Source organism: Citrus sinensis, chromosome 7, assembly GCF_022201045.2.
Source record: "Citrus sinensis cultivar Valencia sweet orange chromosome 7, DVS_A1.0, whole genome shotgun sequence".
Classification (NCBI taxonomy): Eukaryota; Viridiplantae; Streptophyta; class Magnoliopsida; order Sapindales; family Rutaceae; genus Citrus; species Citrus sinensis.
In genome coordinates this window covers 7,652,236-7,704,595 of record NC_068562.1, presented here as the reverse complement: position 1 = coordinate 7,704,595, position 52,360 = coordinate 7,652,236, and the positions used below count along the sequence as shown (strand labels likewise).

Sequence of the window (52,360 nt, the reverse complement as noted above, 5' to 3'; positions counted from 1 at the left end):
TTCTTTCATTTTTTTTTCAACTGTTGGTTTTGTCGATCATAAAAAACTGAATAATCATTAACAAAAAAAAAGTATGGAGCTTTTTAATATTGTACTATATATGGAGCAAATTTGGAGGATTTCAAAACATGGGGAGCAAATATGTTGGTAATCTCACACATTTTCCCAATAGTATGATACACTACTACCACTACTGCTACCTTCGACAATATGTTGTTGCTTAAAGTGGCGGAACAAGGACTTCGGTTCATTAGGTCAAAATAAAGGTACTGTAAATTTTAATAGGCTAGAATAAATGATGCTTCGAAACTGATGGCTTTTTCTATACTTGAATGAACAAAACGATTCGTGTCTTGCTCATTGGGAAATCTTTGTTGCCTTTATGCTTTTCCTAAAGATTTCCTGCAAGCTTGTTATTTATTGGCATATATAATATTCTTTTCTTTGCTTTTGTTTCTCTCTTTTTCTTTTTCTTCTATCTCATCTTTCTCTTTATTCCAGATTCTTTGTTCTCATATTAGTTCTATATGCTTTGGCACATTGAGGGGGAAAAAAAAGGGAACAGTCTCAAAACGATATCTAAAATTATCCTCGTCTCTCCATGCCCACTTGTCTTTAATTTTTATGAGAATCCTAAAACCTTCAGCGTAAACCGAGCAGAAAGTCTTAAATGGTGTCATGATCACCACCAAAATTCAGCCCTTAATTTTTCAAATTTTTTTTTTATTATGTGGTAGTGTGTTGGCGTGATGGTAATAACACTTAGCAAAAAACTTCCTCCGAACTGTGATGCGTGATTGATGATTTTGACTTTTAGAGTACAAGACAATTTAAAACCTTTGTATTTTATAATGCTTGTTGATGCCAAAATCCGGATAAGTTGGCCAGATCTCAGATCCCTGCATCATCATTAAATTTGTTTGGTGGGAAACTGATGATTAATTAGCACCATGAGCAGATTTTCTATGGGCAGATGTTCTGTGAACAGACAACCCATGAGCAGACAATCCATGAGCAGACGATCCATGAGCAGAGAACTCATGAGTAGGCAATCCATGAGCAGATAACCCGTGAGCAGACGATCCATAAGCTGAGAACTCATGAGCAAGCGATCCATGAGCAGATAACCCGTGAGCAGACGATCCATAAGCAGATAACCCGTGAGCAGACAATCCATGAGCAGATAACCTGCGAGCCTGTGAACACAACCAACGGTCAGGAGGCGCCGGAAGTTTTTCCGGCGAGAACCCTCCAACGCTCAAGTCAGCGATTCGGGTCTTACTTGGAAAAACTCACACCACAATTCATGTGGCTTAATTATGATTGCTTTAAACAAAAAGCTTTTAAGTAAATTTAAAGGAAAAGAATTCAAAATAATCAATCTTAAAGAAATCACAGGCGAAAGAGAAATTTCTCTGTGGTAGAGAGAGAAAAAGGTCTCATGGGTCCAGTTCCTTAGAGAGAGAGAGAAAAAGAGAGCTAGCCCAATCCCCCCTTCGCCTTTTTATAGGAAACTATAGCGGTTTTTATCCTCTCCCCTAGGATTCTCAAGAAAACAACTAATTTTCAGCCCACTAAGAATATGGTCCCTAATATTTCGGAGAAAATGTTTTGACTGAATCGTGCTTTCTGGTAACTTCCTGGTCGAGGTGACCAATAACATGCTGGTCGAGGTGATGTGCTCGAGGTCACCACACAATATCCTGGTCGAGATGATCTGCTCAACAATTTGCTCACTTTTACTTTGAGGAGAGCACGATAATGTATGAGCAAACACCTTTATCTTGGTCACCCTATTTCATTCCTTAAACACCAGTCCCCCAGTTTCTAGTGTTGAGAGTGAAACGAATCAAGACTGGAAACTTTGGTGGTTTGCTCGCCTTCGCTTGGTTGAGCAGACCCTGACATGCTTGGCTTCATGTCTCGCCATAAAACAGGCTTTGAGACTTTGGAGCCTTTGCACGCTTTAGGAAATTTTTGGAATTTTGGTGGTCTACTCACCTTCGCTTGGCCGAGCAGATCCTGGCATGCTTGGCTTCCTGTCTCGCCATAAAACAGGCTTTGAAACTTTGGAGCCTTTGCACGTACTAGAAACTTTTCAATGCTTGGGAGTCTGCTCGCCTTCGCTTGGTCGAGTAGATCCTGACACGCTTGGCTTCTGGTCTCGCCATAAAACAGGCTTTGAGACTTGGTAAGCCTTTGCATGCCTTAGAAGTTCTTCGATGCTTGGGAGTCTGCTTGCCTTCGCTTGGTCGAGCAGATCCTGGCATGCTTGGCTTCTGGTCTCGCCATAAACAGGCTTTGAGACTTGGTGAGCCTTTGCATGCCTTAGAAGTTCTTTGATACTTGGGAGTCTGCTCGCCTTCGCTTGGTCGAGCAGATCCTGGCACGCTTGGCTTCTGGTCTCGCCATAAAACAGGCTTTGAGACTTGGTGAGCCTTTGCGTGCGCTAGGAACTTTTTGGAGCTTTGGTGGTCTACTCACCTTCGCTTGGTCGAGCAGATCCTGGCATGCTTGGCTTCCTGTCTCGCCATAAAACAGGCTTTGAGACTTTGGAGCCTTTGCACGCTTTAGGAAATTTTTGGAATTTTGGTGGTCTACTCACCTTCGCTTGGCCGAGCAGATCCTGGCATGATTGGCTTCCTGTCTCGCCATAAAACAGGCTTTGAGACTTTTGAGCCTTTGCACGCATTAGAAACTTTTTGGAGCTTTGGTGGTCTGCTCGCCTTCGCTTGGTTGAGCAGATCCTGGCATGCTTGGCTTCCTATCTTGCCATAAAACAGGCTTTGAGACTTTGGAGCCTTTGCACGCCTTAGTAGTAAACTTTGATTGGCTTTTCAACGCTAGCCTAGCTCTCATTTCTTAAATAATTCTCATATTGAGTAACTTTTAAGAAATCAAGTTAACTAAGCTATACCGTCAGCCCTAATATGAGCACAATCAATTTAATGAATATAAGGTATCTTCATCTCACATAGCAGGATTTAGAGAAATAATTAAATTTTCATGAAAAAATTGCTTGTAAATAAAAATTTGACTTCTGACCTGTTCTGATTTCTACAAACGTGTGCCTTCAATGTGCTCTCATTTAAGGTTTTTGCTTCCTTATTTAAGCAAGCTCATCCATTTATGCACTGTAACATTCTGATTTGCTTCGAGTAGATGAAAATTGATAGAGACAAAAAATTGGCTTCTCGTACCGGTCCCCACAAACGGCGCCAAATGTTGATGCCAAAATCCGGATAAGTTGGCCAGATCTCAGATCCCTGCATCATCATTAAATTTGTTTGGTAGGAAACTGATGATTAATTAGCACCATGAGCAGATTTTCTATGAGCAGATGTTCTATGAACAGATAACCCATGAGCAGACAATCCATGAGCAGACGATCCATGAGCAGAGAACTCATGAGCAGGCAATCCATGAGCAGATAACCCGTGAGCAGACGATTCATAAGCAGATAACCCGTGAGCAGACGATTCATAAACAGATAACCCATGAGCAGACAATCCATGAGCAGATAACCTGCGAGCCTGTGAACACAACCAACGGTCAGGAGGCGCCGGAAGTTTTTCCGGCGAGAACCCTCCGACGCTCAAGTCAGCGATTCGGGTCTTACTTAGAAAAACTCATACCACAATTCATGTGGCTTAATTATGATTGCTTTAAACAAAAAGCTTTTAAGTAAATTTAAAAGAAAAGAATTTAAAATAATCAATCTTAAAGAAATCACAGGCGAAAGAGAAATTTCTCTGTGGTAGAGAGAGAAAAAGGTCTCATGGGTCCAGTTCCTTAGAGAGAGAGAGAAAAAGAGAGCTAGCCCAATCCCCCCTTCGCCTTTTTATAGGAAACTATAGCGGTTTTTATCCTCTCCTCTAGGATTCTCAAGAAAACAACTAATTTTCAGCCCACTAAGAATATGGTCCCTAATATTTCGGAGAAAATATTTTGACTGAATCGTGCTTTCTGGTAACTTCCTGGTCGAGGTGACCAATAACATGCTGGTCGAGGTGATGTGCTCGACGTCACCACATATTATTCTGGTCGAGGTGACCAATAATATCCTAGTCGAGGTGATGTGCTCGATGTCACCACATATTATTCTGGTCGAGGTAACCAATAATATCCTGGTCGAGATGATCTGCTCGAGGTGACTACATATTATTCTGGTCGAGGTGACCAATAGCATCCTGGTCGAGGTGATGTGCTCGAGGTCACCACACAACATCCTGGTCGAGATGATCTACTCAACCATTTGCTCACTTTTACTTTGAGGAGAGTACGATAATGTATGAGCAAACACCTTTATCTCGGTCACCCTATTTCATTCCCTAAACAATGCTTTCTAAATAATTGATAAGAACAAAGTTAGAGATGTGGTGATATACAACATCACGATGGTATTGGTACCCATCCATTGATTTTAAATTTAATTACGCAAGAACCCATCCATTACCATTAGTTTTAACCAAGTACACTAAGAGATCTCGCTTATTTTTTTTTCCTTTTTATTAAAAGCATTGTGTAAGATATATATTTTGACAAATCTCAAAAGCACCCGTCATACAGTTTCCCACTATGCAAGTAGTATCTTCTAAAAATTGAGAAAAGTAATGTCCTCCTACATAATTTTCGATTAGAATTAATTTAAACATATGTTGGTACTCCAGGGTGCATGTTAATTAAAATTAAGGAGAAAAGTTACCTTTTAATTGATAAAATAACCAGTTATTAATTGGTAGAGGTCCCGTCAATTACATTTGCCCGTAGACATGTGAGATTTATTCTTCAATAGTTTATTTTTCTTCTTTTAATGTATGAGGTGTAAAAATCCATTATTAAGCATTAAAGTGGTAAAAATCTAGGTATAAGAGGAGCTGAAAATTTTTGTTTGGCCTGTTCCTCCTGGAGGTTGTTCTGCTAGCCATAGATTTTGCTTTAATGTCCAGATTGGAAGAGTATGTCTGCATTAACGTCGTTGGTTGACTCCAATTGTTCGTATATCGAGGTTCTGATTCTTGGGGCTAGGGCTCATCCAGAAGCTATTAGGTGAATCACAGGTGGCTTTTCTGTGAGTTTTGTGATTTTAATTTTTTGTTCGTTTGTGTTTTGTTGTTAGAATTGTATTGTCTTTTGTTGTATTATTAGACATGGGTAATAGTTTATTTAGTCTTTAGATTAATGCATGTTCAGTCTTTATATTTTTTAAAAATATCTGAAACTATCCATTTTATTTAACTACTCCGTTTTAGTTTGGCTTTATAATATTATATATATATATATAGTTTTTTTGTAGAAGCTCACGCATGCTTTAAAAAATTTAATATTATAAAAAAATTAAATTATTAATTTTTTTGGATATTAATAACAAAAATAATATATTAACTCCTAAAAGAGAGAAGAGCGGATCCAATACCAAGACGATTTCTTTCCCAGGAAGTGCAGCAAGTACTTGAGGAATTTTGGGATATCATGCCCCACGAGTGAGTTGCCATTAGCCTTCTAAGCTCTAATCGTCTGTTTATTGGCAGAACTATCACAAATTGAAAGAAACAAGGCAAATGTTAAGTTACTTTCAGCTTAACTTAAGTCACACACACAAATCACACACGCTCTACCATCGTGTTACTGTTTCTATGTGTGGCGTAGGTTACAATTGAATGTAAGTTAGGGGGCTCCAAGAAACAAATCCCACATTAAAAAATGAATCTGAATCAACTTTTACTAACTATAAAAATTATAAAAGCTTCTTTGGGTTTAATAATTCTTGAAACAATAAATTTAAGATTAATAAAAGGTAAATGGTAATAGGAAGAAAGAAAATGAATTTAATTTACTAAGAAAAGAAAATAATCATGGGTAAAAGAATAAAACTAAGATTTTAGGTTATACAGTAGAGAAAGAAAATACAAATCTTGTAGTTGAGAGAAATGAGTGAACGGCAATTTTGAGTTTTTTAATTTTAATAATTAATATATTTTGTAAATAGGTGTTCAGAAAAATAAACTAAGTTCAAATAACCAAGACAATTACAATTATGTCCATAATTGCAATTATTGCTTGTAAAATTGAAAAAAGAAATAAAGAAAGAAAAGAAATTGAGCTGATGATTTTCACCAAACCTTAACATTCAAGTACACCAAACTGTAATTCAACACTGCTGCTCGCAATTTTGATAAATTCAGCGCTGATCCAAATTCAAAAGAAAGGTCGCTCTTTCCGACGGCATTAGCTGATCAGAGCGAGATATATTCTTAACCTATAACAATCTGATCCAAGCATCAAGATTAAACTTAGGATTTTGGGTCTTAATTTTTATAAAATAGATTATCCAGACATACACATTAATATATTCGCCTTGGTCTGAATTTAGACTTCATTTATTAGCATTATGTGACTGAATTTATTAGTTCATACAAATTAATAGCAAACGCACTCATATAGGTTAATACATTAACCTTTGTTTGATCAATTACAATACTGGAGAGCATATATAATCATCTAGTGGTATATTATATATGCTATATTCTCTTGAAGAAAGAAACCCAAACCATAAATCACCTCTTCTGATATTAGCTGGCCTTTGTCTTCTCGCTTTCACTGCACCATGAAATCAAATATCCATTCCTGCAACATAATTAATAAACATCGTGAAATGACGTACAGAAGATTATACAATTAATTAAGAGGCCTGTGACCAATGCCTTCTGTAGTTTATGTTCCCCACATAAACATCAGAAGAACAGGAATTACACTAAAGATCAAATAATGGCATGATATATTATGTAGTGAACAAATTAAAGCCTCTTTCTAGCTAGGTTCTCAAGACCAGACTTGGTAAAATTTGGCTTACACTGCAATAATAGTCCGACAAAATTAGTTTAGTGATTAATAGTAGGTACCACTTGGCTAGAAATTGCAGATACCAACTAATTGAAAATGAGAAGAGATTACCTGTCTGGTAATTCAACAATTCTGGATCAAGTTGCAGGTATGTAAAATTAATCATGATGCTGGGGATTCTCGAGATTTTCCCCCACTCCTTACCTCCTGACCTCTTATCGTAACGCTCCTTTAGAAGCGGACACCAATTGATCTTTAATTCCTTTGGTGTAATTAGATTAGGATTCTTTTCTAATCTATTTTCCTCCTGAGTAAAAATATATGTGGGTGATTGGTAGTTAATAAATAAAGAAAATAAAGAAGTTAAATCTTATCCATATACTATTACTTAATCACACATGACACGAGATCTTTAAAAACTCATGAGAACTCAGATCAAGAAAAGATCTTTAACCGGTTTAATTACCTGAGAAAGAAAGATGCCTGGCAGGGCCTTTAATTCGGGGCAGTACACAAATGACAAGGAACAAAGACATGGCATGACATTAGCCATCTCACATTCCCAATCTCCCCATTCTTCCATGTTGACAAACTTGAGAGATTTCAATCTTGGGAAGTAAGTAACAGATGATGCGATGCCACTTTTTATTCCCAAAAATTCATTACCCACTTTTCTCACGCTTCCCATACTAAATAAAGAAAGTGACTCAAGAGATGGCAGGTTTCCGAGAGGAGGAAGTTGCTCGCAGTTAGTCCAATCTTTGAGACTTAAAATTGTCAGCCTACTTAACAAATCGATCCAACTCGGGAAAGTGCTGCCTCTGTAGTCTCTGATCTCTAACCTCATTAAATATTCGGGCGGCTGCGCGGCATCAAGAACTTTTTCATCTTCCTTTATCCTCTCCCCTTCCGCATGATTTTCAAAATTTAGACACAATCCGCGGAGATTTACCTTGTTCTTTAGTTTCGCTTCTGCAACCTTACTCGCATCTGTCACATTTCCCAGGTTTCTTATATGAAGAGACCCCCGAAGTTCGTCCAAGCTTTTCAAATATTCAAGGGTGCCACCATCACTGCTCACAATGAATTCACTTAATGTACAAAGACGAGTCAATCTTTCAATTTCTTTCGGCATGGAAGCAAGTGAAGTCCCAACATTTAACAAATGCTCCAGGTTGATTAACTTTCCCATCCCTTGAGGTAACGTTTCGAGATTGGTACACCAGTTGAGCTCTAAAGTTTGTAAATTCCATAACCCACACAGTTCTTCTGGCAATTCAGCTATCTTCAGTAATGACAAATTAAGGTATCTCAAAAATTCCAAGTTTCCTATCTCCGCTGGAATCTTTATAGTCATATTTTCATACCATGATTGTCCACTCAGATCTAATGCCCTTAAAGTCGTCCTTGATTGATCCAATAATTTCGGTAGTACCTCACTAATTAGCGAACAAGTTTTAGACCCATATTGAATCCGGAGGCTTCTTAAGTTTTGCACTTCACTGACGGAGACAGGAAATGAAATCCCTTCACTGACCCTCAAGAACAAGTGGCTAAGCTTAACTCGCCTTGGTTTTTCAAAATTACCATCAACCTCAATTGAAGCACAATAATTCTGTGCAAGAAATCGGACAAACTTATGCACTTGAACAGGCATCTTACATCTTAAAATACGACCATCATCGTCATCCTCTTCAAACTCAAACTTCTGGAACCAAGAACGTGCTACCATTTGGTCAAAACACATTTGACCAACTGCCTCCTTGTGGACATAACCTTGAGCCATCCATGATCTAATTAGTTCATCTTTATTAATTAGATAGTCTTTTGGAAAGATGGCGCAATACAAAAAGCACATTCTTACCGCAAATGGCATGTCGGTAAAACTCAGCCACAGAGGGACAAAATGATGCCTCTCAATATATTGTACTTGCCACATTTTGCTGTCTAATATGCTTTGCCACTCTTTTTCAGTTTTAAAGTGCAAAGTACGTCCGACAATCTTTATAAGAAGAGGCAAGTCATGGCACTGTTGTACAATCTTCCTCCCAATATGTTCTAAATGTTCACGCACCTCCTGGGATCTATTAAAAAATGCAGCGGACTCAAACAACGACCAAGATGCCTCATCGGACGCTCGCCTAATATTCTCCGTAGATCCAATCTTGTCAGCAATTGACTGATCATCTGTGGTAACCAAAATTTTACTTCCAGGGCGACCCTCTTGTAGAGTCTGAAGCAATGATTCCCATGTACTGTTGTCTTCTATCCACACATCATCTATCACAAGAATAAATCTATTTCTCGCAATAGATTTTCTAATGTATCTCAAATAAGGCTCTAATTCCTGTCCCTGAGAAGAAAAGGCTGAAGCCGAAGCACCTAGAGCTTCAGCAATGGAGCTGGCAACGCTCAACACATCAGAGTCGGCAGATGCACCGACCCAAATTCTGATGTCAAAATACCTCATCACCTTATAACTATTGTAGGCCAATGTAGCAAGTGTTGTTTTCCCCGTTCCTTCGGTCCCTAGAATAGAGATGATGGGAATCTCCGTCGACGACGACAACAACTTGCTTACTAAATCTTCCTTCTCTTCATCTACACCGCAAGTCTCAGATCTAGAACAGGTTTGCAGAAAGCTGGTGGAGACAAAACCACTAGGACCCCCTTCATATCGGTTTTGGAAATCGTCCTGACTCCGACGATCTAATTGAAACCATTGTTTGGGCAATCTGAGAATTGGACGTAAAACATCATTTAAGTCTTGTATCTTGTTAGTAAAATCTGGCCAAGGGGGTTCATCTGATTGATCGGGATGCTGCTTCCATCTGAGGAATTCAGTGCTCAATTCATCCACCAAATCTTCCGACTTGGTGGCCACGACTTTCACCAAATCTAACCAGTCTTTCACACTAGTCATCACACCTCTAATTACCGTACGTGAATCTGTTTTGTTCAATCGACTTTCCTCTCCATCTTCAACCATTTCTTCAATGATTCCAAGTCTCAGCAAAAAAACTTGCACTGAACGGATCAATTCTGGTGGAATGCACTGAAATTGCGCCAAAATAATAATAATAATAATTTCATCAATCAGTTGCATATCATTTTCATAAATGGCATATGTTCACGTCCATCTACATATATGATATATCCTTATCTATTTACAGAGTTACTCTATGATACTATAATAAAAACAAATATACAAAAGGGTGGAGTTATTTGCACCATAAAAATTACTCTATTCGCTCTAATTTTAATAAAAATATGTATCACAATAATTCTCATCTTGTGAATTATTATTAAGGATAATTTATTATAAATCAATATTACATATGTAATTACTTTAAATACCCTATAATACACTCAATTTTCAATTTATAATTCTCATTTATTAAACCTTAAAACTTTTATTTTCAACGTCTTAATTAATATTTAGATAAATAAAGAGGAAATCAATATTGAGAAAAAAATTTGACAATAATGTATGTGTGATTAAAAACATAAAATGAAACAAAAATAATATAAAAGAATTTTTTTTTCTTTGGCCCTTCTTCTTCATCCTGTTCATCTCTTGGTCTCCTTCTTTTTCTTGTTTCCCCTTTTTTTTTAAGTACTTAAGGAAGACTTTTTATTACTATGTTCTCATTGTAAGAGTTTTATGTTCAAAATTTAATATTGAACATAAATAAACAAAAATTAATAACCAAGGTTATGTTAAATAATTTGTTTACAATTTTAATTAATTATATTGTTGGAAGTATATGTTAAATTAATCTTTTAAAATTTGTGTGGTAAATAGTTTTATTAGTGTTTTAAATAAATAAAGTAACTTAAATAGTTTAGTAAGAATATTTTAAGAATTTTAAAGAGTGTAAAAAGTAAAACTTATTTTTTTATAATTAGTGTATGAATGTGTAGAGTAATAGAGTGTTTAAAGTAATATTTAGAGGGCAAATAGCACCGACCTTCATAAAAGTTAGGAGCTAGTTAAGATATAACATTTTGGTTTCAATTATTTAAAGTTTAAACATTTTTTTTAGATTAAATGATAAAAATAATCATGTAAAATTCTATATTTTTTAAAAGGACAAAGACATCTTCAACCCTAAGGTTTGGGGAAATAATCATAGAGATCGCCAAAGTTTCAATAAGAGACCAAAACTCCCTTTTGACTATAATATTTTCCGTAGATAATAATTAAATTATTTGACTTCAAAATTTTTTTAATAGTTTAATTTGTCTAGTAATTTTTTAAGTGTAAATTGTTATATTTATTTTGATAATATATTTATGTTTATTATAAAAATTTTAGATAAATCTTTAGATTAAATAGATTTTACAATTAATAAAATATATCTCACGTATTAATAATACTAAAATTATTTTATATAATAGTGAAAAAAATTAAAATTTTATTTAATTTATGTTAATAATGTATTTCTATTTATCATAAAATTTAGTTTAATATAATATAAGTTTGTAAAGTATTAAAATATTTTTAAATATTGAACTTATTTTACAATGTATATATTGTTAAATTTATTTTAATATTATATTTATATTTATTATAAGACATTAGAGTCAATTTGTATGAGTTAATAAATCCAAAGAGTATTATAGACAAAAAGGGTCTCGGTATTCCTAAATGAAAACTTGGGCGTTTACGTGACTATTTATCTAAACCTTGAAGGTGTAGGTGTCTTTTTTCTTTTTTTTTAATGAATAAAACGAGGGCTGTGCACCAACCCACCAAATCCATGAAACCAACCCAACCAACATGATTTTTTTGCGGTTTGCTTTGATTGGCAAAATATACAAGTTGGGTTGAGTTGTTAAACTCGCAACCCTTATATATTAATATATATAAAATATATATGTATGTTTATATATAAATTATTATTATAACATAAATTTTTATATTTTATAAAAAAATATAAGTAGAAAACCCTCCCAATTAATCATACTCCTGCTGGATGTTGTTGTTTAGATTTTAGTGTTTTGTTTTAAATAGACTTTGAATTTCTAGATTTGTTTTTTGTTCATTAACTATGAACAAATAATTTGATTGTTAGACTTTGAAATGTTGAATTTGTTGTAAGGATTTTAATATTTGTGCTTTTTAGTTTTTCAATTAATTAATTTAATTTTGTATTTTTTAATTTTTATACAGTATTTAATTGGACGATCAAAATGAGCTGTTCTCAAAAGTCCAACCCAACCTATCCTAACCTGTAGTTTTGCGGGTTAGGTTGAGATATATAAGGGGTTGGGTTGGGTTAAATTTTTTCAAGCTGCACTATATGCGGGTTGGGGTGGATTACATACCAATCTGACACGTGCCCACTCCTAATAAATATAATCTAAATCACCCCAAAAAAATATAAAACTAAACATGCAAATGTACATATTAATTTAGATATGTACATAATAAATATAAATTATTCAATCTTCAACAACACATGTTAATAGAGGTCCTTTTTGTCATTATAATTGGAACAATATAATTTTGAATTTTTAGTTTTATTATTTATCAATTAATTAAAAAGAATACACACTCACATACACAAACATATACATATCCATGAACCTATATCACATATTGTCAGCAACTTGAATATTACTGTTAATTATTAAGTAATTATCTACATGCCCAATTCCGGAGTCCATTTTACAAGGTAATGTGGATATTTAATTTGAAATATACCAGCTTATTTTCATATCATATCAACACATTTTGCTAACGGAATTGAGATGATGAGCAACTTACCCCAACACATTCCGGCGTCAGTCTGAAGTCTACGTCGCCCTCAGGCAGCCAATCCTCCGTGTCGTTGGCCGTGCCGTCCGCCACTTTATTTTTCCCTTTATCGAACAAAATTCTCACCGGCGAATATGTCCTCAGAAGTCCTTTCCTAGTGTAAAATTGTCTGTATGGAGGACTATAACAAACCAGTAGCTCCAACATTTCTATCACTTTTTCCACCACAACGGAAACCATTGCATGTTCCGCCATCTTATACTTTGTTACAGTGACAACTCACAAAACAAATGAGGAGCTTTAATCTTCTTTGTTTCTTTTCTTGACTAAGAATGAATTTAGGTTGACGTCCCAGTCTATCTAATGTCCTTGAATTTAATTACAACAAACATTAGATTTTAAAAAATGAATTGCCAAAAATGCCCTTACTGTGACAACCAATTCTTTATTCTCGCCCCCGGTAAAATTTCTCCTCTCTCTCCAATACTTAGGTTACCTTACAGCTCTAATTTTCTATGATGCCATCAAATTCCCTGATTACATTCTTTTGCTCGTGTACTTCGTGAAGTGAAGGTGTCGTGAATTTCAAGTGATGCTGGAAAATATATGAAAAAGAAAAGGGAAAAAATATATCTCATCAACAATACCAGTGATATATATATAATCATTCTCAATTGCAGACTCCTCAATTTTTAGGATGCAGATTTGAAGTTTTATTACATTATTTTAATTAATTATAGTTCACTCTCAAATTATAGTTCACTAGAAAAAGTCTATATACTATTGGGAACAAAATGCGAAATAAAAAATGTAAAATTTTAATTCATTTTCTTGTAAAATATTTCTAATTTGGGATTGAAGACCTTCCAAGACCACAGCAAACTTTCGCCCTTGGAATATAGTTTTGCTCCCTCTCATTTTATTAAATTTTAATGCTAAATTTAAAAGAAAAAATTGTAGATATCAAAAATTCCCTTCAGATATCAAAAAGGGCGAAAAAATGAAAAAAAAAAAAAAAAAAAGGGAGAAAGGAAGAGATATTGATGTTTATACTTTCCAAACTGCATGCTTTTTCCACGTGAATGGAAGAAACGATTCTTATCTTGCTCATTGGAAAATGTTTGTTGGCTTGTCTGTTCTTCTTCCTAAAGTTTTTCATGCCACCTTGTTACTCATTGGCATATATGTACTTTTCTTCTTTTTACTTTTTCTTTTTTTTTTTTCTTATAAAAATATTTTCAACCGACACCTTTCATTTTATAAACAAATCTTCAACACGCACTCTACTTCATCGAAATAGTCAGTCCAGAATTTTTTACAAAATGAATAAAATATTAACGCATGAAATTTACGATTACGATTATACACGAAGACAAGTACGATTATACCTGTAGTTGCATACAGTAAATTAAAACGCATAGTCATCATAGCATCAAAGCTTTTGATAGAAGATGGGAAAGAAGAATCCGATCTTGCACAATAATAAACTTGGAGTTGGCTCACGTCTACAAACAAAACTTATGATCGTTAAAATACTTCTGCCACTCTTAAGAAACTCATTGGTTTCAGAAATGGTTCACACGGTCCCTATTTGGATAAATATTGCCTAATAATACAATTTCGTCACCATAGTCAACCATGACCTAGCACAGATCCGTTTCATTTAGAAATCGAACTCTCTATCAATGCGCAATTCACCACTTATATTTCTTATTGAATAGCTTCATTTATATCCTAAGTATGTATACTTATCTATAAAAAAAGTTTGTGTAACAATTTTTAAAACTCAAAGGTCTCCGTCTACATTAAATTAAGCAAACATTGGGGGACTTGGAGGTATTTTCCCTCTTTTCCATTAAAATGACGCAAAAAGCATCCCCAGGGCTAAAATTTTTTTTTTATGAGGCCTCTATTTATTTAACAATTTTAATACTCAAAGACATATAAGAAGGATAAAAAATTATTCCATCTTTAATTCTTTAATTTCAATAATAGTAAAAAAATGAAAAATTTTAAAAATAAAACCTAAAAAATAGTCAAGAAAATAGATTTTTTTTTATTCCATTAAAACCGTTAAAAAACAAACAAACAAATAAATAAAAACAATATTATTTTCAAATAAAATATTTAGAATGATAGAATATAAAAATTTTAAAATGATGAATTGATGTTCAAAAATAAAAATGGACTTTATATTTTAAGAAACTAATTATTTTAAATGAACCAATGAATATAATAATTTTCTTTGTAGATAAGAGAACAAGAATTTTTTTTCATTTACTAATTCTTGAGATTATAAGGTTTTTAATAGAAATTAAAAGAAATATTAAAAGTCAAAGATTTTAACATTGAATAATTGAAAAGGAATGAACTAATGGTTAAAGAATATTATTAATTATATTTCTTTAAAATTAAGGTTCTCAAATATAGATTTTTTATTAAAAAAATAATTCTTAATTGTAGGATAATTAAGAATAGAGGGATATCTAATAAACTTTTTGATTTCTTAAAATACGTATTAAATTTTTTTTATTAATTAGAGAATTATTAAGGAAATACTCAAAAAATGAGGCCTTCTTAAAATATGAGGTCTTAGGCGATTGTCTTGTTTGCTTATACCTAAAGCCACCCCTTCAGCCTACTGATACCATTAAGTTAGACTTGTTCAAGTCAAACAATGCATCCCTTTGCACAACTAATTGCATAAATTTCACAATAAGTAGGGCAGAATTGATAAAGGAAATGTTCATTAGACAGGAAAGTATCAATTATCCTAATTAACTATGTATTTCTAAGAGTATAGGACTTAGATAACATTAGACAGGAGGAAAGTATCAATTAGTATGCATATAACTCATATATATTAGATAACTCAAAGTATAGATGAGGCTCTACAAAATAGGCATTTTGGTTCTCTTCGTTTGAAGGAGCTTGTGTTAGGATACAATATGTACTTGATGATTAGCATTAAGTGACTGAACTTAATAGTTCGTGCAAATAGCAAACACACTTACAATATTATTCATAAATTGGGGAAATTCAACAAAGAGAAATACAATCCATCTCATCGTGTATTCATGTAAAACATTCTGGTCAAGTACAATTCTATGTATACTAGAGAGCATATACATGCATCAAGTGCTATACCTTGAATCCAGTTTACTAAAATGGTGGTTGAACTAATAATCTTACAAGTATTTGGTAATCAGTTTATTAGCTCTGGCATGGACTTGAGATACATGGAAATGGAAAAAATATTTGTATAAGTCAGTCTTACCATCTCAACATTTTGCTATTTGACAAAAAATTGAACACAATTTTTTAATATTAAATTTTATTTTGGAACCCACTCATGGTCCTACATTGGGACCCACTACTTTGCAAATGACAGAACCATCACATTACAAATGCGATGCTCTAACCTCTGAGCTAAGCGGGCTTAAATAAGAGAAATTGTACATGCGTAGGGATCCTAGGATCTTATCTATTAACCTTTTATTCTTAGCTATTCATAAAGAATAAAATAGAGAATCGAATTTCAAATAAATGTTGAATACTATAGATATAGAACATAACGATTAATCTAACAATTACGAGAATCTAGTGATGATATATATTAGCGAATTTGGATTTTTTTATCAATTCTATATTGATCAACAATAAATATCTTACTCTTAAATTTATTTTTTTTGTTTCTAACCTAAGATTCTTAATATATTCTATTCGATTATTCTATATTATAGAATATACATAATATTCTATTATTATTCTATATTCTATATATATTTAGTTACTATAAATTGAATATTATATTTTATTCTTATTATCCATTGTCAAACATTAATGGTTAGACTTAGTCCTATCACCTCACCTTATTGACGAAACGGACGTGTTGAAAAAAGTTTGATAGAATAAATAAAGGTTTCTAAATAATGTTAAAATTTTATTAGAAGCCTGAATGAATAAAATTATGGTTTTGAACCTCTTTTATAACAAGTTTAAATAACATGAATTTACCAAAATAGGCAAATCTGAAATCTAATATGATAATTAAATTCTCTTAATCGAAATAAGAAAAAGAAAACAAACAGCACTCGAATCTAAGCTCTGAAAAAAAGATAAAAGTCCTAGAAGAATTAGGAAAAATAGGCAAAATCTTAAAAAGAGAAAACAACTAGAAAAGAAACGGAATTTCCAGCTCGACCATGGGGCAAAAGGCTTAGGGATTCTAGGTTTTGTTCACCTCGTCATAAGCTTCGAAAGGTATATTAGACGCTGAAAACGGACACTTGTAAAAAAGTTATAGCCTTCGAAAGGTACACTACTCGAGACATACAACACCTTACATCAATCCTCGTCACTTGGAAAAGAACTCGTCCTCGAGTTTGGCTCGTACAATTCCTCATCATTGAGATGATACTCGAACATATTAACTACATTGAAAGTGTGAGAGATGTTCTAATTGTTCAGTAACTGGAGCATATAAGTGTTATCATTAATCTTCTGTGCCACGCGAAATGGTCTATATTTGCACTTCTCTAATTTAGTGTCAATGCTAGGAAAATGACTCCTCCGCAGATATTATTTGCTGCCTTGCTTTCCCCTGCTGCAACTGTGTTGGTATTATAGCCAAGTCATAAACTTGGCATACAGGACAAGTGTAGACAATCTCGAAATAGGTTTTGCTAGTAGATCGATTTACCATGTTATTGTAAGCAAACTCAACTTAAGGTAAAACAACTTCCTAGTTTTGTTACTTGTCATCACAAACATGCTGCAACATATTACCTAAAGTTCGATTGACCACTTCTGTTTGTCCATTTGTCTTCAAATGGAAAGCACTATAACTATACCTTTGTACCAAACTTATCCCATAGATGACGCCAGAACTTGCTGATGAACTTCACATCCTTGTCAGAAGTGATAATGTTTAGAACACCATACACTACCTCTCGAAAGAATAGATGCGCCACTGAAGTAGCATTTTCAGTAATTTCAAAAGTAATAAAGTGCGCCATCTTTAAAAACTTATTAACCACAATCAATATAAAGTCTCAACCCTTCAGTTTTCACAACAACTCTAACACAAAAACCATGGACAAATATAACCAAATATTTTTTGAAACAAGTAGTGGCAAGTATAAACTCGTATTCTGCACCTATCCCTTTCCTTCTTGGCAAGCCCGACACCCCTTTATAATTTTTCATACAACTTTATTCAACTGCGGCCAAAAACTCCACAAGTACTTTGGTCTTATCTCATCTAAGATGTCTGCCTAATCTTCTTCCATGCAATTTTATAGATAATCTGCTCCCTTAAAGAACTTTAAGGCATACAAAATTGGTTGGCCTTGAATAAATACCCGTCCTGAATGAGAAAATCCTTCACATTATGATGATTAATAGAGCGATCCCAAATATGCGCAAAGTAATCATCTTTAGTATACAACTCCTTTAAGCACTCAAAACCAATAATTTCATTAATTAGGATTACTAATAAAGTTACTTGCCTACTTAGCGCGTCTGTAACTTTGTTTTGCTGCCCAGACTTGTACTTCAGAATAAAAGTAAACTTTTGCATATAACTCACCCATCTCGCATGCATTTTGCTGAGGTTCTACTGGTTATCAAAGTACTTTAATGCTTGATGGTTACTGTCGAGCGTGAACTCTTTCCAAATCAAGTAATGCTCCCACATCTTGAACGTCTTAAAGATAACATAAAACTCTTGATCGTAAGTAGACCACTTATTTTATGCCTTATTCAACTTCTCACTCATATACTCAATTTGTTGCCCTTCTTGTGAAAGAACAACCATAATTCCTTTGACAAATGTAACATACTCATTCTCACATAACTTGTCGAAGTTTAGCAAGGCTAATACAGGAGCGGTAGACAACTTCTCCTTGAGTAAAGCAAAGCTCACATCCCCTTCTTCTCCTTATTTGACTTTTCTTTTTTCAAATACTCTGTAATAGGTGCCAATAATGGTAAAACCATGAATGAACCTCTTGTAAAATGTTATCAACCAATGAAAACTTCTAATTTCACTTACTATCTTAGGTGTAGGTCATTCAAAACTATAAAATCCAAAAACTCCATATTATTCTACAGAATGCTATAATTCTTCATATTAATATAAAGCTTATTCTTCCGCAACACCTTCATAACCATTCTTAAATACTCCAAATGCATCACCATATCAAGAGAAAATACCAAAATATCATCAAAATATCCCACAACAAATCTATAAGAGAAAGGCTTAAGAATCTTATTTGTTAAGCGTATAAAATACTCCGCAAATTGGACAATCATAATGGAATCACTAACTACTCCTACAATGCTTTCTTCACTTGAATGTTTTCTTCCATTATAAAATATCACGTTGTACATCTTATCGTTGATGGTACCACATGTTCAGAAAATCTTGTTGCGTTGATTATCCTCTTTATATTTTGGTGCCAATAAAAGTTTCTACATAATATAGTTCAACATCTCACCTTTATTTACTTCTAACTCTAAAACTTATTCATCATTCTCACTTTCAACAACATTTGCCTCTGCTTCATCAACTTCACCCTCTACCAAGTCTTGTTCTTTTGACGACAGTCACTTGATCGATGGCGTGGTTCTCCACGCTTCAAACACTTGCTAAGTACAGGCTTGGCGTATGGGTTATTCTGCTGCTGCCTAGGCGGCTACTGCTACCTGGATGGTTGTTGCTTAATTGTTGTTGGTGTAGTTGTTGCATTTAACTACTACCAGCCTATGTTTTTTACTTGTTCTCGGCCCTTAGACTACTGGGTCTATTCTGCTCACTAATAAGTTATTGCTGCTGATTTTTTAAAAAAAACACTTGTTGCCTCTGTTTTTCTAATTTCTTAGCCCAAGCGATTGTTGACCCAAGTCCCAAATCGTATCCACTATCTCATCTTATATCTCATGTCTCAACCCGTCAATATATTTTATAATGATCCGAAGTTCAGGCTCATCCATGTTATTCCTTGTGTGCAGACGGTAAAGTTCTTTCGTATATTCATCCACACTGCGATTTCTTTCCTTGCAGTTATGATAATTTGATGGCATGAAGTACTCTTTTATCATCTTTTGCATTTTAGACCACGACTTGATAAATTGCTTTCTTAAATTGCGTTTATGCAACTCTTCTTCGATTCTATACATGTTGCCATTATGCAGAAGCCACGCCCTTTAATTTAAATGCCACTAGCCTAACCCTTTTCTTAGAAGGAATTTTTATATACTCAAAGAAACTTTCTATCGATACATTTAAAAAATTCTTAAACATGCATCTCACCATAAAGACCTAGAATATCAACATTGATCTTGTAATCTGAACTATTTTCGATCCTACTATCTCTTTCCACAAACTCTTCACGCGCGTGCACTGGCATTTGTCATGTAGGGCCTAAATTATGAGGCATTAATTCACGATTGATGCCTTGAGGTATCTCTACGTGGTTGAAATCTCCAGTGTATTCACCACGATTAACGCCCTCAATTTCTACCTCATGATCAGCTCACTGTTGTTGACGCCTCTCTCGATCTTCATTTTTGAAAAGTTTAAGACTCTCGACTGCTCGTTCTATCACCACTAATCGTAGGTTATAAACATTTTTCATCCATTGCAAGGTTGCTTCTACAGCCGTCTGTCTGGCAGCCTCTTCAGACCGTGCCTGCATCCCTTGATCATTGTCGTTGGGACAATTGTTCTTTTATTTGTGTAGTCGTCGTACCATGATGACAAGCAAACTTGTTTTGATACCAACTGAAGAAACAAAAGTGTCAAAAGAAGTTTGATTGAAGAAACAAAGATTTCTAAATAAATGGTAAATTTTTATTAAAAGTTTGAATAATAAAACTAGGGTTTTGAGCCGCTTTTATAACAAGCCTAAAGATCGTGAATTTACCAAAATAGATGAATTTGAAATCCAATATGATAATTAAATTCCTCTAATCCCAATAAGAAAAGAAAACAAATGACACTCAAATCCGAATTCTAAAAAAAGATACAAATCCTAGAAGAATTAGGAAAAATGGGAAAAAACTTAAAATGAGAAAACAACGAAGAAAGAAATGGAATTTCCGACTTAACCACGGGGCAGTATGGCTTAAGCAGTTCTAAGTTTTGTTCATCTCATCGTAAGCCCAAGTTATGGCCACATGAAGGTACATTGCTGGCGACATATAACGCTCTACATCACCTAGGACTGACCTACATCGGTTTTTCTTGTAGAACTAATTTTGGTGTCCAAAATGAGGCATAAAAAAAAAAGACACGAGTGAGAAGCCATTCCCTCCAGCTTCGACTTGCAGCATGAGTTAGCATTTCCAGCCAAACATTTCTTACCACCTCTTATTTCTGCTTTGTATCTGAAATTTTATTTAACCTCGATGCAACCTTGTATGTATTAAACATCACATATATGCATCTATGGCCTGTCACTTAGATAGGCATGACATAAGCTTTCATTTGGAGTAACATTGTGCAAGCTTTAATTCTTCTTTCCCTTCTTCTATCATAAGCTTTGTGTTAGCATAAAGGGCTACACATAATGTAATTTTGATGATAACAAACATGTGTTTTAAGTAATATAATAAATATTATATTTTATATTTTCACTAGTTTTTGAACGATAATATTTATGCAAGTGAATAAAATAAAATCAAGCTCGAGACACTCAACGGACAACGACACGATCAAGAACAAATGTTAAGCTCAACGGAGTCATTATTGTGACAATTCTTGTAAAACCAATATGATTTAATTTACGCATGGTTTAGCATTTGAGAAGCTCAAGATTTTTTTAATAAATCATTATTTTTCATAAACCAAAGATTTTGCAATTACAAGCCAAGTATTTTATGCAATTAGTTGTTTTTCAAGATGTGGACTAAAATGAAAAAAATTTTGCAATCTTTAATTTTAATAAGTATTGTTTTGAGTTCTGAATTTGGAGCTAGTGGCTAGCCGCGTGAGGCAAATTTCAAATTCTCAAATTTTGGATTAAAGTGAAAGTTTTGAGAACTTTAAAATAAATAAGCATTATGTTAAAATTATAAATATGATCTCTTTCAAAAGTGTTATAAAGTTTTGGGTCACATCATGATTTCATAAAGCTTTGGGAATAACAAGTATGATTTAGAAATTCTCAAATTTGACCTTTTGTGAAGTTTTATGACATCTTGAGCTACAGTATAATTATAGAAAGTTTTGGGCAAAAATATAATTTGAGTAAACAGTGTCACTGTTGCAAAATTCAAATTGTAACAGTAACTTTCACTGTACTGAAGAGCTGAGTTGGCTAATTAAGAGGCTAGCTGCTTACTTGCTAGAATTTACCTATAACGGCTAGTTTTTGGGCTAAAACTATATAAACTCAATTTTAATTCATTTTTTACAATCTTTGCAAGCAAAAACAAAAAGCATACGACATATATTGAGCTTCCATTTCGCAAATCATCATATATTGAATTATCATTGTGCTATAATTTGTATATTCACTCGTAAAGAGAGTTTTTATTGTAATCTTTATTTTCTCATCAAATTTGTGAGTGTATAAGTGTAAAAAATACTTGGGTGAAGAGATTGAGAGATAATCTCTTGATTGTAAAGGTTTATTGACATCTTGGAAGTCAATTTTAAAGAACTTGAAGCCTTGAGAGGCTTGGATAGTGAAATCCTCGAGCTTGGTTGGCTTAGAAGCGTGGACGATAGGGGAGATTGCCGAACCACGTAAAAATCATTGTGTTTGCTCTCTCTTCCCTTACTCTTTTATTATTGTGTTTTATTTAATTTATTGTTTTTGATTTCATTGAGGTAATAGATTGAATTGTTGTGCGATTTTTTTAACTTGAGTTTTAAAATCTCAATTCACCCATCTCTTAAGTTGCATAACTTGCAATTCACTTTAATGCTAAAAGTTTTTATTGTACGTACTAAATATGGACCTTTGTTCATTAAGAAATTTCTCAACTTCAAAACAAGTGTCTCGAAATTTGATAAAGCTCATCCAAAATGGCAACAAGAAAGTATAGTGAATTTAGAGAAACATGATATATTGTTATTCGGTTGATGTCGTCTGAATTGTTGACCACAAGTGAGTAGAGTAACAACAAAGTTCAATTGCAATGTGCCTGATAAGGATGCTTTGATCAAAGTCACCTGTCAAGAGAAGAGAGATCATATTTTTAAGTGCTTGTTTACCTCTGTTGGTCTAAAGTTGATCACATTTCTTCATAACATGTTTGAAGACCAAATTTTTCAAGTATTTTATGCATTTCCTCAAAAGTTTTATACCAGAGCTTTTGCCACAGTTCTTCCATATGCATGTACCTTAGAATTTTGTAAGAATGTTTCTCCCTAAGGATGATATTTGACAATGAACCATATACTGGACTGATCTGGTTAAAGTATCACAAAAGTTGCACAAATGTAAGCTAATTTCTACAGATAAGAGAGAGTAAGTGCCATCTAAGAGTAATATGGCCTCGCCAATGAAGATACCTCACTCTTGTCAAATCTGTAAAATCAACTCCATTACCATTACTAATCAACCTATTAAAGACTTTATTTTAATAATTAAAAACTAGAGATTTTTTTTATCTATTTATTTATTCAATTAACATTGAACTTAAACATATATCAAAATCAATTAACCATAGATTTAGATCTAAATACAAATTTTATAGTCCACAGAACAAAACACTTCTAGATATTTACAATGTTCAAGGCCTACTGGACCGATATAACAAATACCTATAGCATTTAGACTAATGCTACTTCAGCATAAAATTTATCAACTATTTCAACATAAAGCTTATCACACATACTTTATAATTGTTTTCTAAACATTCATCAATTAATGGACCCTTTATCTGATAAGTCATTTCAACACATTTTCATAATGTTATGACTTTCAAGAACATTAGGAAGTTTCCCTAGTTCAATCTAAATATCTAGGAAATGATCTAATTAAATAACATTTGCTCATACGGGGAATTATTTAATCGCACTTAAATATATTTTTTTTTTCTTTCAAGCAAGAGGTGGGCAAAAATTAAATTAATTTTTTAGTTTCTAGATTTGAATTTGGGTGGGCAATAAGGATGATGATCCTCTCCTGATTTGAACTCTTATAAGTTATTAAAGATTTTATGTTATGTGTCTTTTAATTATAGTGTATGGATATGATTTAATTTCTATATTTTTTAAATTTATTAACCATCAATTAATTATCACTTGGATTTTTTGTGACTTTTCATTAACAAAAACTACAATTTTTTAATCCAAAATCCTTGAGTTAGTGCATATGAGAAATTGTGATTGATTCTCAAATAATCATTAATTCTTAGATTATGTGTGATTATTATTTATTGGATGATTTTATGAATAATTGGTCAAAAAGAACAATTCAAATCATCTATATTTGATAAAAATCAAAATCCTAGCTAGCTAATCAACTCATAGGTGAATTAAATTTTTAAATTTTTTTCCAATAATTAACATACAATAACAACAACCACCGCCACAATAACTAAACTAAAAGATAAGGGTAAAGAGAAAACAAAAATTTTAATTTTTACATGATTTAGCTATTGGCCTATATCCAAGACTCTAAGCCAAGCAGACTTCAAGGTGTTATTATATCTTTACAAATCTAAGGTGCATATTTCTCACCTTCTTCACTCGAGTGTTTCCTAATACTTAATTTAAAATAAATGAATTTTATAAGCAACAAACTCTTCAATTCTCACAAGAGTAGATTCATGAATCTAAGCATAAGTTTGCATATGGTTATAAATGAAAACAAGTCATGAGAATTTTAAAGCTGAGATAATATATAAATTTTCATGTTGAGAGATGGTTCTAATCGTTAGAAAATCGGTTTATATAGATTTAAGGAAAAACCATTAGACCAAAAATTCAAAATTTTGAGTAATCGGATTAGCTGTAATGCATAGCAGGTTTGTTCTTAGGTTCTAGAAAAAATTTCCTTAAAGAGCTGTCATAATCAGTTGTGTGGTTATACTAATCGGTGCGTTGATTAAATGCTCTTGCATTATAGTCTATCCAAAATTTTATTAACTTACATAATGACCCCAAAGCTAAGAGGCACTTATAAATAGGTCCATATGCTTAAAAGAAAATATTTTTGATAAAAGAACTTGATTTCAATTTTCTATTTGCGAAGCACATTTTTTAACCAAACCATAATGTAATAAAAAGACTTAAGAATTTTAATTAAATGTAATGCATGAAAGACGTTTAAGCTCACATTTGCCAATCATACATAAACGTAGATAAACATTTTTAAAAAAAAATATCACCAAGTTAACAATTTTTGTCGAAATTGAAGTAAGGATGTGGCAGGATTATCATCAGATAGGATATTGGAATCGATTATGGAAAGTGCAAACACTATGACTCATAACGTAATCTTCGTATGCAGTTTGTGAGTAGGGATGACAATTGTGGGATTTTGTTGGGTTTTTTCAAGTTCATGACTAAGCCCATGTTGTTGATAATGGGTCCAAGCCTTCTAAAAGCCCATTCAAACTTGGTTGGGCTTGGCTTAGATCGGGTCTGGGTTAGGATTGAGCCTCCATTAATTTTTTAAATAAAAAATAAAACTAAAATAAAAAAAATTAAATTAAAGATAATTATCTAATTCGTAATAGACTAATAATTCAATACATATAATATTAGCAACATAACATAATAAATTACAAACAAGTCCTTGACTAAACTCATTCACAGTGGGCTTTAAAATATTTAGCACATGTTCATTGCCTCATGATGCAGGCTAGGCTAAAAACTTGTGGGCTTTAGCCAGATCGGTCCAGGTTTTTTTGCCCACCTATTTGAGTGCTACTTCTATATAGTAAAGATCCAAATTTTGCAGTTAAACGTTTGATTCCATCAAAGGTAAATTTCAAACAATACAAATAAATTCATCAGGAAAAAGAAAATTGGGGTTTTTAATTAATTATACCCCAAAAATAGGGTATTTATGTAGATATACCCCATACTTAATAATTATGTAGATATGCCAATTTGTGTGGTGTATTAACCAAAATATCCCTAACAAATATATAAAGCACACACAAAAATCACCTCCAGCACATTATTTTACTCCCACACTATTTCACTCACATCATTTCACTGCTCACACCATTTCACGCCATACAATAAAAAATCATTCCACGCTGTCAAAATCACTCATGAAGCAGCAATATGTTGAGATTTTGTTTGCAACTAGGTGCATTATTCATCCAATCAATAAGGTATTTTAAACTTTACATTTGTTTTGTGTTATTTATGCATTTTCTTGACATTATATTGTTTTTAGGGTTTGATTGGTTTGTGACAAACAACAAAACAACTCACATTGTCATTACATTTGCATCATATTGTTGCTATGTGATAGATTTTCTAACTACATTTGTTGAAATCTCACTTTATTCTTTAAATTTTGTTATGCATCTGTTTTACACAACTGCAGTCATGTATGCATGAATTTACACGACTTCGGTCGTGCAAGTGTGCAACATGTTCTAGCTATTCTAATAGTCAAAAAAATAAGTTTTTTTAAAGGAGAAATATGTCTGTTGACTATTTACTGGACTATAGTCGATATTTTTATAAGTTACACGACTTTTTTTGTACATGTATAAATTTATACGACTACAGTCATGCAACTATGAAAAATGTTGCAATTGTTATGATACCCTAGCATTCTATTATTGTAAAAAAATATAATTTTTTTACTAAATATATTGTAAAGCCTAAAATTTGTTTCATTTCTTTTATGTATGTATTTCATAATAGAGTATTTTATATTTATTATATGTAAGTGAATGATTAAAGTGTCTTTTGGATTTTGATTTTTTTATATAGAATATATTATTTTATGTTAGTAATTATGTTGAATGATTAATGTTTGGTAAGTGAAGAAATTGGTGGATTGGAGTAATGATTATGTTGAATGATTAATGTTTGGTAAGTGGAGAAATTGTTAAAGTGAAGTAATGATGTTGAATGATTAATATTTGGTAAATGGAGATATTGAGGTAGAGTAATTATGCTAAATGATTGAGTTTGGTTGTATTTTTATTTTCTTTTTGTGTGGCTTGCGTGTGTGCCTTGATGTTGTATCTCATTTGCATTTAAAATTTTTCAAGAAACGTTTAAGCGAAAGCTTTAAGTTTCAAAGGTGTAGTCTGGAGTGAAATTCTTCTTAGAGAGGTAAGTATTTATAATCTTTTGAATTTCTATTTTATGTGTGATTCTAGGTTATTAATTGAATGGTGTACATTATCCTGAAAACTGTGAACAGTGCAGATTCAATGTTATATAGTTGCTGTTATCGTTAAATCTTATGCATAAAACTTCATAACTTACTAAACTAGACATCTTTATCTTTCTACCCATATATTTATTGTCCAAAAACTCATTACATATTAATTGTTTTGATTTTTCAAATTTGGAATACTAGTATTGGAAATTTTCAATTTTCAGCAGCAATCCTCAATTCTATAACTTATTTTGTAATCCAAATGACTTCCGAAGATTTCTGGAAAATTTTATTACTATATATCTACATGTCTAGTTTTTGTGTTTTTAATTTTTTAATTTTTGGATTTATATTAAAATCATTAAAAATCGTAGAGTTGGGCTGCCGCAATCTTGGAAACTGCTTTCCAGAATTTTAAGGGGGTACTATTGAAGCTAATTTTAATTACTTTTTCATTAGAAAACGCTTTAAAAATTTTAATTCTGATTCCATATTGTCTCCTCTGATGATCAAAACTTGAATCATTATTTTTGAACACATATAACTAAAATTATGAATTTTTGAATCAACAGTCCTCTGTTTATTTTGTCACTGGACAGTTTTAATGTTTTTGTGGAAAATTAGTTTTTTCGGAAATGTTTATGAACTCTAATTAATTTTGTTAACATTTATATTGAATGCCAACATGTTTACAGTAGCTTTTAATAATTGTGATTTTTCGACAATAATTATAGCTTGTTAGAAATCAGCTCCTATAAGATGGTCAGGGTAGTTTGGGGAATTGATTTGTTTAGGTTAGAGTTAATAGTTTAAGAATGTTGCGTATCTTATGAAGGTCAGATTTGAATATGATATTGATAAAAATCTTATCTTGAAAATTTTAGGCCAAGAGTGAGCTCGTGTATTTGGGGTTTTTATTGGTTGCTTTGGATCGAGGTAAGTGGATTCATGCATAACGTTTATTATATATATATGGACGAATTTATGAAAAGAATAATGTTGTTCACAAGGATTGGCATATTTATAGTTTTGAAGTATTTTTGTTGTTATGGTTTATAATAATGATTTACATTTTGGTTTAAAGTTTATTTAAAATTTTTTCTTAAATTGTTTAAAAAAATGGCTTTAAAATACTTGTGTTCCATAAATTGTTTTTCCGTAAAATAATTTGTAAAGCTTTGCCAATTAAATGTCTTATAAGAGATTTTGTTGATCGATTATTGAACGATTGATATTGAAAGATTAAAAATTATTTTAAGGTTTTAGCTCATTGTCCGTAGTTTCCATTACTAATATGACTAAATAGTTAACTGTATTGTGCGCACCTATTGACAATTATTGCGGGATAAAGTGCCTTGATTGAACTGCTGGGTCACCGAGAGTACTAGTGACACTATGAGGCATGAACAAAACTGAACAAATGAAAGATTTTATTAATAAATGATTATTTATTGAAAATGGTCATTATGTTATGACATAATTGATTTTAAATTTTACGTACATATGTATTAAATGATTATTGATTTCAAATTCATGACACTTAATAATTATTATTATGTACTTTATCGTTATTAGTAACCTTATGCATATGTTTGCTTACCGAGTTGACGGCTCACCCCTTGTCTCCAACATTTTTGTAGAGTGATTTTAAAGATGTGAACCTTTTGGTTTTAGAGAAGATGATTTGTTAGCCGAAAGCTTTGGGCATTTTCGTGATGGATAAATTGTTGTTATTTTGGTTATTATTTTAGAGTTGAATTTGATATTGGAGGATTATTGTTTTAGAGACTATGTTTCGACTTTGGAGATTATTGATTTTCATTTGGGAATATTAATAAGTTTTAATTGCTTAGAGATTGCATTCCAAATTTCTTTTAAAATTCTTGGGAAAATTTGGGATGTTACATATATCTTTTGACTGTTTACTGGACTATAGTCGTGTATTTTTAGTAAGTCATATGACTATTGTCATGTATGTATGAACTTATCCAATTACAATCGTGAAAGTATATAAAATGTTCCAGCTGTTATGAGACCCTGGTGTTCTATTAGTCAAGAAATATATTTCTTGGAGAAGAAACATATTCTCTGACTATTTATTAGATTGTAATCATGAATTTTTGCAAGTTACACAATTATTATCGCGTATATATGAATTTACACAACTGCAGTAGTGCAAATGTGAAAAATATTACACTTTCTAACAATGAGCATGAATGAAATAGAACCATGTGTAATATACTCAACATTACATATTTGTCCTTTTTATTGTTTTAATTTCTTTAATATATGTACTATTAACTGATAAATTTATACCTTTTTATTTCACAGGTGCAAAAATATATTTGTCTGGCTTATGTTGTTTTCAAAGGGAGTGTGACTAGGGGATTATAATAGATGAGTTGAGTGTTTGGAGTAAATTAATAGCTTTGATGATTGAGCAACAACTTGTGTTCTTTTAAAACTTATTTATGATTCTTACTTATTGATTATTTGGACATGTATTATACCTATGTTGTTTGATATATAAAAGCTTTTGTTGTTTGACGAATTGACGTTTGATATGTTACAACTTCTGTTGGTTGCGTTATCATTCTAATAAGTATTTTAGGTAGTTTTTATTCTTTGTCCGTGTACTCTGCTTTAGTCGTGTGTATTTATGATGTTGCCCAACTGTTGTCGTGCACATATAATTTTACTCTATTACAATTATTTATTAAGAGATGAACACTTGATATCTTAAGTGATGGCTAATAATTTATTATTAATGATTTACAAGTGTCAAATTATTAATCAAACACAAGAAGATACAATAAAGATATAGTGAGAGGTGTGTGTATCTATGAAGATAATCAACTGTAGTTGTGTATCTATGAAGACACTAAACTACAGTTGTGTATCTATGAAGTTACCTGACTGTAGTCATGTACATGACCAAGTCGTGAATGATTTTGAAGGATTAGGTTTTGAATTAGGGTAGTTCAGTAATTACACACGGTAAAAAGGTAAATAAGAGGAATTTTGAAGTACGAGAGTGTATTTAGATAAATACCATATATTTTTAAGGCATTGTGGGTACAAATTCCTGAAGAAAAATGGTATTGGAGAAGCAACCACCGATGCCAAAATGGTCGACGCCAGATTCCTTGCCGAATGGAATATCATGCTCCCTGAAAGCAAAAGAATTAATAAGCCAAAAGGGAAACTTAAGATTGTGAACCTAGCACGCAGACTAGACAAAACTGTTAGTTAAAACTCACCCGTACTGGAGGAATGATTACAACATTTACAGTCCCTGCCAAGCTTTGTTTAACTTCATCTTCGAAACTTTTTTCCATATCGGTTAAGGTCAGTTCCTTCAAGCCAGTCAACTTTGTCGATTCAAAAGGATTCTTCAGTTTTTGGCAACGTCTGATCTCTAGTTCTCGCAGTTTAGGCATGGTTTCTTTCTCAATAGACCACCGTTTAAGCTCCTTCAGAACCCATAACTTCAAGACAAGGAGTTGAGGAAACCAACCCTTTTGACAAGTCATTTGTTCGCCAATATAAGAATGAGCGAAAAGCCTAAGGATCTTCAGTTCCTTCAGCTGTCCAAGCACCGGCATTGGGTCTTTAGATAGGTGTGACAATGACAAAGTAAAAACTGTGAGTTTTTCAGGAAGCTGGTCGTTTATGTCTATTGCTCTTGGTAGCTTTCCAATCAAATACAACTCTGTCAGCTTCTTGTGCTTACTCAGGTTTCCAAAATTGAGGTCTGAAGGTTCCAGAAAATCATTTACTGATCTCAACCTCAAAGACTCGAGATGTTCAAGATATTGAATCCATTCAGTTATCTCCTGAAGTGATGCAATATGGCATGTAAGACCCAATTTCCTAAGATCTTTCGAGTTTCGCAACCAACTCAATGGATGACTCTTTTTGCCGATTAATAAGCCCCACAATGTCTGAAGTTTTGTTAAAGAAGATTTGACAAATGGCCTCTGAGCTGACAATTGGAAACGAATATCACTCATGTAGAGATGCCTAAGAGTCGATGACTTCCAGATGGACTTTGGCAATGTGGCTATGTTAGTGCGCTTCACATCTAAAGTCTCAAGGGAAGGAAGATCACCTAGTGACTTTGGAATTGAATCGAGAAAAGTCCATCTCAGACCCACATGCCTTAGAAGCCGCAGCTTTCCTATTGTTTCAGGCAGCACTGGCTTGTAAACACGCTCAAGATCAAGCACTCTGAGCAATCTGTAGCCTCTTTTAGAGATTGTACTGTTTAGCAAATTGCCCACTTCAGCCGCAGGTTTATCTCCCTTTCTATTGTCAAAAGATAGATAAGAATGCAGACGTTCCAAGTGTTTATCTGAAGCATAACTGTTGTTCCGGTTGACTAAAAGCTCTGCAAGTCTGCGGGGACTCAAGCCTGAAGAACCCGATGTAGCATTTGATCTGCTTACGCCATGGATGCAAAAGACTCCCCCGCTTTCAGCTTTTGGAAATAAGTTATCAGATAGAGAACTTGGCACACGGCACGTTTTAGGCTTTCCATCTGGCTTCCGTTTTACTACTTCAATCATGTTCATAAGCTCCAGTTGATCAAAAACTGTCTTTACCTGATCTTCAGGAGCCATATAATTCTCTTCAATTGGTGTCACGAGTCGTTCAGCAAGCCATAACTGAAGCAACCTCCTGACAGAGACCTCATATGATTTGGGAAAGAGACGGAAATAATGAAGACACGCCTTTAGATGTGGCGACAGAGACTTGTTGGCGAAGACCCAGATTGAAGAAATATCCCTGAAAGATAGCTGATCCAAAGTAGTAGATTGATCATCAAGAGCTCCCTGCTTCTTTCCTGACATGATCTTCTCAATCTCCCCTGACCATTCAAAAACTTTTTTATTAGACAAGAAACCTCCCACCACACTTATTGCAAGAGGAAGACCACCGCATAACTTATAGATTTTTTGCAACAAGTCTGGTTTTTGCAATGAGTCTGTTTTTTGCAACAAATTTGAGTCTGGATGACTTTTCACGCTTTCAACCTTCTTTAGGAACAATTTGCCACTCTCCTCTTCATTCAGTGGACAAAGCTGGTGAAGAAAAATTGATGGACTGAAACTGCGAGCTACATAAGCCTCTCGGGTAATTAGGATCACTCTGCTACCAATTGGTGATGCTTGCGGTGAAAAGATCCGTTTGAGATCGTACCAGGCACCAGGTGAATGGACATCATCCAAGACTACTAGGTACCTCTTCTCATATAAAATCCCAGTAAACTCACTTTCTAAATCATCGAGGGACGATTCCTCATCAACCTCATCCTGTGTGAGCTGTCTCAATATGTCAGCGAAGACACTTCTCATATCAAAATCTTGAGAAACATAAACATTAGCCCAAGCACGACAGGGAAAATTCTTTTTTGTGTATGAACTTTCATAAATTGTTTTCACCAGAGCTGTCTTGCCAGAGCCTGCCGCACCCGCCACCGAGATGAGAAAATTCTTATCGCTGCTATTGAGAGTTAATTTAGCTAACTTCAATATGTCATTCTCCATACTAACAACAGCCGTTACCTCCTCCGATATCTCTTCATCTGGAACCTGTTTTGGGAGAGCGCGATCATCATTGCCACCGTCATCTTCGCTTGCTGCATATGCTATATATTTTGGTTTAAATGACGACTCTCCTCCAAAGAAACTCATATTCCGGCACCTTGCCGCATCAGCTTCTTGAAAACTTAAAATCACCCTGCTACCATTGGATGAATTCGGAAAAAGATACTTGAGAATGTCCCAAATATCAGGTGTCCGGGCATTAATTATCACTACTAGATACCTGTTCTCAGTGAACAGCTTGCGTAGCTTTTTCTGCGGATCCAGCTGCTTTTCCACCTTAGATCCTCCGACTTGTTTCAATATGTCAGTAACAAGTTCTCTCCGTTCAAGCTCTTCAGGAACTGGGACCCAAGCACGGCATTGAAAGTACTCCTTGACAGTTTCACACTCGTACGATTTCCACAAGTCAGTTGTCATTACTGATCCTGCAACATCCACCACCGAAATGGTGAAAAGTGACGAGTGGCTACGGATTAAAAAGTCAGCTAACTTATTGACTTCCTTGTTCAAATCCAAAATGCCCGTTTTCTTAGCAGAATCAACGTTTTCAGCACTAGTGATCTTTCCCGAAATCTCACCAGAACGTTCAGCATTATCAACAGTACTACTTCCCCCCGATTGTACTTCCAGCAGCATCTTTTCTGATTCTTCTCGAATGCCACTCACTAATTCCTTTATCTTTTTTCTGAAACGAGCTTGGACAGTAGAAGACCTCAAAGAGATGACACCTAGGTAAACCCTTTTACAATTTTCAATTCGGAATGTGTCTGTGATGTCCTGTACTTGGGAAACAGCGTTTAGAAGCTTGGGACTTACGTCATTAATTTCCTTTTCTTCCCAGGACTTCCTAACTTTTTCTAGTTCTTCACTGGAATTTATCAGTTGAGCAACCAATCCTTCATCTTCAAACTTCTCTCGAGACAGCTCTTTCAGTATCCTTACCACAGGCACAATGGTTGCCTCCGCAGCCATGGATTCTCAAACTCCTTTGTAAGCTCAGCTAGCTAAAGCTGATGCTTATGTTAAACAAAGAAACGATCAAAAGTGAGTGGATGCAACTGCAAGCGTGCGTGTTGTCTATCTCATAAACAGAAAAGAAATAGATACCACACGCATGCATATAGAAAGTGAGAAATGTAAAATTTGTATTCTAACAGGTGTGGTGGAACCAAATCAATATCAAATCATCATGATTTCAAGAAGAAAATTAATGAATTGTTTAATAAATTTTTGATAAATTAATAATTGAACATAAATTACATGCTTAATTTACTCACAAGTATCGAACTAACCTTTGAGCAGCTTTCTCATCAGATACATTGCCCCCCGGAAAAAGAAAAACGAGACAGAAGGGAAGCATTTGTTTTACACACTCAAACACACGTCCCCACACTTCAACCTTTTTGTAATTTTTTATGCTGAATTTGCAAGAGAAATTACTCAAATAAGCCGGTTCTGGCGTTCTGCCAAGCTACTGGTATGCTTTATAAAAAATGTTTTTTTTTTTTTAATGTATGTGTGCAGTCAGGATAATTTGAAATTGCTAAACTACCCTCAGAAATACTTTTCTTGACTAAAAAGTTAGACATCCCAAAACTTTTTTTTTCCTTGTTAAAATATTTCCAAATAAGTTGCATTGGCATAACATCGTTGAGTGAACACGATTTTATGAAATAATTTCTACATTTTCATATACGCTCAATCTATAATTCTATTCACAACCAAATTACAAGGAATATATGCCAAGAGGAAGATTCACGTAATATTTGTTTTGTGTTTATTTTTTATTTTTAAGGAGGGCGTGACATAATGATTACTTTCTTTACTTATTCTTTTAATGTTAAATTTCATTTTTCTTGTTTTTGGTTAAACCAATAAATCAGAAGCTGCCAGCCACCTTTGAGGTTTGAGATTGAAAGTTTTCAATTTTTTCTCGAGGCTTAGGGCCAAAAAAAGAAATCTAAATTTAGGACAAAACTATGTTGCAACTGTGGTATGGTACCATGATTGTTTTCAACTGTTGGATTCACAGTTGTACAGTTACATTAACTGGATTGAATGACTGAAAGCAATTGTGGTACCATACCACAGTTGCAACATAACTGGATCCCTAAATCTATCTGAGGACTGACAAGAAAGAATCAAAGAAACATTTCAATATGTTATGCATTAATAAATTGCGAAAAGAAGCTCAATGGTCATTCTTGAAAGTATAGGAAGAAATTATTTATTAAAGATAGTTTTTAAACAAAATACTGTCAAACACTCCTAAAACAAATATTATCACCTTCTTGCGTGTAAGTTGAATTCACTATAAAGAACTCTCTTGTAATGATATAAAGATCTTAAGTTTTTGACCCCGCTCCACTGGAGTGAAAGGGAAGTGTTTAGCATTAAAGAAATCTACACAAGGGAAAAAAAAATGGAAATCTACTGTAAGATCCCCCTCATTTAGCTTGAATACAGTTAGAATCCCAAAATGTTTGATAAAAATCTAATGATACTTAAGTTAATTAAACCAAACACTAGATTTTACTCCACAAGTTCTAGCTAACAGCGACTTCATAATCAAGAGAACCTTTGCCCAGAAGGCAAATAAATGGTCAATTATTTATAATTTATACATTCCTACGCTTGAGCTTATTACATTCTAGGAAAAGAAAACTAAATAAATAAAATCCTATAAACACTTCACCTTTCGTGCTGATCTTATATGCTGAAGAATTCAATGCCATTTCTGGGCCTATTTTTGCAAACTGAGAATGACCTCTGAAATGGAGCCGCTGTTGTTTATAGGAACCCTTCAGAAAATATCTAAGCATTGCCAATAGAGTTACTTTTGTTAACACCTTGCAGCTCCATAGGAGAATTAGTGATGCTGCCAACTGAACCAAGGGTCTGGGAGCTTAACTGTGGGCTAGCAGGACAAGGATCTGGATTACCGCCAGCACTCATGCCATGGATTGCCCCTGAACTCATTTGTGGGCTCATTGGAGTTCTTTGGCTCAACTGTTGAGGACTCAACTGCTGCTGAGGTTGCTGTGGCTGAGGTTGTTGGTTCAATTGTGGAATTCCCATGGTTGACGGTGAGCCTACCTGCGAAGGGGAAACTACGGCCTGCAATGGTGAGGTTGTTTCTTGCTGCTGTTGTTGCAGCTGCTGCTGTGGCAGCTGTAATTGCTGCTGCTGCTGAATTTGATGTTGTTGAAACTGCTGCTGTTGTTGCTGTTGAAACTGCATCTGCTGCTGCTGTTGCTGCTGCTGCTGCTGCTGTTGCTGTTGCTGTTGGTTCATATAAAGATTCATCTTTGGTGGACCCATAGGCCCCATTGGTCCCATTGCTGTCCGTTGCATGGGGGTCATGTTTGCTCGGTTCAGATGTTGGCCCAGCATTGATGAAATACCAGCTGAGCTCGGCAGCATCTGTCTTGCTCCAGGGATTCCAGCTATGCCAGACTGAGGATGCCCCAACATGCCAGCTCTGATTCTAAGTCTGGATGCCATTAAAGCAGCTTGTGCTGGAGTTAATTTTCCAGATCGAAGCTGCTGGGATAGTGTATTGGTGAGATTCGAAGCCTGGCTCAGATTCATCGAGTTTTGACCCACATTACCCATAGTAGATATAGGTGTCATAGGCGATGACATTCCTGTTCCTCCTATTCCCCGTGCAGCTCCTATGCCCATGGTATTGCCTAGGCCCCCAAGCCCAACCATGTTGTTTCCCATGTTCCCCATACCCGCCGTATTTCCAAGTCCCATCATCAATTTTCTCGGCATTTGTGTCTGCGGCTGTGGTTGCTGCTGCTGCTGCTGCTGCTGGGGCTGCAACATCTGAAGTGGGAGAGAGGGAGGCTTATTGACCATGGGATTACCCAAATGCATGTTTGAATTCTGGTTGAAAGCATTCATGTGTGAGAGTGTATTTGCACCAAGCATCATCGGTGATCTCTGGAACTGCTGCTGCTGCTGCTGAATCAAGGAGTGTTGACTTTGTGGCTGCTGTTGTTGCTGTGGTTGCTGCTGAGCCTGGAGTGATGGTTGTTGATCAACCTGTTGTGGCCTTGCAGGCACTGAAACACCAGACAGAAATCCTTGAGGGTTTCCAGGAGGAAGCATCCTTGTGCCAGGTAGTACATTATGAGGTGAGTTTAAAGGTGGATTACTGCTATTGGCTGGCTTTGCAACCTCGCCTGATGTCTGGCCAGGAACTGTTTCGGCATACTGCTGCATCTCAACTCCCAAATTACTCGGGGGAGTTCCAGCAGTATTTGGTTGAATGCTAGGGGCGATATTCATGCGTGTTGGTTTTGCTTGAATACGATCTTCAATGAGATATCCATCACGTATCATCTGCATAAGCAATTAACATAGTTTAGACAAAGGGCAGAGATAACTTGTACCCTAAACCCTATATATATATATACATATATATCCACTTTGCAGAACATACCAGTGAGCAAAACTCTGCCGCAAGCAAATCTGCCAAGTGCTGTTACAGAATTTAGTCAAATTCAGAAGTCAGGATATCACAAAAGCTTACTTGAGGATAAGTAGACTTAAAATAAGAGAATCCAATCTACGGAAAATTACTTAAAAGGAAAAAAAATTCTGATAAGACAATTTAGCCTATTCACCTTAACTATGAACTGAACAGAAACCACATTCACTAACTTTATGGGAATAATATTATCTACCCAGCCAAAAGATAATCTTGTTTGGTAGACTAAAGTACAGTGCCTAGTATAGTCGACCACCTGAAAGATTCTGGATCAATGTTCTGTGATCTCTGAAGTAATTATGCAGTAAAGAGGGTGATTGTCAGGAAGATGAGAACAATTAAGTTAACACCATAGAACAAGATCTTATAACAAAAGGGTTTGAACAAGGACCAGAAGAAGTGATGCCTAAATATATTTAACAATGCAAGTATAAGCTGTAATGATGGAAGAGAATCGAGACAGATTTGTATGTACAAGATTCCACAATTCAGTATTCTGAACAATATGTCAATTTGCCCCATTTAACAGGGGACAGGCAATCTCTAATTAATTCAAACAATAGAAAGAGGGTTGTAGCACTGCAAATAGAGATTTTTAGCAACAAACTTACAGTATTGGGTAATGTAGGAAGATAATCCTCTGCAGACAGAATATCACCATCATCTACTACGTCTCCATAATAAAATGCCACGGTACCATCATTTGGCTTCTCCAACATTATCATTCTACTTCGCACCCGATGAACAATAGATACAACATTTCCTGCAGAAGGGGGAAAAAAAGGGACTTTGTTTAAGGGAAGAATTTATTGGATACTAGAAAGGACCAGAAATCAACCGCCAATAAGAAAGCCACACCTTGAAGCATTTTCTCTGAGTGCGCAAAATTTAAGACTCTCGTCTTGCAGTTATTCATGCTACCATTGACAATTGACTTTGACAATGGTCTTGCCTCATCTTTAAAATCCTCATTATTGAAAGCATTGGAGAGACAATGCATTAGATTTTGGGCTGAATGTGCACTGGGTTTTCTCACAGGGTAGTCATCAACCTTTTTTTTATTGGAATTTAGTTGATATCTGAAATGACAAGCAAAGAAAATACAGTAAGATCAAGAAAAATTAAATACATTGAACTGACGTTAAATGTAAAAACTTAGCAAATTGTAAATAATTCATGCCAACTCCCTTCCCTGACTAATATTTGTAGATTCACTTATATACAATGCAAACCATAGCAAATTGATAAGACGTGATAAATAAATTATTTGTGCAAACTCCCTCCCTCGACTAGTATTTGTATCAGTTCCAGTTTATTGAACCTTTAGTGTCTCATGTAGGCAAAGGAAAACTAAACATAATATCTGTACTGTAATCAATTGACAGATAGATACTACCATGAGTGAAACAACTAGTCTCTGATGGTCAACAGTCTATGCGTTCAGAATATAATTAGAATCAAAAGCTGAATATATATAAAAAGGAATCCATAAAACCTTTTATGCAATGGTAATCCAATCAAGCATAATACCTCGCGGTCACCATTTCAATCTTTGAGAATCTTTCAAGCACGGATTGATCAGCGAAAGGTGGGGTTCCAACAGAAGGACTATTTGCATTCAGTGGAACACTCATATTGCTAACACTTGCAGGAGACCCAACTCCACTGATTGCTGGAGTTTTTGGAAGGGAATTCGATCTACGCTTTGCTGCAACCTGAGCCTGGTGCTGCCGTTGCATGGAGTCATTAGCACTAGACGTCAAAGACTGGGTCCCAGCAGCAGCAGGAACTGAGGTGACTGCTGACTTCTCCTTCTGAGATGTACCAAGAGCAGTAGATGCCGTAACTGCTCCAAAGTGTGGTCCAACAGAACTACTTGAAATTTCTCCAGATTTTGATGATAATGGAGATTGAGGCAAAGCCCCAGCAGATACTCTTGGACTTTGTACTGATTTCCTTTTGAACTGATCCTCCTTTCTCAAATCTTTCTCGATATGCTGACCCATATTATTCCAGTGAGACTGAGGACCTGGTCTAAATGCCTGATAAGATAATCTATGTTGAAGCCGTTGCTGTGCTTCCATATGGTTTAATTCTGTTCCCCCCATATGGATATCCATTTTACCCTGGCTAAGCTCAGATCCCTCCAATCTGTCTGATTCAAACGGCTCTTGTTTGGGAACAATTCTCATATTCTGATGGCCAGCAGAAAATGGCATAGCCCCAGCCTCCTGATTTGGAACCCCATCGAAAGCCTGCTGGGGATATTTTTGAACGCCTGCATTTGCATACTGCATTCCCCTTGCCATTGCTTGTTGCTGTAACTTCCAGCTCAAATCACCATGGAGGCTTTCTATTGATGGTCCTATTTGTTGCTGTTGAATTCCATCAGAACCCATTGGAGTCTGTCTAGCTCTTTTATTAAGACTAGACAAGGGAGACATTGGACCATCTTGGCTATCCCTTTTGCCATGAAAAGAAGCAGTGGAGTTCAAATTGTCAGCGTATGATATCATCATCTCTGACACAGCAGGAGATCCATGATCCTGCATACTTCTTGGCATTCCAACCCCCACCTGATACCTTGCTTGTTGAGAAATCAAAGGTACTGAAGGAATGGAGGCATCTGGTACAAAACTTTTAGGTCTTAACGCCAATATGTTGTTTGGAGCTAGATTTTGAGTAGTTATATTCTCGTTGACATGCTGAGGCATCAGATTGCCAGGAACGATTCCCGAGTCTCCAAACCTGCTATTAGAGCTTTCGGGAACTCTATCTACACAAGCCTTCTTCCCATGGACCTTATTATTTGATGTGACAGTTACTTCTGGCATCTGCCTCAATCTCTTTCTCCGCAGATGGCGCATAGACAAATTAAGCTGCAAGTCCAGGTACCAGAGTTAAAAATATAAAAAGTCAGTTCTTCATCTAGTAGCCATTAATCCATTCCCCTAATTCATCACCTTTACGGGAACTGGATTAGTAGAGAGCCTATCCAAATTTGGAGAAGGATCTAGGCAAAGTCGTGGTTTTAAGGCTTTCAATATCCGAGACTCCACTTCCTACGGTTGAAAGCAAACATATTGTCACAACCCCATGACATAAATAGATTATATCTCAAGAATGAAAGGAGTAAATAATACCTACCATCAGATCACCATACGTCCAAGAATTATCTGATATCATGGGAATATCCTTTACTATATTCTCCAAAGACATCCTAAGGCAAATTTTACTAACAATAGGGGATCCGTCCACAGGCAGAGCAGCAGATCCTTCTTCAGAACTGAAGTTTCTATAATCTCGCACCTGCAAGAACATATTGGCAATACCCAAAATTCACAACATAAATAACATGGTACAATTTTGGCTAGGAAACAAAAACACCGTATTAAAAGCAGAAGGTAATCAAAGTGGACAATGTCCCCAAAAAAAAAAAAAAAAGGAACAGTCAGAAAAACATTACAGAGAGGGGGCAGAGAGAGAGAGTAGAGCAAGAAAAAAACAGAACACTAGTAAAAGCATAGCTCATCTGGGAAAATAAATAAATAAATAGACAAAAGATTAATCACACAGAAAATCTATCCCACTAAACAATAAAAGAAAGGCCATTTTATCACATGAGAATTCAATAAAGATACCTCTACTCTGGGCTAGCTTCAACAATCACAATCTCCATACGAGCATATGTTAATGTCTTCTAAAGTTTACTACCGTACATGGAATTCAGATTATTTATACACTGGTAGAGGTAAATTCTATAATCGATAATTACCTCACACACGATTGTTCCATCGACAAATTTGCAAGGAATATCATCCAGAAGATCTCCAGGCAACCGCCCAGACTCAATAGCCTACAAATATATTTTCTCACGAGGAAGCATAAGTGTTAGAATTCGTTAAATTTAAAAAATAAAAATAAAAACACAGAGAGAGAGAGAGAGAGAATGATAAAATGAAACAAAAGACTGACTTAATGCCTTACAAAATGATAAGCATTCAAATTGATCAAATTAAGCCATAAAAAGATCAAACTTATGAATTAATCTTCTTTTTCTGCAATAATTCTTTTGGTTTGGTTGAGAGGTTGATCTATATAGCAGGGGGATGACCCAGGCAATGAGTGATCCAATCTATATACCAATCTCCAAGCTAGTGGAAAGATTCAATCTTCTTCTATTAATTGAACTAACTGAATGGCAGAAATTATTTCTTCACCACCCTATAAGTAAGTTCTAAAATCCGCATGCAGAGTATTTGCTTCCATATGAGCATACGCAACAATTTACTTTTTGGAATAATAGCTGAGATCAATAACCCAAGAAATGAATAAAACGGAAACAACATAATACTTACCGAGAATAGAGTTTCAGAAGCCCTATCATATGGATGTAACAACTTTGAAACATCTTGAAGTGTACCCTGATTTGCACTCTCCTTCTGATGATTCAAAAGTTACAAGACCTTAAAAACCAACTCATAAGATATAGTCTGTTCATCTATTTAAGTTATTCAATTTCTCTATATAAAGTTAATTTCGTTTTCAACAAACCTCTGAGGGTTTTTCAATAGAATATCCATCGGGGTAGACATTCAATGTGAAGGAAACTTCATGATCTGTCAAAGAAGAAAGAAGCCACACACTCAAGATCAAAACCTTAAAGGAGATATTGAACCAATCTAACCGTGACTCACCTGCAGATATGCCGTGTCCTTCATCAGGAGGACAGACCCCAGCAGCATCCTCAACCTATATCAAAGCTCCACATCAAAATAGGTGAGAACATAGATATCAAAGTTCCACATCAAATAACGAAATGACCTCTAATAATTTTAACAAAACCAAAGTCTAAACCGTTTCCTATGCAGCAGAAAATATAAGAGATATATAATCTCTCAGAAGAACATGCAAAATAAATTAATAATTGATCTTCTAATATTGTGTTCTCAGTTTATCTAGTCCCTAAAAAGGAAATCTTCCAGAAGAGCAAACTTGTTGCAGTTTGTTAAGATTGACCATAAGCAGCAGCTTTTGGTTCCTTAAATACCAAATACACGAATTGCAAGATTCAAAGTCCTCATTTTTTGAATTCTCCAATTTATGAACCAGATGAAGCATAATCAACATATCACTAATGAAACGATATGAATGCTTTAAACAGCAGTTCATCACACGATTGAATACCACCAGCTAACATCTCCAGATAGAGCAGCAGAAATTATTTTAAAACCACATAATCTAACTATTCAAAAAATATCAATCTTTGCACCAAAAGAATAAAACTATCTAAAATGACACCATGCATTAACCTACTGAAAAGAAAATCCAAATTCAGAATTTCACAACCATGAATTAAAAATAAGGAAGGGAAAACATTAAACAAAGTTCTGGATAAAAAATTTCAACTAATTAAGTTTCAAAAGCTAAAACTCAAAATCACTTGAGCCAGATACTTTAAATCGAGCTAAATACGAAAGCTTTTACTTCCACAAACCCGTGTATCAATACATAAAAACGGGGGGTTGGGGGGGAAATATTGGGGAAAAAAGTTCATTAGGTCATTTATGGCTTAAAGTACATACACATACATGCAGATAACAGGATGTATAAGTGAATCGTTTTCCTATATTGAATCAAAAACAAGAAGATTAAAAGAATAACACCCATCATTTCTTTTCAGCGCAATTTCTTTTCCTAAAATTGTCATTATAGAAATCAGAAAGACTTATTCAGTTTCAAAATTTTACCTCCCGTTTTTTATTTTGAGAGTTTTCCTTTGAACTCTGCGATGCGTCGTTTGTAGAAGTGTCTTCAAGCAGAGAAGGTTTTGGAACAAACCTTTTACCCGTTTTGGAAACCTTGAAAGAAACACCCATATTATCTTTTCCGGAGTTTAAATATCTTCTCTTGCTTGGATCATGAGAAAGTGAAGGAAAATAAGACCATATAACTTTTTTTTTTTTTGGGACGAAAAACTAAACACCCGCGTGAACTGTTGCAATTATATGAGGCTTCCGGGGCCAAATTTTGACATTTACCAGTGTTTGGATGGTGCGAAAGCTAGGGAAAATCAGAGAAAGTTGGTAGAATAAAAAGAGATCCGATGAATGTCAATTGGGAGTTTCCGGAGCTCCAATGAGATAACCCACATGGGCTTTTTGGAGAATTGAAGCTATGTGATGGTGTTTGGATGGAGAGAAAATGAAGGAAAATAAAGAAAAAATGGAGTTAAAAAGAAATTAAATAAAAATAACGTCGATAGGGTTTTAAGCCCTAAAGTACAATATACCGAGAGAAGGATTCTGTGGAAACTGAGGTGAATGAGATTTAAGAGATAGAGGGACAAGGACCTGTAAAAGCTGTTATGTTTAGTTTGGTCCAGAACTCCGTGTTGATACTTGAAACGTCTCGTTTTCGTTTTAAGGTCTGTTTGGAAATTGGGACTTCTCAATAAGTGCTTTTGAACGAGTTTCTCGCTTTTAGCATATGTACTTCCAAACAAAACAAATCCTATTCTTCACTAATCAGATAATTATTCCACAGAGAAGCCGAAAATACACAATTCTTCAAGTTAGTTACTTGGGTAAACACAACTTTGCAACATCATTGGGTATGAGTTTCTTCATTGATATAAGAGTTTATTTATTTACCAACTATTTTTTTTTAAGTCTTCAAAATAAACTCAACTTTAATGCATCACGCCATCACCTCAAGTCCCAATAATTATATTGAACTTTATTTATCCACATTTTTAATAGAAAAAGAAAATTGTCTTTTAAAATAATAGATTTGTTTATAGATACTAGATGATTTATCTTGCCTTTATTCCGCTTAGAGTAGACGACGTTTTAATAAACTACTAATTATTGTTCCATTAAATGACAATAATGGCTTGTGATTTCAATGAGTGTTGAAACGAGGTCGCAGGTTCTTTTACTATGATCTCATAAAATAATTTCACCAAATCCAATGTTCAAATATACCTTAGTAAAAGAAAGAAAAATGTTGCTGAAAAGGGAAAATGAGACAATGAGAGGAAGAAAGAATAAAACAGAAAAATAAATCTTTGAAATGGAACAAGAAAAATACATTTTGTGAATTCATCCATTTACAATTTTTAAACAAAGATAACCGAAAAAAAGGAGGAGAAAATTTGCACTTTGCAGCTCTTCGTTGATTTTCCACCGATACCGGACATCAAAAGATCAACAGGAAGATTCCTCCTCGGGCTCCATTTTGCATATTGCATATTCTCTCTCAAACAATAAGAACTCCTAAGAATTGAGACAGAAAACAGAACAATGTCAGCTGAATCTAACTTTCAGTGAAGGAAAAGTCAATAATGCATCTAAATGATCATGCAAGAGGGGAACTACCCTAAGGATGATACTCCTATCCTGGTTTAATGGCTTCAAGATTCATCAGTACCAGGATAAAAAATATGATAAGTAAATAAAAATGAAGGAATTATCTCATAAGTCAATTCGAGTTCCTTTTCAAGATGTAAGGAGCAACAGCATTGCTATTCCCCAAAGAATCACCAACATAAAGCAGGAAGATAGCAAATCAGTTTTATCAAACAAAGTTGTGAAATATAAGGAAGATAACAAGGGGAAATCTGGAGAGGAAATTCTACGATAGTCAAAATCAAAAATTTCAAGCTACGAAGTCTTCCCTCCTCCACTCCCCCCCGGGTGTGCAGATAATAACGAAGAAACTAATGATGATTTGGATGCTAGCCTTCCAAAGATGATTTTAGTGCAATGGTGATTCTGCATTTCTGCTGGAGAGTTTTTACCCTTCAAAATGATTTGGAAGGCTAGTATCCCCTCTAAAATTCAAGCCTTCTTGTGGGCTTGGCACCAGGAAAATTAAATTCTGGAGAAGTGATGCAACAAAAGTTTCCTAAATTTTTGTCTCTCTTCTTCTTGGTGTGTGATGTGTAAGATAAGTGCAGAAACTTCAAATCATCTTTTTCTTCACTGTTTTGTGGCTTCAAAGTTATGGTACAAGTTGAACAAAGAAGCTAATTTTTTGTGGGTCGTTCCGGGTTCTAGTGATTCTCTTCTTATGGAGTATTCCTTTGCTTTTGGTAGAAGAAAAAAAGGCTAAAACTCTTTGGGAATGCACAGTGGCAGCACTATTTTCGGTAATATAGGGGGAAGAAATGTTTGTATTTTTTGAGGGGAGTAGTTCAGATAATGCTAAACTGTAGGATAGAGCTCGTCTTCTTGCTTCACTTTGGGCCTCAGTTTCTAAGGAGTTTCAGGATTCATCCTTCTTCTTCATACATCTAAACTGGGCTGGGGTTTTGAGCTAGGGGGTTGTAGCTGATTCTAGCCTTGTATAGGGTGATTGGATATACTTTTGTATAGCACAAATAGTGCTAGTCTTTGTTTTCTGAGTGGACAGCTGGTCCACTATCTGCTTTTAAATCTTCTTCATTGATACATTTTTTGAGTTCCTACCCCCAAAATTTTTTTTTAAAAAAATAACAATAATAAACAAAAAGTTTACAACAAGTTTACCTGCAATTGCTGCTGACTGAACAAATGCAGAAACCCAGACTCAGAGCAGGCCACTAGTTCAATCAACTCATCATGGTTTTCAATTTGATTGCCCAACTCCACAAGTGAAATGGACACCTATGAGAGAACCAAGAAATTGTAATGCTGACATAGTAAAAACTCCAAGAACATCCCATTTAGGAGAGAGTAGCTTTAATCTTTAATCATGGTCAAATAAAATGGGCTTTTTAATAATCAAGAAGCCTACCTGCATACACCGAAGAATGAGTTCTGGAAGACAGCACCTACGACAAAGTCCCCGCACAATGAATGTTGCTGGGCCTTCCAAAGAACCTTCTTTACTTGAATACCAGGCATCTAATCGGCATATCTCCATTGTAACTCCAGCTTGAAATCGAGTAAGCTCACCTGCATAAAATAATTACAAATTCTGTAAGTAACGCTGAAATAGTGTCATCATAGATAGCTGTTCACTTATGTCATGCACTAAATACTTCCTTTTTCTTTAGAGAACTTTCTCATTTCCTTGGCCGCCTTGTACTTCATTAACATACTAGAATTGTATTTTACGTAACATATTCCTTCCCAAGAACACTGGCAACACAAGTGAAAGCATGCAAAAATTGAAGCTTAATAGTGTTTTATACCTTTAAAGCCGGCAGCCATAACAGTACCAAGAACACCACCATCACTCATATCATGTATCCCAAGTCCATCTCCTTCCACCGCCAAACAGCGAAGCACAACCTCAATGCAGTAATTGTTGCTTGATGAAATGGAGACATTCACCTGCCGAATAAAATTGGGGTCATGATCAAAGACAAATATAACAGAGAGAAGACTACAGGAAAGGATGATGCATGCCAAAAAAAAAAAAAATCAAGTATTCTACGTCCCTCGCACTCTCTCCATGTCTGAGTTTTCTTATTAAACTAAATTTTTTATGAAAAATGAAAACTCTTTGCATTCTTGTCCCTTAGTAAAGTAGATACAGTTGCACACTTCCACTAAATAAGATCAAGATCACTCCATATAGGGTATGTGGCCCATCAATATGTAAGCAATTACTTTTAGCACTTTCGTTTTTTATTAATTAATTTTGACTAAAAAGGGAAAACTCTTAGTACAATTGTCCCTTAGTCACTAGAAGAAGATGCAGTTTCCACTAAACAAGATCGCTGCACACATGATGTGCAACCCATCAATATGTAAGCAGTTCCTTTTGAGTCCTTTTCCCCTGTTACTTTGATTTACAAGCAGTGATTTATAATAGTAAAAGCTATAAATTCATGAAATAAACATCCTTCTAGATAAGTATAGATCATCCGATTTTTGGAGTTCCCTGAATGTCATGAAACTAATAGATCAATTATCGCCATTCACCCAGACAGCATTAGTCGAGGGAATATATGTACACACTGATGTCCAAACCATTATACCTTTTTTTATTTCCTTTTTTGAATTTTTACACATAAAAAAATGAATAAGCATACCATTAATTCGCGATTCAATACAACTTCCTCGCTCAATGTTGAATAAAGGGCGCTCATCAATGCAGTGCACATGGTAACATCTGGAGACAGACATTCACCAGAAGGCAGGCACAGAATTGCAGTGGCATGCAATTCAAGATATAAAGGTTCAACTGACTCATATATAGGATCTTCGAGGGAAACCAACCAAGGATTTTCTTTTCCTATATTAAGCATTTAAATACCATTAAATGCAAAACCACTGATTAAACAGAAAAAAAAAAAAGACACGTCAAGTATTACAATCAACATTATTATGTTACATACTTTCTCAGTCTCACTGTGTGCTTGTTGAGTTTACATAAAAAGACAGGGTCAGTGTACTTACTCTGAAGCAATATCAAAGACATATTCAGCGTCTCCTGGGCTGCAGCAATGGCTCTCTGTTTTTCCTCCAATGAGAGTTCAAGGGCAGGGACATTTGCATTTTCTAATTCAATTTTGAGCCACTTGCGATATGTTGCATCACAGGAGTAGTACTCGCTCTATTTAAGTTATTAACACATATAAGTACACAAAAGTACAACCATCAGGCACAATTACAATCCAAAATTAGAAATACACATAATAGACATACAAAATGAAGCATACCCAGTCTTGGAACTCTTTTAGATTCTCAGAAACATTGTCCTCGAGCGTATCAGGATTTTCTGACAGCTGCTTCAAAGGTTCAGCAAGGAAACTAAGTAATTCATGCGCACCAATTGGCATTGCTGGCACTCTCCACATAGAAATTAGAGCGAACTCCCTGAACAATATGTTGCTGTAGGAAAACAAAAAATAGGGCAATGTTCAATATTCGCAAGTGAAGAAATTAAGTAACAGAATGCTAAAGAAAAAGAATTAAAGATACACCAATCATGTATTAGTAGCTAATAATTACATGAATTCATCACCAAATTACATTGATATCAGTGTTCAGATTTAAAGCCATAACAACAAAAATAATTTCCCGACCAGTAAGCATTGCCAAGACCTGTTCCTTGGAATTTATCATATATTGTATCTTGTACAAGTTATCAGATTTTCAGTCATTTATGCAAATCCATTGTACAGCTAGAAGACATAGGACTTGAAATACCTGTGAATCAATGCTCTCAGCAGAAGTTTGGCACTAACATCTTTAACATCAGCAATTGTGGATGGAGGTGTGAAGCAAAGCCATTGTATCACCATAGCTTTTTGAAGACTCTGCAGCCGGTGCTGCTCTGCAACATCGGTTGACTTATCATATTTTCCAAGCTTGATTTCCCGGGATCTTGATAGGACCCTGTTAAGAGTATATCATAATTAGTATTTACCAATATTACATTAAAACTCTCAGGACTGACATTGTTACTGCTTACTGGGCCAGCATACCAGAAATTATGCTTGAGAAAACACATAACGACCTCTGGGAGGGGAAAAAAATTACCTCTCAATAATTTCTTCAAAACTGCCTTTCAAATCATCTCCTGAAGAAAATGGCAGGTACTCCATGGCAGAAAGGAATATTTTATATTTCACATGCACACTATTATCAGGGAAAATATCAAAAGTGAGTCAACATAAAAGAACCATGAAGAAGCAAGTCAACATAAAAAAGATTGCACGTTCTGACTTAAATACTAACATTATAGATCACAGACACTGATTGTCTAACAATATCCTGGTTGCTGAAATCCTATTTGTTTTTTGATATAATGAGTTAGCTATTCAGTCATTTCCTTTAGAATCTGACTTGCATCTTACTCCAAGATTATTGCCAAGCAATCAAGGAATGCCTGGAATCCTAGAGTAAACATTATGTCTATGTGAAGCATACAATAAAAAAGAACAAAGGCAAATGCATTCTCATTCTACTAAAGCATTTGCATGTTCAAAAAGTAACGATATAATCACTCTACTTGGATGGGAGAAATAAATGGACCACCATTTATTGTAACTTCAGCAGTCATGGTCTCATGTCAATTTGCATAAGTGTGTTATCAAAATATAAATTTCACATGTTATTTTGTTCACACTACAAGAAGAGAGAGGTCATTCACTGAAATTGTGGATTGCGGAGAACTGTCCACATAAATCTTCTGGAAGGCTAACAATATCGTATAATATAAAGAAAAAAAAATTGAAATGAATGGAAGCTAGCTATTTTCAGTTTTCAACAGCAAAAATTCTTCAGCATGCCACATTCTGTCAATTTTAGATAAAACTGCTTTCACCTCAGTGCTCATAAGTACCCTACCATAGATATACAGTCACAGATGAATTTGTCACATGTACCAACTGCAGCATTGATTCTATCATTACAACCCCCCCAACACAAAAAAAGGGTAACGAAGGAGAAAACACTGTGGCAATATAATAAAAAATGAAACAATAAATTATATAACTGGCACTATCAAGCCTTAGTTCCACCATGTGCACAAAGACATCAATAATATAAAAAAAAAAAAAGAATTATATAACTGGCACCTGCTATTAAGCCTTAGTTCCATCATGTGCACAAAGAGGTCAATACAACGGTGGCGAGCAAGCTGGGAAGCATAAACCCCAACCAATTCCTCATGGTGCTCAGAAAATAGGAACATCGCATACCTGTCACCAGATTTTCCAATCAATAGAATCGGCGTGGAATTTTGGACTTCATACTAGAAAGACACCCTATCATTTTAACACAAAGTATAAAAAGACAGAATCATATGGCCCCTAGAGAAATGATGGTTACAACAGCCACAAATTTTGGATAATTACAAAACCCAAGATATTCTGGCCATGGTTTGTGTCTTTCCAAATTTAAAACAAAACTTTGTGAATTAAGAGCACAATTTGGTCAAAAGAGGAACATGCATCTAGCACAGCTCAGGTTGTGATTACGTACATGTGTATAATGAGATCACCAGCATCCATAAGATCCTTCCTAAAAGGATCCTTCAATTCATCGGTAAGTAAATATCTAAGCACAAGCACCAAATGTGCACCAAATCGAATCATCTGAGGATCACCATGAGGCCTGAGAGAAACCACAATACATTTGGTCAACAAAATGATTCTTCTTAAAGGGGGGGGATCCAACATATTTTTGCAAATAAAATTGTTTTCAAAAGAATTATACTTTTGCAGATGCATATTTAATGCACTTCATGACATTTATCCATCCAATTCTGGTAATGCCCTAAGCTTTTCTAAGGTACTAACTACCCCTATTTACCAAGTTGCACGAGGTCTATGCGCTTTTATATCCAATTCTACATGTCTAGGAGCAGAATGGGTGCAGTGGGTTTTTTTTTTTTTTTTTGGGGGGGGTGTCTTAGGTTTAAACTTTGAAACTAAAGGAGAGATGTGCCTTTTGACTTTCGAGTAATAGTAACCAGTAGCTCTACAAGCTTACCTCTGTGTATCATAATAAAAAGTGCCAAATAGCTGTGAAGCTCTAAATGTATGTAAAGCTATGTGCAAAATTGAAAAGCACAAGATGCAGCTTCTCCATGGATATGAAATTCTAGCCTTACAGACAATTAAACAAAGATCACCTGAAGACATTTTGGTCATCTTCTGAAGGTGCTATCCATGACCATATAAGTTGCAGAACATGTGGTATATTTCCTAACATAAGCTTCATCTGTCAAGCAATGAGCAGTTAGAGAGAAGCAGTTAGAGAGAAGCAGCCAGCAAGTTTCAATAAAGTGAGAAAAGATCCATCTTACTAAACAAATAAAACATATTATCTGGAAATAAAAACATCATGCTGCACTTTTAGAAAGAAAAGCATAAAATATAACTACTGAGTAGAATTTACAAATTGGCTGAACTCAAAGATCCTAGAGTTAAAATGATTTGAGTTTTATATTTCATAAGCTATGTGAATAAAAGAAAATTATAACAATTTTTTTTTTTTTTTAATTTTACTTCCACAGGGATGTGATCTCAGAATATGTCTTATAGAAGTAACAGAGTATCCTTTAGTTGCAATGGAAACAATCACTGTTTAAACCAGATGACACCTTTCACGTCACCAAGGTTTCTCAGCTGGCATTTCTTTTCTATTTCACTTTAAGATAGAAGCATAATCAATATGTCCAATTCCAAAGCCTTACTAAGTTGTTCCATTGAAACATACAAGAAATCTTATTGTGATTCAAACAATTTCAGTAAGGAAATCTTTCAAGTTAGTAACATTTTCCTTTAAAATCTTTGTAATCCATTCCAGGTTTGCAAGTGTCAGAGACTCATCTTCATTTAAACTACACAGCAGCATTATTTTATAACTAACCATCAATGGAAAGTGATTCTTAGCAATGAAAAATGGAAACTACAAGAAACCTCAATTTGTCGTTGCTGCTCCTTGCACACTTGAGTAACAGCTTCATGTACCATTTCTCTAAATCAGGTAGAAAAGATAAAGATATCAGTTTTTAGTAGTACCAGAGGAGAACTATGATATTCAAGAGGAATGAGCACTGTAAACACACCCTGAATGAAGTTTCTGAAGAAGAGCAGAAAGGTCTCGAGGTTGCTGGTTCAGAACTTGCACCGGCCAACTTTCTGGTCCAACTGAGGGCTGAGAGATTCCATTCATTTGTCCTGGACTTCCTTCAATCTCAACTCCAAAACTTTTTACCTGTTCCATTCGTCCTCGTTGTGAACGAGCTAGTTCTAGATCCAACTGAACACCAAGCCATGATTTGGCCATTGCCCAGCACGCTGTCTGGAGGCATAGATCCATAAGGTATCAGCATAGTCATTAAGAGTGATGAATAGCTATGAGACTAGATCACAGGTTTTAAAGCCAAAGAGTCAGCTATGCTAGTTATCTCAAGTTCTAAAGTAACAAGCTATTCAACTAAATCATTAGAAAAGACTAAAAAGAGAAAAAAGATCACTGAAACACAACATGTTGAAATTCAAAAAGTTTGTTAATGAATTCTTTACTACTTTTAGTAGGATACCAGCCAATCCCATAAAATATACTCAAAAGTACCTCAAGAATAATGCAAGAATAAACAAATGTAACCAAATGCCTAAACAAAGCCACAACTTATCGTGATATACATCATCAGGTCACAGTAAGTTCCATAGACGTGCATGGGGAAAAAGACCCAGACCATATTCAATTTATTTTGCAGAATCAACTCTGCTAAAAGAACTTGAACTAAAAGGGAGGGTAAACATTAGAATTGACATGTCTAAAGAAGAGACTTGATATCTTCAGAAGGCATCTCTCAGACAGACTAATCAGGCACAGCCAACTGTGTAAACAGTCCCAAACATGATACTGCTGTTGAACAG

The 52,360-nt window shown here is 34.7% G+C and overlaps 4 protein-coding genes and 1 long non-coding RNA gene across 10 annotated transcripts in view; 1 reads left to right on the top strand and 4 right to left on the bottom strand.

Moving 5' to 3' along the window:
• Nucleotides 1-6,363: 6,363 nt before the first annotated feature.
• LOC112499557 (putative disease resistance RPP13-like protein 1) lies at nt 6,364-13,043 on the bottom strand. 2 transcript variants are annotated; one of them, XM_025102625.2, is made up of 4 exons: nt 12,617-13,043; nt 7,310-9,898; nt 6,955-7,150; nt 6,364-6,627 (listed from the first exon to the last, which is right to left on the bottom strand). In XM_025102625.2, exons 1-4 carry the CDS (start codon nt 12,860-12,862, stop codon nt 6,614-6,616), a joined length of 3,045 nt encoding a protein of 1,014 aa, XP_024958393.2. In that variant the 5' UTR covers nt 12,863-13,043; the 3' UTR covers nt 6,364-6,613. The 2 variants fall into 2 exon arrangements, with proteins under 2 accessions (XP_024958393.2, XP_052300136.1); XM_052444176.1 differs by having other exon boundaries at nt 6,364-7,150.
• Nucleotides 13,044-26,690: 13,647 nt separating this feature from the next.
• Nucleotides 26,691-29,473, top strand: LOC127898744 (uncharacterized). The gene is made up of 3 exons (XR_008050592.1): nt 26,691-26,873; nt 27,807-27,858; nt 29,254-29,473. It is a non-coding gene; the product is annotated as an uncharacterized LOC127898744 (long non-coding RNA).
• A 186-nt stretch (nt 29,474-29,659) lies between these two features.
• On the bottom strand, nt 29,660-34,214 carry LOC102614666 (putative disease resistance RPP13-like protein 3). 3 transcript variants are annotated; one of them, XM_052431585.1, is made up of 3 exons: nt 33,809-34,214; nt 30,183-33,541; nt 29,660-30,092 (listed from the first exon to the last, which is right to left on the bottom strand). In XM_052431585.1, exons 2-3 carry the CDS (start codon nt 33,501-33,503, stop codon nt 30,084-30,086), a joined length of 3,330 nt encoding a protein of 1,109 aa, XP_052287545.1. In that variant the 5' UTR covers nt 33,504-33,541; nt 33,809-34,214; the 3' UTR covers nt 29,660-30,083. The 3 variants fall into 3 exon arrangements, with proteins under 3 accessions (XP_052287545.1, XP_052287544.1, XP_052287543.1); XM_052431584.1 differs by having other exon boundaries at nt 30,183-33,547; nt 33,824-34,214; XM_052431583.1 differs by having other exon boundaries at nt 33,824-34,213.
• An 861-nt stretch (nt 34,215-35,075) lies between these two features.
• On the bottom strand, nt 35,076-43,462 carry LOC102613498 (protein PHYTOCHROME-DEPENDENT LATE-FLOWERING). 2 transcript variants are annotated; one of them, XM_052444211.1, is made up of 13 exons: nt 42,780-43,462; nt 41,727-41,781; nt 41,584-41,648; nt 41,388-41,471; nt 40,805-40,885; nt 40,177-40,338; nt 39,993-40,091; nt 38,560-39,908; nt 37,888-38,108; nt 37,641-37,792; nt 36,982-37,020; nt 36,695-36,881; nt 35,076-36,601 (listed from the first exon to the last, which is right to left on the bottom strand). In XM_052444211.1, exons 1-13 carry the CDS (start codon nt 42,906-42,908, stop codon nt 35,346-35,348), a joined length of 3,879 nt encoding a protein of 1,292 aa, XP_052300171.1. In that variant the 5' UTR covers nt 42,909-43,462; the 3' UTR covers nt 35,076-35,345. The 2 variants fall into 2 exon arrangements, with proteins under 2 accessions (XP_052300171.1, XP_006465870.2); XM_006465807.4 differs by having other exon boundaries at nt 35,076-36,881; nt 42,780-43,461.
• A 613-nt stretch (nt 43,463-44,075) lies between these two features.
• LOC102613792 (nuclear pore complex protein NUP107) overlaps nt 44,076-52,360 on the bottom strand; it is a 13,160-nt gene continuing 4,875 nt past the window's right edge. For both annotated transcript variants that reach the window (XM_052445056.1, XM_052445057.1), the window contains exons 11-24: nt 51,544-51,779; nt 51,395-51,452; nt 50,605-50,693; nt 49,953-50,084; nt 49,547-49,669; nt 48,507-48,605; nt 48,174-48,362; nt 47,684-47,855; nt 47,421-47,577; nt 47,054-47,256; nt 46,208-46,349; nt 45,808-45,968; nt 45,561-45,677; nt 44,076-44,306 (exon numbers count right to left, since the gene is read on the bottom strand). In XM_052445056.1, coding sequence (XP_052301016.1) covers nt 44,238-44,306; nt 45,561-45,677; nt 45,808-45,968; nt 46,208-46,349; nt 47,054-47,256; nt 47,421-47,577; nt 47,684-47,855; nt 48,174-48,362; nt 48,507-48,605; nt 49,547-49,669; nt 49,953-50,084; nt 50,605-50,693; nt 51,395-51,452; nt 51,544-51,779 — 1,947 coding nt within the window. In that variant the 3' untranslated portion in view covers nt 44,076-44,237. The remainder of the gene's footprint in view (nt 44,307-45,560; nt 45,678-45,807; nt 45,969-46,207; nt 46,350-47,053; nt 47,257-47,420; nt 47,578-47,683; nt 47,856-48,173; nt 48,363-48,506; nt 48,606-49,546; nt 49,670-49,952; nt 50,085-50,604; nt 50,694-51,394; nt 51,453-51,543; nt 51,780-52,360) is intronic.

Coding starts and splice junctions, on each gene's coding strand:
- LOC112499557 (XM_052444176.1), bottom strand. CDS start 12,862: ATGGCGGAACATGCAATGGTTTCCGTTGTGGTGGAAAAAGTGATAGAA. Junction 9,899..12,616: donor TGACGCCGGAATGTGTTGGG/GTAAGTTGCTCA, acceptor GCGCAATTTCAG/TGCATTCCACCAGAATTGAT. Junction 7,151..7,309: donor CAGGCATCTTTCTTTCTCAG/GTAATTAAACCG, acceptor ATTTTTACTCAG/GAGGAAAATAGATTAGAAAA.
- LOC102614666 (XM_052431585.1), bottom strand. CDS start 33,503: ATGGCTGCGGAGGCAACCATTGTGCCTGTGGTAAGGATACTGAAAGAG.
- LOC102613498 (XM_006465807.4), bottom strand. CDS start 42,908: ATGGGTGTTTCTTTCAAGGTTTCCAAAACGGGTAAAAGGTTTGTTCCA. Junction 40,339..40,804: donor ATGGAACAATCGTGTGTGAG/GTAATTATCGAT, acceptor ATGTTCTTGCAG/GTGCGAGATTATAGAAACTT. Junction 38,109..38,559: donor ATTGAAATGGTGACCGCGAG/GTATTATGCTTG, acceptor TTGTCATTTCAG/ATATCAACTAAATTCCAATA.